The 72,089-nt window shown below is 43.5% G+C and overlaps 1 protein-coding gene and 1 long non-coding RNA gene across 2 annotated transcripts; both read right to left on the bottom strand.

The window, feature by feature from the left end:
• Positions 1 to 21,473: 21,473 nt before the first annotated feature.
• LOC146194944 (uncharacterized) lies at positions 21,474 to 29,593 on the bottom strand. Its single transcript, XR_014705933.1, has 3 exons — positions 29,223 to 29,593; positions 27,228 to 27,377; positions 21,474 to 21,805 (listed from the first exon to the last, which is right to left on the bottom strand). It is a non-coding gene; the product is annotated as an uncharacterized LOC146194944 (long non-coding RNA).
• Positions 29,594 to 39,119: 9,526 nt separating this feature from the next.
• On the bottom strand, positions 39,120 to 47,700 carry LOC146194943 (uncharacterized). The gene is made up of 4 exons (XM_084596678.1): positions 47,621 to 47,700; positions 45,056 to 45,441; positions 43,751 to 43,888; positions 39,120 to 39,774 (listed from the first exon to the last, which is right to left on the bottom strand). The coding sequence occupies exons 1-4, from the start codon at positions 47,673 to 47,675 to the stop codon at positions 39,430 to 39,432; spliced, it is 924 nt and encodes a 307-aa protein (XP_084452804.1). The 5' UTR covers positions 47,676 to 47,700; the 3' UTR covers positions 39,120 to 39,429.
• Positions 47,701 to 72,089: the final 24,389 nt, after the last annotated feature.

Raw genomic sequence — 72,089 nt, 5'->3', positions numbered from 1 at the left:
AGGATTTATAAATAAAAATGAGTATAGCAAGTTGCTAGACATAATGTCTAGCAGCTTACCGGTATCGCTAAAGAGGAAAGTATATAACAGTTGCATCTTACCTGTACTCACCTATGGCGCTGAAACGTGGAGGCTAACCAAGAAAGTTCTACTTAAGCTGAGGACAACCCAGAGGGCTATGGAACGAAAAATGGTAGGGGTAACATTAAAAGATAGGAAGCGTGCAGAGTGGGTCAGAGAAATAACTCAAGTTACCGACATTCTAGTAGAAATTAAGAAGAAGAAATGGACATGGGCAGGACATGTAGTGCGAAGAGAGGATAACCGATGGTCGCTTAGGGTAACAAACTGGATTCCAAGGGAAGGAAAGCGTAGCAGGGGGCGGCAGAAAGTTAGGTGGGCGGATGAGATTAAGAAGTTCGCAGGGTTCAAGTGGATGCAGCTAGCACAGAACCGGGTTAAGTGGAGAAATAAGGGAGAGGCCTTCGCCCTGCAGTGGGTATAGTCAGGCTGATGATGATGATGATGATAGCAAGTTGCCCTATGTAGGAATTCGAAACAGAGCCTCCGTTCTCAGTGCACGCCTCAGCCGCATTGTAAGCGAAGGAACGCTTGTACGCGCGAACTGGAGCCGAAAGGCTTTCTCGCAGAGGCCACCAGGGGAAGCGATGGCGTCACCGCTAGGACATGAAGCGTCGGAACATGAGCTCGCTCTTGAGAGTCGTGTAATGAAAGCGGTTGCGTCTACCAGTACCGGGCGCACTACGATGTCTCTTGTGTGCGCGAACTGAAGCGAAAAGTTTCTACTACTCGCAGAGGCCGCTAAGGGAAGCGATCACGTCACCACTAAGGCATGAAGCGTCGGAACATAGGCTTGCTCTGGAGAAAGGAGTAATGGAACCGGTGCCGTCTACCAGTGCCGGACGCACTACAGTGTCTCGCTCATCAGTGACTTCCTCATCGGTGAGTACTGATGGGCTATCTACGTCAGCTGGTGCTCGACCGCAAGGGAGGCCGCGTAAGACGGAGGCACAGAAGGAGAACGCCAAAGCTCGCCATGCTGAGGCCACGTGGCGAAAACGACGCGAAAATGCTGAACTCGGGGAACAAGAGGTTGTGGCGAAATGACAACGGCGGACCGAGGACCCGAAATTCAGGCCAAGAGAGGCCGAGGAAATGCGGCTTAATCACTTTTCAGGACAAGTAATTACCAAACAGTCATATTTTGGAAAAGTTAACGAGTGTTGTATCATGTGAACTACGTCTCTTTGTCACACAAAAACCCGACAAGCAAATGAGTAGATATTGCGAACAAGGCGCGATAACACTATTGCGTTCCATTCCTAAAGGCGAAGCTTAAGCGTCCTCCAATTTTTTTTAATTGCTGATGGTGTCCTTTAAACATGACACGTTCTCATAACAAGCAAAGACGACAACGAAGGAAGAAGTGCGTCCGTCATGTCTGCGGTAGGGCCCGAGAACGCGTTCCGCGATCCCGAGGAACATCAGCGGAATTCGAGTCAGGGCACCTGCAGCCCTGAGCAGTGGGCTGTCATGCTGGATTTCATGTGCGTCCACACCGGCCTTGGACGAGACACCAACGAGATGCGGCCCGAGACTCGGCAGCGCCTCTGGTCCGAGATGACGAGCCTGCTGAATGCGCTCGGCCCCGACTCGAGGTCCCGAGAGCAATGGCGCCAATACTGGCAGGGCCGAGTTGCCGCCGCAAGGAGCAGGGCCTCCGTTGAGAACAGGTATATTGGGCTTTCCATGGCCTTGGATTTTATATGTTGGCATCACTGCGGAAAAGCCTTTTTCCAAGAAGTACGACTGAATTACTGACAAGTTCATGGTTAATAAATAAACTGGCACTGTCGAAAAATGAATCCGTTTGATTAGCAGCTCAAACTATTTATTGTGGAAGAAGAGCGATATTGTTAAAACCAAGCAAGGCGTAAGTTAGGTATTTTAGGTTAGCTAAGCAAGGTAGACTAAATGCGCTCGGGCTTAACTCCGTCTCCTCAACGGTAGGGTCCCGCAACGTCTTTCTCCTCACTGGTTACATCTCAGGAGATTAAACAGCGATTGTTATCGAGAGGTGTCTCAGAACGCAACCCAAAAGTAACATACACTCACTGAAGGCAGGAAATGATATGGTGAGGGTAATTGAACACTGTTACCGTTGTCATGCCGTCACCTTGTGTGTCTGTTCACGGCTGGTTTTGCAGCTATTAAGAAATAAAAGTCACATAATGCAACCTAAAGGGAAACAGCCCTCAGAAAATTTCTTGGTAGCTTATTTTACCGTTGCGATGTAAAAACAATGCAGGATTCGAATAAATATTGTACTCGCTCAGGACTCAGGCAAGTAGTGTCAATCCATTGCGCCACTGAGCAACGATCACGTCAGGCATTACATGCACTCTTATTCATTTTTACAATATTTCCTCTGTCTGTCACCAGGTGACGCTGCTCAGAGGATAGCTATACCACCCCGTTTCAAAGGGGATGCTCCCATATTCCATCCATTCCATCCATCCATCCATACTACAACGTAAACAGGGAACTCCTGTTAAACATATTAAAAGAAGAAGGTATCGGTTATGAGATAACAGAGTTCCTACAGAAATATACCGCGATAACAAAGTATAAATTACATGGGAAGGGTTAAGAAGTACCGAAGCTGTCAAGGCATGCAAAAAATTAAGACACGGTTGTCCTCTATCACCGCTGTACGCTTATGCTTTATATGATAAATATGGAATGAAGGATACAAGAAATTAACCTAGGTTTTAACCTGTCATACAGATTAGGTGGAGAGGCGGTAGAGCAGCGCCCTCCTGGCTTGATGTATGCAGACGATATTGTGCTGCTATATGAGGGTCAGGAAGAATTGTAAACTCTAGTTGATTAAGTATTGCGGAGACGAGGGGGACGCACTAGGCTTCAGGTTTAGCGCCGGTAAGTCGCGTCTCATGGTTTTCAAAGCGCCAACTGATCAGAGTCTTAAAATACAAGGCCGCGGAATACCCAGAGTAGCAGAATATAAATATCTCAGGGTATGGGTAAACGAAGGACTGGCATACATTGAAAAGCATGAGCAATCACTTAAGGCCAAAGGGCGAAGAAATGCAGTGATAATGAAGCATAGGGCATTGTGGGGATACAAAGGTATGGGTAGGGATACAACATAGAAGGTAAAAATTGGATACATTCGGTGAAAAAAAAAAAACAGTGTGTGGAATTATACCGGAAGTGGAAAAGGCAGACCAGGAAGGAAGCTTTCTTTCATAACTCAAGAGGCAGTGCCCTACTTTTTCAAGCCAGATCAGGGTGCCTTAGGACACGCAGCTACGAAAAGAAATTTAACAATGAAGCTGACGCATGTGCTGTATGTGGTAACTCAAGTGAAACAATTGACCATATTATACTCGAATGTAATGGTATAAATCCGAAAGTTGATGCAGGCGCAGTCGCTGTTCCTGAAGCTTTGGGTTTTAGAGATACCAGTGGCCGGGTGAATAAACCGGCGGTGGAAGCTAGCAAAAAGCCGACTGAAAGATTGGTGGCTTAAAAGCTGAAAAGTGACATAATGTTAGTAATGCAGTAACAAAAATTCAATAAATAGAATGATGGTATAGTTAATCAATCTAAAACAATTATTAATATATAGGGAGAAAAATGAGCATAATCGCAACTGCTACCACCCCTTTTCAAGTGGGATTCTCCTATATTCTATCCACCCATCCGTCCAACCATCCATCCATACGGTTGAGAAAACGGAATCACGCTGCGCTCGGTGGGCCAGCATATGCGCATGACCTTTGCCGTTTAATACGCTTAGTACAAAACAGCTGAGGTGGCAGCCTACCATTCTTTTATGAAAATGACGATTCATTTTTCTGTGTCTGATGCACGAGTACCCTGGCCGTTAGGCTTCTATCGAATGGAACACATTACCATTCGGTAGACTCTCCTTAAGTGACCATTAAGGTCAGCGCTTAGACTCCATTCAGCGGCCTATTATGAGAAAATTATTAGCACTTAAAATAATGTACACGGCGTGCAAAGGGAGTAGAAGCTGTGGCCTTTATATCCCGTGTCACACACACTACCTTCGGCCAAGTAGAAACGCATTTTGTAGAAAGAGGCTTAATATCTATTCAATAAGCCACATTTCATTACCACACAGCGACGCGCATTTTTCCTATCCGTGACTAAAATAACTTCGAGACAGGGAGTTTTAGCACAATAGCAAACCAAAGACGTATTGCGCCTGCTGTTTGTACAAGTACTGGCTTTGAAAAAAGAAACCGAGCAGCCCCTCAGGCTGGCGGGGCAGGCATGGGGCCTAGAGGCGGCGACGTGGTCGCCGTCGGTGACCGCTGGCCCCCATCGGCAAGTGTAAATTTACTGAAGGCTGGTCCCTCGGTATCTTTTCGGGTTGATAAAATGCAACCGGGTAGCATATGCTGTGTTGTTTTCGTTCCTTCGGAGCGCTGGGCTACTGAGAGGGGGCTCTGCGTCCACCAAAACGCGTTCAGAATTTGTTTTTGACTGGTGCTGTGAGTTATGTGGTCTTTGAGAGAACACTTTGGCTGTTGAATATCAGTACGCTGTTCCTCTAGATTAGAGTTGTAAAAACTTGCTGTTTTCTCGTTTTGAACATTATCAAAAAGAAATTGGGTGCGGTTTTTGAAGATTTGATTTAGTTTTTCCCACGCTCCTAGTCTTTGGTGGCGACGCTGCACTTAGCATGAACGGGGAGAAAAACGAGAAACTATTTCCCGCTGTTTCAATTCCGCCTAATGCTACATTGTAATCAGGCGAATTCGTCAATGCCATTAGCTGCCGCTTCCTACCACAATGAAGTGCGTAATGTTCTGGCGACTGTAACGAATAATCGGGTGCGAAAAATGTTAATGAACAGTGTAGCTACCTCAAAATATTTCACGGCATATGCTTCATGGCATATGGCATGGCATATGCGAGGCTAAGTATGCCTCCCTGTTATGAAGTGTGACAATAAATGAAATCATTATTGATTTTGCACGGACTATCACTCTCTTGCCATGCTGCGAGCATGAACTTTACAAGGGTGATAAGCATCAGGCTCGGAAAGCGTTCTTGTGTTGCACTGGAAGATTGCATGCATCGTTTTGAACATCATTCTGCCAGCGGGAACAGCACCATCAATAAGCTGGCTCGGTAATAGTGAGCAACACAGATAAATTTCGCAACCCTAATACTGTAACCCGAGTTTTCCGTTCAGTTCAAGAACACATTGGTGATATGTTCGGAACATGTCTCTGTAAAGTAATGATCACACGTACTGTAAAACGTTAGTGTTGTATGTTATTCCCCATTGTTAAAATGAGTGGCCAATGTAAGAATTACTGCGCGAAATCATTACGCACTTTTGTACGTTACCAATTGTGCGTGAAGTACGGTACGTAGCAAAAGGGCAATCGAAACGTGTTGAGAGAGTGCCTCATTTTTTTCGCTATTACAGCTTAACGAAGCGGCACAGCCGGTCACGGTGAAAATAAAATGCTGGAAACCACAGGAAAAAAGGCATAAAATTTTCAATATCCGTTCCACGCCTTACGTTCCCGATGTGCCAAAAGCGCAACAAAGCATGCATTTCCCAATTAATAGAGTTATATTAGCTGCGTGCTTATATTAAACGCCCAAGTAATCTCAACGAATAGCACAACTTCACAGCGCCAGCCAAAGAGGAGCATTGAGCCAGTTACTCTATACGGAGCGCCTTTCTTCTGATCACAACGTTCCGAAGCCGCCAGCTCAGATGCCGCACACGATTACTCGCTTACGTTTTATCATGTCATGAAGGAAATCCACGGCGGAAGTAAAGTGGTGGCGAAGGACGGCCCAAAAGCACTTTAGCGTTGCTATAGGACAGCCACATGTCTGTGGGCCAAACGCTCAAAAATAGGTACTATAAAACTAAAAATAAAAAACTAACTATCAGCACAAGAATAATTAATTGTTACCTTGTTTTGTGAAAGAGATGGGCCATTTTATTAAAACCCTGTATTTTCTTTCTAATTTTGCAACATTCTTGACGCTTTCCCTTTTGAGATTGCATCAGCATTGGCGAGACTTTGCAGGCCTTGCTGGGTGCTCGCGAAGGAGCAAACGAAGCAGTTTCTTATCACTGTCGTCGCGATGTCTGTGATTGTGCTAATGAAAACGGTACGAAGTTAGCTCGCTCTTCTTGAAATGTTCCGCTTGCTAAGTTTTCGTCTTCCGTGAAAGTTGCTTCTCAGTCATTGCTATTATGTAGGATGCGTCCCAGTTTTGTAGTGCCCTTGTTTTCGTTCTACGTGCGGCCAGAGCTATATTGTTGCACCGTTTCTGCATAATTTTCTCTTATTTAAAAGTACTTGGCGCGTATAAAATTGAGCTAGCTGCACGCAAAATACTGAAGCAACGTGCAACAGCGAGATTTTGCGCAGGGCTTTCACATGTGAGCTTCCGTCTGCAGGTGACACCCGTTTTACGTGTGCAGATTGGTAACTTACATACGTTGGCAAGTGGTGGCTTTGTTGTGCATTTTGCTGGCATGCTTTATCCCTCTATTTGTTTCTTGATGTAATAAAAGACAATTCTCGAGCTACACTTGTTCCACACTTTATTGTGAATTGCTCGATTACGCTAGCCCTTTACGGGTTATAGTGTACAAGTATGCCGAGCCAGACCCTTTGGAAGAGGTACCGGTTTGGTCCTCTCCTGTAGCGTCGTCTAACTGCTGGGTGTAATTCTCAGCTGCAATCAAAACAACAGGATTAGAGCCTAATATAGTAACAAAGAGTGGCGAACGCCGCATGGCGCCCTTCAAAAGGATGTCTTAGCAAATACCGTAGGGTGAAACCATAAAAATAACACTATAATTCGTGCCAAAGGTTATGTAGTACTGATGTCATTAAACGTCACTGACATTAGAAGTGCGCCTGGGCAGCTATGTTTCGAAAATATGGACTTCTATGGAGTCTTGCTACTAGTGTACGTGTACATATATATACCTTGCAAGAGCCAGGGAACTTGCTTTCGTCCGCCGCTTGTTCTGGAGACAAGCGGCCAGTAATCGCATCCGTAGCGCCTGCTTCGCCGGCAGGCGAGGCTTTTCGGTTAAGTTTGCAAAGACAGTACTGTAGCGCTAGCACGTAACGGAAACGTATTCAAATGCATCGCATTTAGAAATTGTGGCTACATTACGATGTCCGCCTGCATCGTTTTTCCGACTTATACTGTAGCAGAATAGGTAAAAAGATTCACAGGACATATACGTCGATAATTAAGGCATTACGCAATATTTCTATTACACTGACAGTCTGTTCCTTCCATATGCGCTCTGTACCAAGTCTGTCCTTATAGTAGCTAGTTGAGCGTTTCACTGTATTTAGCAGAGGGCGATAACGGCCTTCCTTCTCGGTGCCCCTCGCGAGTGCTGTTGAGCGAAACACTGACGAATGCAATATGATTCCCGAAATTAACAAAAGTGGTGCTAAGAAGCTCCTAAAATAGTTGCGCAAAGCTCTAATAGAGGGCGACGTAATAGGAGTCCCGATATAGTATTGCATTTCTTCCCAGGAATAAAATGCCAGTACAAGTATGCTTCCCATAGGCACTAAGGTCTGAACCAAAACCAAAACCATTGTTGTGTTAGGCTCTACTTTAGAAGGCAGAAAGAAATGCAAAAGTACGTCAGCAATGAATTTTCATTTTTGATATAGGCTCAGTGCCAGCGTAATATGTTTGGCTTTCTTGAGAGGATAGGGTTTTTGAGAGAGCTGTTATCTGGAGCGGTTTTTGTATAAACGTGCTCTGCTAAAAGAGTCGTTGTATAAACTCCGTCTAGAATCAATAAGCGAAAGCGTAAAAAAACAGTAAGGTGTGTAGGTTTCTGTAAATATAATGTTTAGCAGCTTATAGGATAACTAATGAAATATATAAGGCCAAAATGAGGGCTGATTTTTGCACCAGAGGTGACAAAATAGCAAACAAATAGTGCTGAACTTGATTCGGTAGTTTTTGCACCATTAGCAATGATCATATTCCACACCGAGTTCATATGGACACAACCACGAAACGGGTGATAACTATGCAGCTCCCCAACCAGCCGTCAAGACGTCCAGCCTTCGGTTCCCTTTGGCCTCTTGGAAGAGGACGCGCGGGTGCTGAGCGTCGTGGGAGACGAGGTGTCGCTCGAAGTGTCTCATGGCCATGTGGTCCAGAAAAGGCGTGAACATGTTCGCTCTGCCTGTAACACACCGCGTCTGTCGCCTGACTCTGCAAGGAATGCTGTAAGACTTGGGCGTCCCTTGAGTTGTTCTGCGGTCCGCATTCATTTCTTATTACTGCCTGCTTTATTCGTTATCGAATTGTCACGCAAAAGCTATTATAAAAAGGGCTTACGATGAACTATCGATAAAAGCATGGAATTAGGGCCCTAAATATGTATTTATACTTCCCTGGGGTTAGCATATCTTGAAGAGCAAACAATGCCTTGAGAAGATAAACTATGTTGCATGCTTTTAGTATCCACCGAACGGCACAAGAAGAACTCAGCAATCTTCCACAAATATGTGGTCTAAAATTTCGTGAGAATAGTTATCTATGCACGCAACTGCATTGTTTTAAAAGAATTTATTCGCACAGTTAACAAACCATGCAAGGGGAAATGCTAGGAACTTTACTTGTGAGTTTAAATCAGTGAGTGTGGTCACTCATCGAATCAATCAGTCGATCCTATCAGACCAGTCAGTCAGTCAATCAATCATTGAAATATTTGGTTAGACGATCCGTCGGTCGGCCGCTTAGTGGATCCAATCAATCGCATTATTTATTGTAAGCTACATACTGTTGCCGATTAAAGAACGAGTTTCGTAATGGAGTTTGTCAACTAGGCTCCACAATCCAAAAACGTTATAGGGTGTACAAATGGCACGCGGTGTTTTGGGCCTCGTAGTAGGTAACAAATGGGACAGTACCGTAATCTAAAAAGGGCATGTCTATTCTGATTTTGTGCTTAATAAAAATATGACAGTGGTAGCGCCTTTGGCTCTTCATCAAACGAACCATAATGGATTCTATAATTAAAGTACAAAATGTGTATATTTATTCCACCGCTTTTTCGCCTGCTGTTATTTGGTCGTGTAATGTAACTATACAAGACGGAACAAAAGCATTTCCGTCCTCTGGTTAGTTTGCGTGAACATATTGAAGCTGCAATGCTTGTGATTTTGCTGATTATTTTAGAAAATACGGTCAGCCCTAGAACAGTGAAACAAACTAAGAGCGGTTGTGAGTCGCCTTTTCTAACCGTCAGTACTTTATTCGATCAGTAAAGTTAAATAATTACTGAGGACTAACTGCCTCTGTTCGTAATTATTGGCTTAAGCAAAAAAGTGTCAATGATCTCGAAAATCAGGTAGCTACGTTGTTTCCATCACGCTACGACTTACGCCGCCCTATTTATAAGCCTTCAAAAATGCTGCCACGTGACCAGCTGTTACTTCAGTTCATTGTCTAAGTGCGTACAACCAGCTTCATCGTAGAGAGCACGGTCGAAAAAACATATTTTGTTATCTCGGGCGCGACTCGAGGCTCTGAAGTGGATGCGTCGTTTTTGGCTGGCAAAAATATTATTTTTCGAAAAAGCTAGTTTGACGGACGCAACGCGGCTACCTGTTCTTCGAGAAGATTTACAACTTTTGCTTTGACACTGTTTCTCTAAAGGTAATAATTACAAAAATTGCTAATTATTTTTCACTATATATTTAACTTCAGGGAACAAAAAAATAGTGGAGGTTTACATAGGCGACTCTGAATTGGTTTCACTCTACTAGGGCTAACTCTGCATTTTTAAATACTGGACCAAGTTAGCTGGAACACCCTCTATTATATATATATATAGAGAGAGAGAGAGAGAAAGAGAGAGGGAGAGAGGCCGCTATTCAATTCTGCGTATGCAATGGGCCCCTAAATCAAATGCTAATTTGAGTGTTTTCCTTATTTGACTTTAAAAGTGAGGCTTTTTTTCGGTAATATGATGGCCACCAAAGTCCACAGCACCACTATGGCAAAAGAAGCATCCTAGCTGTAGTCAACTTGCCAAACTTTTTGTTGTATATATATATATATATATATATATATATATATATATATATATATATATATATATATATATATATATATATATATATATATATGACTGGGTCTTTCAGCAAAAGTGAATTTAAAAGCTTCGCAAGCTGACCAGAGCTAGGATGCTTCTTTTTCCATAGTGGTGCTGTGGACGTTGGTGGCCATGATATTATCGGAAAAAGCCTCACTTTTAAAGTCAAATAAGAAAAACACTGAAAATAAGAGTTTGATTTAGGGGGCCCATTGCATACGCAGAATTGAAGATCGGTCTCTATATATCCTAATGGCATTGTTCAATGCGGCTATAAAATATAACTGAGCCGACAGCATGGAGCTGAATTTCGCATGTCTCCGCACCTCCAAACAGAAACAGCGCTGGCAAAGAGCGTCTGTGACGTTCAAGACTAGACCTGCCGTTCGTTCACGTGGTTGACGTCGGACACGAGCGAGAATTGAGCAGGTATATCGCCACAGGCTGCAGCGCTTTGTTCAGCGCGCATCAAGTGCCAGGCATCAAGTGCCAGGACGCGAGCGGCGTCCATGCCTGATGATAAGCTGGCTCGGCGCCGAAGAACCTAGATTTAAGTGCGCCGTCGTTTGCGCCTGTAGCGTAGCGAATACCTTTTGCTTGATGCGTTTTTGATTGGTATATTAAATTTTCAGCAACACATTGCTCGAGTTTCTTTTGAAAGAGAGGTCGTAGGGTTCGAACAAAATTACCAGGCGAGGCCAAAAGCGGTATTGGGCAGTGCGTTTCAGCCATATTGTTACGGCCGGGCATGAAAGCATACTGACACGTCATATGGCATGCAGATAATCTAACCTGTTTGCGAATTCCTCAATATAATACGATAGCAATAAAACATGACGCCACAATAAAATTACTCAGGTTCTAGTTTACGATACACATATCTACAAATTATGAAGTAAGCAATGATAAAAAAAAATCTGGTTGAAGTGCTGATGTATTGTTGAAAGCAGAAACTTAGATAAACAACATCCTATTTTATTCGCTGTTTCCCAGATATTTTTCTAGTGCTGTTGGAGTAATCGCGTTCAGCATTTAAATGTGCGTTGCGCGTAAATCTTTTGTACATGCCATAGCTTGAACAACATGCTAAACTTGACTTAAAAACATGCACAATTCACCTCTTCCAATTATGTGACTTCTTTCGTAGCTCTTTATGTTGCCCTCTGCCGATGGTATCAGCTTGAAGGTGTGTGCGTGACATGTAAGTACGTATTAAGCGGTATTTCACTGCTCATTTGACGATTTTGGTACCACACCATTGGCGGAAAATACTGGCACAGTATGCGGTTTTAGCTGAGCCTCTTTAAAATTTTGTATAAGGGGATTTAAATGGGTACTACAGGGAACAGAAGTAACTGACCCTTTCTTCTAATTGCGAACTGTGCCGCGCTACGTGCTGTCACCACATGTCGGAGCACTCCTGTTCTTCACACTGGTGCACTGCTGAGTTAGTTTTGTTCTTCATTTTTCCTCCTCAACTTGATTTTCGAGTTTAATTACGTTACAAAATGTTACTGGTTACCAAAGAACGGATAAAGAATGAAATGTAGCAGTGGATCAAAACAAGGAAATAACATTACTACTACATTCCACATGCGGCATTGGGGAGATTGTGCGACTAAATTTTTCTTATGCTTCCAAGAGTCATGCCGTTATGTGCGTCAGAAAGCAAGAAATGTGGCCGCAAGCGCCACATCGAGACTGAGCGCCGTCTGTTGTATTACCTGGAGTGCATGTAGCGTGTTATGCGCCATACCATCACACAAAATAAACAAGCTGAGCATCACAAGTATATTATGAGGTGACTTAACCTTCATTTTGATTTTACTCCGATCAATTCGGATTGGAATGAGTCCTTTCCTATGCGTAAGGTGTTTAAAAAAGGCGCACTAGAACGTTTAATAAAACAGGTATTTTTTTTTAATTAAGACTAAAAAAGAGTACACCACTTTAAATTATGACAAAACAGGCTGTTTACTTTTTCTTGGCCTGAAAAAAGGCATCGACTCGCTTTCACAACAAAAAGGATGTGTACTACATAACTGCTCGAAGTGCTGTCCCTCCGTACCAATGCACAGCATAAGCGGTGCTGCATAGAATCTAGCACCCTGGTTTTCATCTACGTTTGTATTTCAGCCCATACAGCGATGATCTGCTTGAGGTCTTCGGCACTTTCCGGTTCAGTCACGTATATTACTTTCTTCACATAACATCAAAAGAAAAAATCTATGGGGCTAAGATCTGGACACCTTGGCGGCCATAGAACGGGGTCATTCTGTACAATCTCCTGCTGAGAAAACATTTTCATTTAAGTAGTGTGCAGTATGTGACGCTGCATGCACTGGTGCCCCATCATGTTGAAACGAAACTTCTTTTATCACGCTGAGTGGATGGCCAAGAAAAATATCTTTTACTACTCACTTTAAAATTTTGTCTGTGTAAAGTGCATCAGTCCATGGCACTTCAAGAAAGTAGGGTCCCAATATTCGCTGCCAAGGATGCTGCACCACACATTCAGCCAGCGCCTTGATGTTTATGCCGTCGTAGCCAATGAGGGTTGATATCCGACCAGTAGGGCGCATCGTGCACGTTTACAACGGAATTGTGTCAGAACTGTGCCTCGTCTGTCTATATTACTTTCTACAAAAGTCAGAGTCTGTTTCTGTTTTAATTAGCGACAATTGCATAACTCTTTACGTCGCCGAAAGTCTGTGCTGGTTCGCTCCTGATGCAAAATTACATGAAAAGGATGAATGCGATGATTTTTCAAAATCGTTCGAACAGCCGACACCCTTGAGTGCGCGCATTGAGCTATCCGTCTTATGCTCGCCTCCAGCTTCGCTGTTACGAAAACCAATATTTCTATTTCTTTGCCTTTGTCAGCCCGTAGTTGGCACCCCTGTTTTCGCATTACTGATCACGTGGAGAGAACGTTGTGTAAAACAGGCTTGAGGGACGACTCTCCAGTAATACGGCAGCCGGAGTGCTGGACAGCATGAAGCTGAGCAGCTACGCGCCTTTTTCTTCCCGCCCATGTGTAGGTAACTACCATGTCCGTCTTCCTTTGAGTCGTCAGCTTTATTTGACTCGACGATGCCATTTTGAAACGCGCACTGAGTGCTACCATGTCAGGCCGAGACATGCGTGCAACCAATGTAAAGACTGGACAGACGGTGCACCCTCTTAGCTCGACCAGTGTTTCCCACAGACACTTACGCTGGAGGCTTTGTTTTTGTGCTGGCCTGGAACACCCAACTCAGCGCTCATTGAACGAAGCGTGTGCAGCCACTCGCGATCCCGTGGACGACTTACAACGGTCGACTTGCAACTCACCCAAACTGCCAAGTCAAGCTTACTTCATTTTTGGGGACGTCAACCAGTGTTAACTAGTAGCCCGAAGGAAGGTCGGCCTCCCCCACCATACACGCAAAGAATGCCACAAAGCTCCTGCTTTCGTCGTCTGAGGTCATAACTAGTATCGCGCTTCCTTGCCTGTGTGTTCTTTCTTTTATTCTTTCTTTCTTTCCTATCCCCCACCCAACCTGCATCGCATCAGGTTCATATATATATATATATATATATATATATGAAGGAAAGAAGCCAACAGTCGGCGTGGCCAAGGAAAGCGTTGGGGATGGAACTTTTATGTCTTTTTTTTAATGCTTAGATAATCACAGAAATTAGTAATGTAATCTGTTTAGGGGAAAGATAATTAAACACAAAGTAGAAGAAAAAACAATGTGCTGATGGTGGGAACCGAACCCACGACCTCCGAATATCGCGTCCGGTGCTCTTCCAACTGAGCTACATCGGCCGCTGTCCCCCCTGCTACTTGCTTGGGTATTTATGTTGTCTGTATACGAACCTTGGATGGATGGATGGAATATAGGAGCGTCCCCTTTGAAACGGGGTGGTAGCAGTAGCTATCATGCTCATTTTTCTCCCTATATCTTAATTATTGATTTAGAATGATTAACTAAACCACCATTCTATTTATTAAATTTTGTTCCTACATTACTAACATTATGTCACTTCTCTGCTTTTAAGCCACCAATCTTCCAGTCGTTTTTTGCTAGTTTCCACCGCCGGTTTATTCACCCGGCCACTGTTATCTCTAAAGGCCAGAGCTTCAGGAACAGTGATTGCGCCTGCACCAACTTCCGGATAGATACCATTACATTCGAGTATAATATGCTCAATTGTTTCACTGCAGTTTCCACATACAGCACATGCGTCATCTCCATTGTTAAATTTCTTTTTGTAGCTGCGTGTTCTAAGGCACCCTGATCTATCTTCAAAAAGTAGGGCACTGCCTCTTGAGTTATCAAAGAAATCTTCCTTCCTGATCTGCATATACCGAAAATTATACACTTTCGGTATAATTCCACACTCTGTTTCTTTTCCATCGAATTTATTCAATTTTTACCTTCTGTGTTTTTAACCTATTGCTTATTGCTCTTCATTTCTCCGTCCTTGTTACTAGCATACTTACTAGTTAGTTTCCTAGTTCTTTTCCTCTATTGTTCCCTCCATTGTCCAGAGTGTTCACCAGCGCCACCCTCAGCCATAGCAGCGGACGTAGAACGTCCTTTGTTACCGCCAGCGTCACGTAGAACGTGATCAAGAGCGGGGGCGAAAGCTGTGCTAGAACCCTCTTACGCTACCTATGGCTTCAAGACTGCCAGAACCGAGACCCCCGTAAGCTACAAGCAGATCAATTAAGGGGAAATGAGGGTGCTCGTTATAATACATGAAGGAAGAAGCCAACAGTCGGCGAGGCCAAGGAAAGCGTTGGGGATGGTACTTTTATGTCTTTTTTTTTAATGTGAGGGGGGACAGCGGCCGATGTAGCTCAGTTGGAAGAGCACCGGACGCGATATTCGGAGGTCGTGGGTTCGGTTCTAACCATCGGCACGTTGTTTTTTCTTCTACTTTGTGTTTAATTATCTTTCCCCTAAACAGATTACATTACTAATTTCTGTGATTATATAAGCAAACATTAAAAAAAAGACAAAAGTACCATCCCCAACGCTTTCCTTGGCCTCGCCGACTGTTGGCTTCTTTCCTTCATGTATTATAACGAGCACCCTCATTTCCCCTTAATTGATCTGCTTGTAGCTTACGGGGGTCTCGGTTCTGGCAGGCTTGAAGCCATAGGTAGCATAAGAGGGTTCTAGCACAGCTTTCTCCCTCGCTCTTGATCACGTTCTACGTGACGCTGGCGGTAACAAAGGACGTCCCACGTCCGCCGCTATGGCTGAGGGTGGCGCTGGTGAACACTCTCAAGGTTCGTGTACAGACAACATAAATACCCAAGCAAGTAGCAGGGGGGACAGCGGCCGATGTAGCTCAGTTGGAAGAGCACCGGACGCGATATTCGGAGGTCGTGGGTTCGGTTCCTACCATCGGCACGTTGTTTTTTCTTTTACTTTGTGTTTAATTATCGTTCCCCTAAACAGATTACATTACTAATTTCTGTGATTATTTAAGCAAACATTAAAAAGACATAAAAGTACCAACCCCAACGCTTTCCTTGGCCTCGCCGACTGTTGGCTTCTTTCCTTCATGTATTATAACGAGCACCCTCATTTCCCCTATATATATATATTGTGGATTGGTAGTCTGTCGCCTTTTGCCTCAAAATAAAAGGTCTCTGTCACTACCGCACTAAGCATAGGTCCTTAGTAAGCACTTTAGATTAAACTGATTTTTCTCGCGAAAGATGTACGGACATCTACTCATGTAAAATAAAAATTAGGATCTTTTTCCTACGAGATACGACTGTCAAGATTTACGGGCATCTGTTAATGTGAACTAAAAATTGGGATTTTTTTTCTTCGAGGTAAGACTGTAGGTAAAAACTGAGGAAATTAGTTATGCGCAGATTCCGCCTTCTGCGCTTCTTCCTACTTGTTGCTACAAAACAAAAAAGCTAATTATACCAAGTCTAACAGCACTTCTTCAAGTCGTGGCTGTAGATGTTCGACCTCCAGTCAACTTGTATATAAGCGTATAGCAACAATGTTATAATCTAAGTTAACTGACAATTTTAGCAATCTGTGAATGTGGCTCATACGTTTCGCGTTCGGTTTGGAGTCCCGTGAAAAACCTCCGAATGCAAGTTCTAAGGAGAAGCCAAAGGCTTGATACTAACGTCATATATTTAAAATATGTTGTATGAAAGATGACAGCGTACTTGAGTGCAAGTCATGGAAATAAACTCCTAAGGATCTCCGTTCCTATGCAGACTGCTGACAAGCTGCAGCCGCAACATCCAGTTCCGGGTTCGCCTGTCGCGCTGCTTTGCAGCCCTTTGCCTGGACGAGCAGCGGAAGAATCTTCGTCACCGGGTTTGTACGGACCTTACTTTCTCATCAGTTTAGTCATGAAGCGTTCTTGAGGCCTTAGGACCATGTGATCAAGCGAAAGCAGTGCTAACAAGCCAGTTCTTCATCTTTGTGAAATCAGTGCAAGTCATTTCAAACTATTTCAAAACATCAATGAGAGAAATGTTCAGTAGCATTTCAGAAGTACCTGACAAAAGCGCTTTCTGTAAAATTCAGTGACATCCCTAAATGTCTTGCAAGTTGTATCTTAGCGTGGTAGAACCCAAGCCTTTATGTTGCTGATCCACGAAATCGTAGTGTCTCTGTAGAGAATCATGCCTTCTTTGAAGTTATTTTGAATTGCCCATTGGTGATGAAATGAGTAAGAGTGGGATGTAGAGAGGTTTCATAATTAAAATGCAAAAGCGGCAGGATTCTGAGTAGCATACTGAGTCCTTTAAGCACCTTTGGATGTTATAATATTCAAAGGTGTCCAAAATTACCAGATGACCAGACATGGTTCCTGGTACCAAAAACTCACATGATTTGCATGATGATCATTCTTTTCAGTTTACGCTGTCTCTGTTCTGTGGGACGCGAGAAAAGGGGTGTGATTACATAGTTATTGGTCAGGACTGGTCAAATGAATTTACCTGAGTATCCAACATAATTTTTAAATGACAATAAAAACCGCTCACTGAACACAAATTCAGTTACGCAGGGATGCGACAACATTAATGCCTTGTCGTGAACACACATTACGTGTGGTGCTTGTTTACACGCATGAAACACATCACAGCAAGTACGGTCAGAGTGTAGATCGATGCAGCCACAACAGGAAGAAGCTTGAACGGGCTGCTTATGCAACCATAAAAAGGAGAGTGCTACTTCCTTGTAAAAAACTTTAAGGCGCAAACAATTTAAATAAAGACACGGATCATGGCTTAGAAGATCCATCTACCTTAAGACATTGGACGAATGCTAAGTGAAATGGAGATTGGAAAAGGAAAATGCTTCCAGCTTCTCGTATCCTAGGCAATGCATTGCCTCTAGAAGCTTGCGGTTGCCCTCTTTAACCGCCATCGAGTGCGTAGCAGAATGCCATATTTAAGAAACATTGGCACTAAAAAAAAAACAGGAAATATTATAAAGCACCTGATTGAAAAATGTTAGAAGTTTTTGTTAATTTATAGATAACTCGTAAAGAAAGCGTAAGTGTTGCCTATCGACCTATTATTTGCAACAAACCAACCTGCCAAACTTTGCCTTCTCTTAAGTGGGATTTATTTTCCACGGGCCCCCGTTTTGGCCACATTTAAAGTAAAAGAGGCACATTATAGTGACATCAGCCTCGAAGGTGCCACTTGTGTATTATTGTTAAAGAACTGCTCTAGCTACGGCTGCCAGGCGCAAACCGTAGAGGCTCAGAGGCCGGTTTATGCTATCACCTATCCTCTGAGTCAGCGCTGGAAAACTGCATTTGCTAGGCCGGTCTGCCCTTTAAGGTTTCACGTGTTTTGGTGTTTGGTGAACTAGAAGAAAATCGCGGGTGTAGATAATGCATAAAATATTTCTTTAGTAGTAAGGATAACACAAAATAAGAATTAAAAGGAACAAGAGGAAGATACAAATTAAGCATACGGAAGCAGAAAACGCAGCAAGGAGTACAGCACGCTGGCACCTGACCTCAGAGCCAGCGCTGTCAAAATAATTTGTTAGGAGGTCTGCTCGTGTAGATTTCACGTGTGATAGCGCGTTGGTAAGCCAGAGGAAATTCGACTAGTGCGGACAATAAACAAAAATATTGAGTTGCTAGCAGAGACGACACAAGGTAAAAAAAATATAGAACACTAAGATCCAAAGCTTATTCAGAAGCAGAACACGACAAGGCTTGGGAGCACATATCGAAGCAGGTAAACAAATCGAGCAATTTATGGCTGGCAGCAAGATAGAGCAACAATAAGAAACGTCATACAGACAGTGTAATACGGTGACAGACAGTCGTCGACGCGACGCTGGCTCCAAGGCGTCCGAATTAATGCGATGAGGGCTACGCACCCGGTGCCTAATCTTCGCTCCTATGCGCAAAGGCTAACCACGCACCGCTTCTTGTACTGAGTACTTCGAAACTGCTGTCCGTATGACCATTCTCACATTGTGTTAATTCTGCTATGATTTAAATGTTTTGTGTAATCTCCGCACTCGTCTGTTTTCTTCTGGTTCACTAACACACCGACATACGGGAACCCCACAAGGGCAGAATGGCGTAACATACTATGTTGTTTAACGCTTAGAAGTTTGGGGCTAGCGTAAAGCGGCCCCTGTGCCTCCACGGTTTGCGCCTGGCACCAGTTGGCTAGAGCGGTATGTGAATATTATGCTCATAGGTTTTAGTATCCCCTACGGTGAATATCAGGATGAAATAAGGCTTTCAGAAACTGCTATGCTTGCTCCCTTCACAAAATGCTGCGCTATTGTAAAGCCGTTAAGATTGTATTTCTTCTTCCATTGCTTTCCAGAAATAATTGCAAAATACAGTTACGCTTATCTGACATGAAACCCTCATCATACTTAATTCGCTTAATCGGTTGTTTCATTTTAGGCAACTTGTCAGGTTTCAAACAAAAGGAAGTAAGAGTGAAACTAGGGCAAACGCAAACTAAGTATCACCTAAAGAATAAATATATTCTTTCGCAGACCGGAAGGAATACCAGCACTTGTCTATTCCGGGCAGTGCTAATTCTACCTCCGTTGAGCCGCCGTCGGACCAGCACAGTGAGCACCTCGCAAAGAGCCAAAAGCGGCTAGCGGAGCTAAAAGAGCAGGAGGAGGTGCTGGACGCCCAGTTTCGAAACCAGGTGCTTCGCCATTTACAGCAGGTAAGACCTGCGTATAATCTTTCGCAAACTAGACGGGAATTTTCTGCCTGGCCGCGCTTTGAGACAAGAAGGCTGGAAGCGGAGAGCCTGAAATGTAAATACAAGGGGCCCAAAACATGGGCATTTTGCAAATGCGGTTTGAGAAAAGCCGTAATAAAGTAACATTTGTTTGTTTCAAATCACTTATGAATTTCAACGCACCATAAAATGCTATAACGAGTTTTTGAATTTCTTGACCTTGTCGGCCAATTTTGCCTATGGCCACAGTGGTTACAATAGTACACATATAACCTGTGCAACAGATTTCAGTCTATCGAGCTTGGAACCTTGCTGGGTGTACTGCGTGCAGTTATAAACCATGTTTATAAGGTGCACATATACTTTGTTGTGTATATACAGTGGAGGCTGTTTTTTTTTTTCGTATGATACATTGGCACAAAGTGGAAAGATGGCCGTCCTTACCAAGACTGCTTTAAATTCAAGTTCCGCGGTATTTTACAGGTCAACGCCACGGCTGCTCGACTACAGGCTGTGTCCGACCGTCAGGCAGAGGTTCTAAGGGAGCTGTCAGCTACGCTCCAGCGGGTGTTGCGGCTGCTGGCGGAACAGATGCGCCGATCGTGATCGTAATATTTTGGTCAACATCCAAATCTTTAACGTGAGTATAACGCTATCACATATGAAATTGCGTGGTGTGCCAGGCATATGAAAATATTCTCTTTCTTTCGCTTGTAGAAGCCTTATATCTATTTATGGTAAGTGAGAAAAAACATTTCCCTGCATGTATGCTTTTTCGTTCGCTCAGTCCGTCCATAAACACTTGTGGCTTGGAGAATAGGACATTACTGCATTCCTTAAGGTTGCGTACAAGCTGGTTACTGAGGGGGAACATACTTCTACGTGTTACCTTGCGGCGTGCGAAATTGCACCCCACATATATTTTACAATGTTTTAGTCTGTCCAAGTTTGCAGTGTATTGAAAACCTGTTAATTTATATTGCCAGTGCTGATGTAGATTTTCTCTACCCGCCACCATGAACTGCACCGCCGACACACCTGATATCTTTTCGCTGCCGTGGACTGCTTTTCAATTTGATTAGGCCGTTTATTTATAGTAATACTTATTTTGCCAACGCTTCTTTTGTTTTTATCTTTCCGGGTTAAACATGGGTGAGCAGATGAAGGAAAGAACACTTACGGATATTTTCACCTCAGTACTTTAAACCCTGAAGTCCGCAAATTTGTTCCAACTGCCAGTCTGCTCTCTGGTGGCAAGTGTCACGGCCGCTTGATGGAAGCGCACTAGCTTCCATTGAGCGGCCGTGTAAGTGTAATGGGTACAAAACGTCCGGAGGACGTCTCTGGCAGGTGGTCACCAGACTGCACGTACAATTTCGTGCAATACTGGCAACATATTGTTTCGTGGTGACAAGCGAAGAGGACAGCACAACATCCCAAGCAGCACACCAGCATTCGTCCAACAATGGTTCATCACTGGAAAAGAATGGCATCAATATTGGACTGATATTGGCATTTGGGCATTTTACTACATTCTCCATTCTTGGCCCATCTTTCGTTCCAAGATTGGTCCAGTGTTCAACCAAGCTGGAGCCACCAATGTAGGCACAATATTAGACTTTCCATTCATGCACCATGATTCTTGCCAATACTGTCCAGCATTATACCATCATTGTATTACCAATATTTGTTTAATACCAGCTATTCCATTGATGGCCCATTGTCAATGCCAATATCATACCAATGGTTAGCCATTGCAGGTGCACTGGCTGCTCCATTCATGCCACATATTGTCGATACCAATATTAATCGAATGGTTTATGGGTACACCGGTTACTCCATTCATGTACCATTGATGATGTCAAGATTACACATTTTGTGGCACTGCCTGTGCAGGCCATAAAATGCAGCCTTTTTCATTCTAGCCATATTCGTGACAGCACATCGAACTTGCTGGGACAATAATGGCCTTTAGAATAGGAATGGCCATAATAATTCAAATTGTCGCTCAAGAGCAACCAGTAGATATTCACAAAACAAGGGCATGGTTCACAAAGAGATAATATTTATTGCAATTGTTACTATAGACGGCAGTTGTTACTAGCCAGCGCTGAGGGCACACACAGCCGCAGTTAGCAGGGCAGTGGCAGGGTTGGTCAGGGCAGGGCGGGCTCTCGGGAAGTGGAAGGGGCCAGGGAGCTGGAGGGCACACTCATAGGCGTAGTGAGGGGGCTGACCCTGCAATTGCATTCACAGGTGGCATGCCTGGTTCGCCAGGGGAGGTTTCAGCAAAACGCCTTTTTCTTCCACCCCCCCTGTCACAGGAACCAGGCAGCCACCTGCCTCCAAATCGTCCACCCCAACTTTTTCGCAAAAGGCACCTGCACAAAAACAATGAGGAAACAAAATTTACAACACTATTACGAGGCATATAAAATCGCGTGCATTATTTTAGGAAGATGTAGAAAATTCCAGAATTCATGTACCGAAATTCATGGTCAATGAGAAACACTATACTGATGAGTTCCAGATTAGTTTCAGCTGCCTTGGGTTTATTAGGGTGAAAGACGCACATACATTGCATAGCATGTGCCCTGTTGCATTTTGATCGCCTCTACAGCAATACGGCTGAGACAGCCAGTGTTTCATCCCACACTAGGAATTAGTGCTTGATTGTCGGCTGTCTCCGCATATGACTGGCGCGCTATTTTTTTGCCGCTCCTACGCTTTCGGCGATGTGCAAACAGTTTATACTAAATATCGTTACCAAGAGAATGTTCGGCGACCATCTGCATTTTTTTTAAATGGCTAGATATAATATACACAAGCGATCTAAGCCCACGACTGCTGCACTGGCCGCTGGTTAGCTGATATACGCTTTTGACTGGTTTTGTGGGTAGTTCACTTAAACGGGAGCTCACTTAAACGGGTAGCTCACAGGTGCATCATTTTTACACATATACTGCTTGTCCAAGCAAATTTGATCCAAGGGATAAAAAAAAAAAACATTTCGGAGGCAGGCAAAGGAAACCAGATACATATTGCTGGAAGCTACCTTGAGCGCCACAGAAAAGGTTTTGTTTGGAATCCTTAATTGATATTATTTACCTAAATTACTGATTATTGACTTACAAAATAAATGGTGTTGCTACTTTGAAGAGTACCGGCACAAACCACGTTTGATTATTTGCGATAAAGAGCCCTCACGTCTGCATTTTGAACGCCAGATACAGTAGGAAACCACGAAAATACAAAAATCAGATTCCTGGACAATACAATTGAGGACTTGGCTTGGCTCGACAGCCCTGTGTAGCGTTAGACCTAAAAGTTGCCTATGGTTTCTTCGTCCGCGCCAGCACATTCGTCCAGCAAGACTATTTGTATTTTACAGCTAAAAAATACTGTTCCACTCATTTGTATCCTTACCGCTTTGTAGTCATTATCCGCATTGCAAAGTTCGGCGCGCTCATTGTAACTCGAGCCTTCATGTGCGCCAAAGGGTCGACGCGAAGCAACCATCGCCAGCATATCACCCTTACTCATGCATAGGGCTAGCCATCATAGCGGCAGGTTATTTTGTCCGCTCAAAATCATGTTGTGAGCAGCACAATCGAGGTGCGCGAATGGGCTGGTAACGGTATCTACATAACCCGGAATTTATCTGCAGCTGAAAAAAACCGCAAATATTGAAACAGGGGTTTCCGAACGTGCTCACCGACTCTAAGTCCTACTTATTGTCTAAAGTGAATATTTAGTACTTGAAGCGAATAACCTCACTTCGCTACGTACACAATAAAAATTTTCTGCGCTGTCCTAAGCGGCTGCCAGCAATGCGCCACCGGTTTCCATCGTGTTTCTAATGGTTTATTTATAACCCTTGGCTCAAGATATGGGGCGCAGCAGGTGTGATGTAGCTTGAATAAAACCTGCAAGAGATTATATATATGGGTAGATTTGTAAGGTTTACAGATTTCACTTACAAATTCTACGGGAATCGCGTCACTGCGGCCTTTCTTTGACACGTAATAGCGCTATATTCGTGGCTAAAATAAAGTACTCAACGTATTAATTAAGCTTAGCAATTGCAGCTGTAACAGAAAGTGAGGGCCGGCGACAGCTAAGGTGTGCCTAGCTTTCAAATTTTCTTAGATGACACAACCGGTCGAAATATGGAATATTAAAAAAAGCCCTTGATATTGGCTTTCTCACAGCGTATTATGGGTGCCTTAGTTTAGAAACATAATCCAGGTCCCATGGCCATCTTTCGTTTCCAATGAAATTCTTATATGTGGTGGGCTGGCAATGGGATACCAGAAACGTTTTGTCCTTTCCAATTTCCAAGTTGTTACAGTGTTCCTGTAGTCTCTTATTTATACACCGTCCGGTTTGTCCTATATAACTGGCTCCACAAGAGAGTGGAAGCCTATATATAACTGGCTCCACTCTCTTGTGGAGCCAGTTATATAGGACGAACCGGACGGTGTATAAATAAGAGACTACAGGAACACTGTAACAACTTGGAAATTGGAAAGGACAAAACGTTTCTGGTATCCCATTGCCAGTCATGTGAAATAATGAAGAAGGAGAAGAAGAAGTGCACTCCTAAGTTTGACAGTGTTAAGATTTTATATCGCCACAAAGAGAAGATAACGAGAGAGATAGTGGAAGCGTATTTTATTTCAACGGACAATAAGTGTGTCAGCAAGATGTCACTTGCTCTTTCAAGCAAAGAGGTGTCTTTTTTAAGTGATTTTTTAAAGTAATTTTTATGCAGCAGGTGAACCCAGGGGTTTTTTCACGTGACTGTTTCGTTTTCTTCATGTTTGTTTTTCTGGGCCTTGGAGTAAACGGCTTAGGCTTAGTTGTGGGTCAGCGCATGTACTGTGGCTTTCTTGTTTCTTGTCCCTTGTTTTCGTGTTCGCGCTGTTTATATTAATAATGCTTAGGTTTCAAGATACGCGTAGTTCCCTCGAAAAAAGAAATTGTGTGGTATATCTCTAGAGGTAGAAAACGCTGTTTTTTCCATTTCAAAATGTTGCAAGCTTGGATACCATGATTTTGTCATCTACTATATTTTACTCACTAAATATATGCAGGTTTTACATTTACAAACACTATTAGAAACCTGTTTTGTTTTTGCAGTTGAGTTATTAAAAAATCGCAAACTTTGCTTCAGGAGCGTTATGCTGCAAAAATATTATTCATTTTTAACCTTATGTACTGGCATATGATGCATTAGGTTGGTTGCACTAAATATGTTTTCATTTCCTGACGCATGCTCTTAATTCCAGGCAGTATCTGGAGCTCCAGACCACTAGGTGTATTCTCCACAACGGACCAAAATTGCTCAAAATTCGAAAACAGCAGTAAAGGGCAAATTTGCTGCAATTAAAGAAAAGATCATCTTCGATTTTCATTCAAATCCCTCTCAAAAATCTTCAGTACCTCAAAAATATCGCGGACTGAAAAGTGTAGCGTTATACTGTTTAAAAATATAACACTAAATATTAAACCGAGTGCTTGTGCTGATAATGGCCAAATTCAGCCTTCATTCTTGCAAGATCCAATAATATCTTGGCACGGAAACTATTTCTCTACATTATCTAGGTTCCATTCATTATTTATGAAAAAATTTGAAGCTCTAGATTTGTGTGTGTTTCTGCATATTATTTTGTAATTGGACAAAAGTAAGAAAATGTTAAAATAAGGAAAACTGATTAGAATTGAAGAAACGGCCGCAACATCAATTTTTATCAAGATCTGTGGAAACAATGCAAAGGATATTATTAATATGAGTCAGTAAATATATTGAATTCTGCAAAATGTAATATTAGAAATATAAAAATGCCTGTTTTTGTTCTATAGATGTGCTTATATGGCTCCCCCTTATGGAGTAGGCATCAAAACTTCAAGTTAGTATTTGCTGAATTTAGTTACATTTTACCTTAAGTAAAATTTAAAACCTTGTCAGCGCTTATACATCCTTTTTCTGCTTCTGGGCAAATAGCTTAAAATGGTATTGATTCACTATTTCTGTCAATTTCATGGCAGAACGCAAGTGAAGGCTGAACTTTTTCTCTGTCCTGCATTCTTTTTTATTGCTAGGTGCAATAGTATTAAATCTTGTTTATTAATATATTATTCCATTTCTCAGCTTTGACCACCACTAACAATACCATATTTTTGAAGATGATTTTTCAATGTGTAAGTTTTATAATTACAATCATAAGCAAATCGCTTTCCAGCGTAATAATTTTGGTGGCATTACAGAGAACACGCATAGAAGGTTACAGTCTCCAAATTCTGCCTTAAATTAACAATATGACCTGCGTAATAAACACAGAATGTTTTAGTGCAAACGACGTAACGCATCACGTCAGTATGTAAGGTTGAATATTAACATTTTTGTAGCGCGTTGTTCTTGAAGCAAAGTTTGCGATTTTTTACTATATCAACTGCATCAATGAAACACACTTCTAATACTTCTTATACAAGTAAATGTTACGCAAATGCGGTGAGTAAAAAGCAATGAATGACAAAATTTTACGCAACCAGCCGGCCTCCAAACTTGCAACTTTTTGGAACGACAAAAACGGCGTTTTCCAGCTTTAGTGATAGGCGTTTTTTTTTTCGAGAATACTACGCCGCATCTGGCAAACCTAAGGGTCATTCCTTTGTGTCGAGACATTAGCCCACTACATATGAAAATTTAATTTAAAAAAATGGTCATGGCACCACGATTACTGTTCCTGTCCGAAGACATCCATATTTGTTTTCATTTCGTCTCTTCAAACAGGCTGGTTTAGCCAATGCGGTGAATAAAAATATCATCGCATATATTAAAGATTTTCGCGCTATATGTTATAGCTAAAGCTACCTATATTGTCACAACTGTCATACATTATTTGTAGCTGAAACAACATCACAAAAGGGATTCGATTGCAAATTGTTCGCTAGTTAAATAGACGTACGAGATGATACACGTATACTTTGTAGAATAAAATTTAGGAAAGAGCAGATACAAACTACAGGCGAATAATGCTATGATATGGAGCATATGTATTACTCCGATTAACAGTAAAAAAATCAACTTTTAACATATTAATATATTCGACAAACTATTGGATGCTCACATAGGAACACAGTTAATGAGCTCATCCACGCATATAATGTCTATGGGCATTAGATGTGTGGATGACTTCGTTTTATTCCAATTCGTGCGTCACTCAAAATAATTGAGCGAGAAAAAAGTTAATGTCTACACAATTTTCAGTGAGTATACCACAAATTATACTAAGGTGCCTCATATATGTCACATCACCTAGCAAGTGAAATGGGATAACAGAAGTAATCAGACTCTAACCCTGATCAGCATTTCGCTTTTGCGCCATCTTTGTAAGTTTTTAGGCAGGCTTTTCCACTGATTATCCTCTTCTTTATACCCCTGCCACCCACAGGACACAAATCTTCTGGGGGCACCGAACTGTTGGTTTTCGCACCAGTGATACAACTTAATCGATCCATTTATACGTAGAAAACACTCTCGATGCGCACCTAAAAAAAAAAATGAAAGCATGTATGTGTAGGCGAAATCATTCACCGGCGATTTAATAATATGATTTGAACAATAAAATCACACTCGAAGTAACAAAAAAGTAGTGGAGAGATAGGAATTGAAGCAATGAAAGGCGGTTGCCTTCTGCAAAAAGAAAAATAGAAAGAGGTCCACTGTCTATAAGAATAGGCGATAAAAATAAGGCATATTTAAAGGTGCATGCAGCAGTTACAGTGATGCAGTGCTACCTTTTTTTAGGCAGGCTTTTCCGCTGATTTTCTTCTTCTTTATTGCCCTTCCAACCACAGGACACACATCTTCTGGGGGTTGTCGGTTTTCGCACCAGTGATACAACTCAATCGATCCATTTCTACGTAGAAAACGCTCCCGATGCGCATCTAAAAAAATGAAAGCATGTATGTGCAGGCTAAATCATTCACACATGATAAAACAATATGATTTGAACAATGAAATCAAATGATCACACCCAGAGCAACAAGAAAGTGGTGGAGAGACAGAAATTGAAGCAATGAAAGACGGTTGCTTACTGAACAAAGCCTATAGCAAGAGGTCCTGCGTCTATAAGAATAGGCAATAAATTAAGGCACGTTTATAGGTGCATGCAGCAGTTAAAGCGATGCAGTGTTACCTTTCTTTTTCACTGCAGTGATTGGTATAAATATTACAGCAATTGCTAGGCATCTCAGGTAACCCCATTGAAAACTTCATCCAAGATACCGAGGAGCAGTGGCGTGGTATTTGCAGCTGTTAACGGAAAGACAGGCTATCCTATTAGTGCATGCGCATTTCCTCCTTTTTGTACCTTGAATAAAAGCGACTGAACAGTGAGTGTTGCAAGAGGTGCAGCGTCCCTAGGAATGGGGAACAAAATTAAGTTTTAGTAAACAGAGGTACAAAAAGAAGCAAATATGCCTGCAATAATAGCATGATGGCCTACCTTTTGATCAACAGCTGTAAACAACCTGTCACTGCCAGTCGGTTCTTTAGATAGGCTTATCAATGCCAGAGCTTAAACCTAAGAGCAACATGAGTAATATTTATTGCGGTCACGGCCGTAAACAATTCTAGCGCAACACTCCATTACTGTAACTATTCAACAGTCCATTTATACATATCGTTCATTAAAGAACCATGCACATCATATTAAGTTGCTCTTTTCTACTCCCAAATGATTTCCTATAGAATTAGAATACGTGGATCGCTGCTTCGGTTTCAACATTCTTGCACGATGGCTATGGCGTGCACTTCATGCATACGGTACGGTACGTGAGGTACAAAGAGCTGTAATTGCCGAACAGGCGGACCTGACGGCCTGTCCCATTTCGCCTGAAAGTGCGCGCCGTGATCGAGCGCTTCGCGAGCAACATATTTCGGGCGATACGGTTGCCTCATACCGGCCGTCAATGTTTTGTACAATGTGTCCCGCGTGCACGTTGTTTACTTTGCAGTGCCTTTTTGTTTGTATTGTTATTTTCCCCCGCCTTCGAAGCGCGTCTGCGAAATCGCTCTCCTATTGTCGCCGCTTTCTGATAACGCCCTCACCTGAAGGCGCGTGCTCAGAAGGGGGGCGTCGATTAAAAAAATTTTGAAAAGGGGCTCACTTGCGCTGTTCACGGCTTTCAATTCCTCAATATGATATTAACCCTTATAAAAGTGGAGGTTCATTATGACTTGATTATAGCCTAATCATCAAGCGGCATCACGCACACAATGTCCGCCCCACTGTAAAATTCGCTTGCACAGACGGCACGGACGGTTTTCAAAACTTCGTCTGTACATCTGAAAACAAAAAAACTGCCATTAACTCTTCACAAAATCCAAAAACTGTGTGAACATGGCTTCCTGCGCGCATAAGAGAGGCTGTCCAAAATATATGTACAAAGCTGGGCGCATAGTATCTGGTTACTAATTGATTGCGGCGCGCTGCACAGTCAAAAAACTTCGCAAATGGCTGCCTGCAGTGTTCTGTCACGTGTTGGTGGCATACACACCTGTTACGCACGGCTCCTCTATTTTCGGCGCAAATGCTATTCATATCGCAGCCAGCAAATAAGTCCACGCACTTGGTTGCATGTAACCCGGACGAAAATTCGCTTAGTTCTTGAAGTCATGCTTCGCGCAGTTGTTTCGAAAAGAATACGGAAAGAGAACATTTGGGACTGGCGGGAGATTATATAGAACCAATTATGAAGCAATGGCATGCTGCAAAGATATATACTCACGGTCTAAGATGACGGCGTTCACTGAGTCCGATAATGCCGATGGTATTCCGCCATTGCTGTAATCCGTACTCCGGCGACATATCACAGCTCAGCTATTCACTGATATGTAGCAAGCACAAACCGGAGCACATGGACATGTATAGGCGCAAGAGAAAATTATGCACAGCGCAATGAAAAAGAAAATTAATGAGAGAAGAAATTAAAGAAAGGTTTAAGAAGCTGTCACAAGTCTTGTAGCGTCTTCAACAAGCTCTGAAATGAACGCTTCGGGAGGAGGCCGCACAGCAGCGCAGCTGGGGATGCTTTCTGTTGTGTCTTGCACGTAGACGCGTAGGCGAGGGGCAACAGCGAACCGCTCAACCAGTGCGCGATTCCCGCCGCGGTGTTGGGTTCGCATGGGCTGCGCGTGGGAACGAAGGACCAACGACCCTCTCAACATTCCGTTCCTCCCAGCCCTCTTCTGCTTGCACCGGCCAGCCGTGACTTCGGACCGTGCCGATAAGCGGCCGCCAGCGCGCACCGCTCGAGTCGAGTTCTAAAAAATAGTTTTGTTTTGTGTGTTCGCAATCGCATTGTTTCTTCAAGCCAACCACGTACATAACATTTTCTAAAAAAAATAGAAAGCCTCCCCATCTACCATCCACATTCTTGCGTAAATCCATACAGTTGGTGCATCGACAAATGCGCGCGTCATCTTTCCCCTCCCGTTCGCCACCTATGATCGAACAAAAGATAGTCGTTCGACCTTTTATATTTACTTCAAAATATTATATATTGTTGCGTGATGACTGATTAATAATGTCGAAGAGGCGGAGTTCCGAGCTTCTCTTCTATTCTGGCCAACTTTGGTTATAGATTAATCAAATTATGTTCAAGTTATCTAGCTGAAAATTATCTGACTAAATATATAGTTTTTATTTGTATTCAGTTGTTCGCTTTTCAGGTATGAGTAGATGTTTTTATAAAAATTCTCAACATCGGCCCAGGAAATGAAAATTTCCTAATTTGCAGGCCTTTATTTCAGAAAAGGTTCATGGTAGAGCAGCAATAATTCCACAATATGTTCTCAGCATAATTATCCGCAAACAGCTAAAACTCATATTTTTATGACATTTGAATACAAAGATACGATCGCGCTAATTTACAGAAAACAGCGAATATTGAAAGATTTTAGGAAAAAAAAACAGTTTTAAGATTGTTCAAACTTTTTCCACCCATTCTACACTACCTCAGCTTTCAAAACCATTAAAAACACCTTGCATAATTTTGTAGCGCAAGTAATTATGGCCACTTCGATAAAGCCTTTGTCCAATTATAGCGCACCGCGCAGTTCTGAAGATTCTACGGAATTTGTGAATTGTTCAAGGTTTTTAAATTTTGGCATATAATTTTATAACAGGGAGAAATATATTTACAAAAGAGGATTAAATATATATACATTGAGGAACAGCCAAGGAGCCAGGCTACGAGGGCCCCCGTTCGACGCACTTCTTTTTCTTAATCTTCCACAAACGAGCGCGCCACTTCGTCCTCATCATTCTCCAGCTATAACAATATTTCTTCGGTCATGTTTTGTCTCGACTTCGCGAATCGACGATGACAGACACAGCAATGAATGATTCAGAATCAATGTTGTGCGCGTCGAGGTTCTGATGCGCTGTGGCATCAGGCAACACACAGACGTTTTTCGCAATCACCTTCACCTTAACGCGGATTGCACAAAAAGACGATAACGTTCAATGAGCAAGCAACGTATTCCAAATCATTTTAGTAGAATGAAAGAATTGGAAAGGGCGTGGAAAACTGCCTCATTAAAACAATGTTTCTGGGCTGCATTCGTTTTTTCGAATGACTCGACAGCGCACATTATTTTCATTCCTGTACAGTTTTTTTATTCCTTTGCCACCGCCTAGCGCGGCTGGAATGGTCAAACTCAAACTAATAGGCGGAACAAACTATTTTTGTTGTTTATTGTCGATATATATGTTGTGCGCCATATAAATGTACCGGGGCCTTCATGCTCGCAGTCTGCACGAAAAACTGTCATTTTTTTTACCACCGTGTGAATGCCCAAAACTAAAATGGTAACCTCGCGAGTCTTCCGGCTTTTCATTTTCCAGTGATTGCGTCTAGAAAGTACACACATCGTATTCGGTCCTTTCTCCAGGTAAACAGACGATGCTGCGCGTAGTTCCTTATGGATAATACAAAAGCACTAGAACAAAAACATCGCTGAGAAAATGGTCATTTGTTCCTTCAACTTGAGGCAACGTTTTCCTTCTCGGCAATGAAAACGCTACCTTCTAATCACTAATTTAATGTCACATGATCATGCTATGGCGACACGGTTTCGTTTTGTATGCGCGTTCTCACTGACACCTGGATTTGTACTAGAGGTTAAGTAGATGCAGGGATGTAATCGGCGTCCAATACCGGCATATTGGTCGTGAGTGCTAGCCGGCCTGGGGTATACGTATGTGGTCGCACGGTCGTGCTATCATCAGATATAATTGTGCGACAAACGTATGCGCCTGCTACAAAATCTGCATGCATGCATAGCCTAAAACCGTAAACACATTTAGCTGACCCCCAAAAATGCGCCGCATATGAGCGCACCGAACAGACGAATCCAGACAGCTGCAGCGGTACGTGCTTGAATGCGTTATAGTAATTGTCCCGTACGTGGTACTCTGTGAGGTCCGAACGATCGATAGGCTGAAATGTTGTCGGAATTAAATGCCGCGGTTCGGCGTCCAGCGCACGTGTATTCAACCATAAAAATGTAGAATTTGTTTTGATTGAATGGTCAACGAAAAATATTCACTTCGGTAGCCCATTAAAGCTGCGTTTTTAGGATGGCAATGACAATCAGGAGATCAGGGTGCAAAGTGGTCCATCGTGGGCAGTTTTCATACAGGGATAGCTAATATTGGAAAAACACAAGACAAATTGGTCCATTACAGCCAGTTTAAAAAAAAAACGGGACGGTCAACGTCGGAAGAACACAGGACACCTTGTTCCATTGTAGCCAGTTTTAAAAACTGAACGGGCAACGCCGGAAGAACACAGGACAGCATGGTCCATTGTAGCCAGTTTTAAAAAAAGGAATGGCCAACGACGGCGGAATATAGGACAACTTGGTCCATTGTAGCCAGCTTTAAAAAACTGAACATCCAATACTGGAAGAACAGAGGATAACATTGTCCATTGTAGCCATGTTTAAAAACCGGAACCTCCAATGCTGGAACAACACAAGACAACTTGGTCCATTGTAGCCAGTTTTAAAAAACGGAAAACCCAACGACGGAGGAACGCAGGACAACTTGGCCCATTATAGCCAGTTTTAAAACCCGGTGCGACCATATTGGAGAAACAATGGCAATCTAGGTCCAATATAGACATTCTATATGTACGGCAGCGCCAATATCGGGAACTCACTGTACATCTTGGCCCAAGCTAGCCAGTGCTGGCTATTGGCAGTGCCAACACTGGGAGAGCATTGGCTAGCCTGGGCCATTGTTGGACATGGTGTTGACTGGCATGTCCTATGTTGGGAGCATGCTGGTTAGGCTGGCCCACTGTGGGGCCACTGTTTGCCATCGTACTTACAACATTGGCCCAATGCTTTGTGCTGCCTGGGATGGTGATAGGGTGAAGGATGATTTAATGGTTGGCCTAGCGCGAGGGCTCCTCTCGCGTCACTGCCTATCTTCTTCGTAACACTTCCCGGGGCCACCGAGCAATCGTCCCGATCGGTTCGCTCGATGTTGATGGTGACGTGACGGTGAGGATGTTCAAGGAAAGGCAGGAGTGAATGACTTGCTTGCCACCACGATGACAGATGCGTGGGTGATCGCCTCCCCTGGAGCTGTTCAACCATCCGTCACCAGAGTACATGGGTCCGATGGCTCGAGGTCACGTCGGGCGGCTTGAGCGGGGGCTGCGTGTTCGTGTCCATCGGTTCCTTCGGGTCATTCAGGTCTTTCGGGTCCTTCGTATCGGTTCTGGTTGGTCTGTCTGTTCTCCCTGTCTTCAGGTTCGGGCTGGGGGCAGCCCGGTGGTAGTTGGTCGGGTCCGGACTAGAAGGGCTGGGTTGAAGCTGCTCGGCGATGTCCCTGGGCCCTCGGTCGATGGTCCCGGATTACAGATGGCGTCGATGCTCCAAGGCGTGGATGGGGTGGACCTACGCCGCACCTCCAACCAAAATTGTTACGTGGTGACAAGCGAAGAGGACAGCACCACATGACAATAGGGTGAAGGATGATTTAATGGTTGGCCTAGTACGAGGGCTCCTCTCGCGACACTGCCTATCTTCGTTTTTTAACAATAATAAAAAATCTTCTTAATTTATGTTATGCGTGCTCATGCAAATTTTATCCACCCACCGCGCAATAGTGCACCGCCTACAGACCGCATATCTTTTCGGCGCCCAGAACTGCATGTTCAATTCGATTAGGACGTTTAATTACGCTAATACGCTGGTGAGAATTTCCCGCCCACTTCCTTTGATTAAACATTTAGGGGGGGGCACAAAAATGATGAAGCGACGAGGAACAGGAGCAGATATTTTCATCCTAAAGGAACTACGAGATGCCTAAAATAAGGCAACGAAAAGCAGTAAATAGATAGGTACTCCCTCCCTAGTCACTTCATCACAAGAATATTTTAGTTAGCTTTATTATTACCGGAGGTGTCGGCGATTAAACGTGACGCGCCTTCTCTGCCCCCTCAACTCAACACTCCGATCCACAAGAAAAAAAAAAAGGAAAACACTCCGGGCTTCTGTACCTCCCATGATAACGTCATCTGATGACGCTCGGTTAGTAGGCTTGCGGTTGTCGCGCCCATTATCCCAATCGTTAAATTTCTCCTTCCCTTCCCTCGCCCACACAATCATCGGTCTGCCTTTCCTTTATCGTCTGCGCATGCAATGCTTTCAACCTTGTCTCCTGCCTTCCTGCGCCGCCCACGTCTGTAGTTTCTTGGCCTCTCGAAATCGAGTGCGACAGCAGCCCGACCGAACCGGGTCGTTTTTGAGCGGAAGCATGCAGGTGGCCATGCTGCTGTCGAGAGCGGCGACCGTCCAGGAGAAGCACTTCCCCTAAAATCTTCTCCCATTGAGCGCCCATTAACGCGCTCTCCTGGCGAGCGCGGCTTTCCAAAATACCCCTTTCCTCTCTCCCATTTCATGTCATTCTGCCATGTCTGTTGCTTTGGTACCATCTTCTGCAGTTTTACCAACGGCTGCCTGTCTCCTCGCGGAGTTGGCGCAGCCGCTCTGCATGGATACTGGCAAACGAGCTTGCAAGTTGCGCGCGTGCAAACCTGCCGTCGCCCTTTTTAACGAGAACGAACGCTTTATGAATGCTCGGCGAGAGGCATCTTAGTACTGCGTAACAAATGGAATGTGTCCATATTATTGGCGTGAGCATGGATTTATCATTTCAAGAGATCACTGCGAAGCATTTGCATATCAAATTACAGCTGAGCACAAATTACTCATCCGCAAGTTTTCAGCATTGAGATTATGGAAAGAGCCTTTCTTTTTTACTTTATCGCATGCTGAATGCATCGTCTGAGAACGCGTACGTGCATGCGTGTTTTATCTCATGTGTATTCTTTGCCCAAGCCAAAATCAAAGGCGCAGAACATCAGCAAAGCGAACCAGCACATACAGTTCGGCAGTGTAGGGTATCGCCGAGTTTCGCAGCTACATGTAAGAATCGCTGGCAGAAGAGAACGCGTAAGCGCCTACGCTATAAGGTAGTGAAGGAGCTTTGCCGAAATGCTTTTCTGGTGTAGCTAGAAGGCGATCGCCCACATTTTGTGCACAAACGTATTTACAGTACATAGTGCTCGACGAAAAAAAAGTACTTCTAGAGTGTTCATGTCGATGGGGTGTGATATGGTCGCCATACCTATGCAAACACGCAGCTGATGGACAGAGCTGACCAGCTGTTTTCTCAGTGACGCGATCACTGACATATCAATGTCGATACAGTTATCTGCAATACAGTATTTGGAAAAAAAGTATTCCAAAATAAACCCTGATAGGAATTGCTGACTAACCGAGTTGCTAGTAGAAGTGGCAGCTGCGGTACAAACAAGTTTCCACACAGATGCAGTGGCATATATAAGCTTATCGCCAATGTGGGTTGGGCCTCACGGTCAGTTTGTACAATAATCGCACTGCTACGGCGTCACTGAAGTTAATCGTTCCTTTATATTTGAGACATTTCACTGTAACAGCGTGAAAAATACCATGTTTTGCGCGTTTTGTCTTCTTGAAAAGCAAGGAAGCAGATGCATTGTAAAAAAAAGTAGCTGATCTCCTGCAGGTCCAGGCAAGCGTTTAGCATTCTTTGCTGTAGCGGAGACGAACCAATGATCTTGAAATAGTTTCCGCTTGCGATGTCCCTTTTACTACAGGGCCTACTGTGTGTAAACTAATACAAACGTTCAGCTCCGCAGGTTACCGCGCGGGGCAGATAGAGAAATATTAAAAATGTCTAGGAAATCAGCAGCTCGCTTCGGAACCCTTGCATGTATCATGTGCGCCGAGGCTCATTTTGTTTACGTAATGAATGCATCTGATGGCCTCTGTTTACTTCTTTGCTGGAACGCTCCGCAGGGACATGGGTTCATAAGTTATTCTGAAGGTTGAGAAGACTTGCAAAGGATGTCCATTGTTGAACAATGGACATCCTTTGCAAGTCTTCTCAATCTATAGTGACCGGAATGTTAGGGGCTCAAATATTTTTCAAGTAGGCTGTGGCTTTCGACAGATTTCTTTGCCGGCTGTGATCGTCACACTTCGCGAACACTTTGATATCAGGGCTTCTTATTACGTAACTACGTAGACAATAGAGCTCTAAGAGCTGCCTTGCAAATGCATGCTGTACGGAATTCATGTCTAATGTGGCCGCATCTTTTTCCTCGAATATGCAGGGCTATCAATTTTGTCAATGCCTGTGAAGTAGCAACTTGGTCGAACTTACAAAACAGTTCCGGGAATTAACAAGTTCAATTCGCTGTGTTGAGTGAAGTATACAGCGTATGCTCCCAGGGATGTATACACTCATAGGCTATATAAAAGGTGGACCGCAGGGTACAGGATGAGGTGGTAGCTCGATGAAAACCATTGTTGAAATATTCAAATAATGCACAAACCTCCTATACGATAGAAGCTGTTCAGTGGTTGAGTGACCTTTTTAGTAGAACACCCAATCAACAATATTGAATATAATATATGACCAGATATTATGAGTGTAACAGCATGACACCAAAATCATGATGTGTGCGATACCAGCGAGCTGACAAAAACCTCGATACATTTACAACAGTTATTACGTCTAAGAGGCAGTAATGTAGGGCCTGGTTGCAGCTGACATAACGCACATTTTCCTTATTCTGTGTGTCTGTTATGCCCCTTTTTGGCATGAGAGGGCCGAATAAATTTCAAAGGAATGCCTTTCGGTCCCTCAAAAAGTAAACTAAAAACGTTTGAACATATTATGCATGCTTCTTTGCTTTAGCTGTCTACTAATAATGACTATTTGCGCGTTGGAAACACAATGAGCTACACAATTTGTTGGGCTAACTCATAAACCTGTAAAAACGTGCAGACTTGTTACGCTACACTCATCTCCTTGTTCGCTTCACTTCACAGCTGCTGGTTTTCTCCCGAGATGTATTATTCAACTTTCAATTTAAGCTATAGGCGTACAATTACCCTGACTTTATGCGTACAAAGATTTCAAATAATACATACCGCCTTCAGAGCCGGACCACCGGTGGCTTGAAACTTGAAGTGGACAGCCAGTCTTCTATTGCACGTCCATTAAATATACTTAACAATTATCCTTCAGAGCCTAATCACTTGACCACTCTTATTCGGCTTCTTTGCAGGTTCAACCCAGTGGCTCCACCTTAAACGCTGTCAGATCATCGCTATCTCGAGCAACGCCCTTGGTTTGAAAGATTTCCGTCAACTAGTGGCTCAAACCTTCGAAATAAATTGTCAGTTTCATATTGTACACAAATATTTGCGTGTGAAGGAAGCAGAAGTCTGGAGTAGTCTTCGTGAAGCACATGCTGAAGACATGCCGCAGCGTTTTTTTAAGCATCCTTTGTCATCTAAAGCATTTTCCGCCTCTTCTGGACCAAAGGTCGACTTTCTGACGGCCTTCAGACCAATCAGGGCATTTTTGTCTGGCCGCGTGAGCGCATGCAGCTAGCTGACTACGCGCAAGTACTCAAGGGGCAGTGGCGAGGACATCTTTGATGAAGTAGAACAGTGTTATTTCTTGTTAAATTCTACTATCTCTACTACGCCGCGGCTGTTTGCGTCATCGCAGACCTTGCCGTTTCTTTAAGAGCGCTTTTTTGCAAGATCGAATATCGATCCTATCGCCCCTTGGAAGCACAAATGTTGAGAACTTCATCCGGGCGTCACTTACTACGAATTACCAAGTGTTTGGCGTATTTATTATTTTCACACCTTTTGATTTAAAGATAGGATTTGATACCTTTATTTCAACCACTTATTGTTCTTGAGATATACGAGTTCATGGAGTTATAAACATGTGGAGACCGCACGAGCGCGTAGTCGTTCTTATTTTTGCGTCCAAGGTAATGATCGACTGGAGTGCTAGAATAACTGGCCACCCTGTATACGCAGTGCCTGGTGTCATCGACGGTACCGGAACCATGAAAGAATGCAAACATTATCCTTAGTCGTAAGAAAGAGGACGCTGAGGACATTAAAATTAGACCAATCAGCTTACTGTCTGTTACGCATAAGGTAATTAGGAAGGTAATCGCTAATAGAATCAGGATAATCTCAGACTGCAATCAAGCAAAGAATCAAGCAGGTTTTTGGTTTTAGCAAGGAGACACACTCTAACCAGTACTATTCACAGCTTGCTTAGAGGCAGTATTCAGAGACTTGGAATGGGAGCAGTTAGAGATAAGGGTAGATGGAGAATACCTCAGTAATCTGCGATTTGCTGATGACATCGCCTTGCTAAGCAACTCGGGGGATGAACTGCAAATAATGATTGGTGACCTAGACAGGAAAAGGAGAAAGGTAGGCTTGAAAATCAATATGCAGAAGACTCAGGTAATGTTCAACAGCCTCGGGAAGGAACAGCAATTTACATTAGGTAGCGAAAAACTGGAACTAGTAGGCGAATATGTCTACTTAGAACAGGTAGTAACCGCAGATCCGGACGATGTAAAGGAAATAAGAATAGTATTGGGATGGAGCGCATTCGGCAACCACTCGCAGATTATGGCTAGCAGCTTACCGGTATCGCTAAAGAGGAAAGTATATAACAGTTGCATCTTACCTGTACTCACCTAAGGGGCTGAAACGTGGAGGCTAACCAAGGGAGTTCTATTTAAGTTGAGGGCAATCCAGAGGGCTATGGAACGAAAAATGGTAGTAATGTTAAGAGATAGGAAAGCGTGCAGAGTGGGCCAGAGAAATAACTCAAGTTACCGACATTCTAGTGAAAATTAAGAAGAAAAAATGGGCATGGGCAGTACATGTAGTGCGAAGAGAGGATAACCGAGGACTTAGGGTAACAAACCGGATTCCAAGGGAAGGAAAGCGTAGCAGGGGGCTGCAGAAAGTTAGGTGGGCGAATGAGGTTAAGAAGGTCGCAGGTGTCAAGTGGATGCAGCTAGCACAGAGCCGGGTTAATTGAAGAAATATGGGAGAGGCCTTCGCCCTGCAGTGGGTATAGTCAGGCTGCTGCTGCTGATGATGATGACCTTTACCATTTTATTACTCGTGGTCTTGTAAATTTAGCAGCTAAGTATCATCCTCATTCATGTATTTTAATAATTTGAATACTAATGCAGACGTTGTGAAAGACTTAAGTGCAGAAACAACCGCGTTTAATCAGAGCTGGAGAAAATAGGCCACACTGGAACTATGCTTTCCGGGTTTTAACATACGGATTAAGAATGGATTGTGGACAAAACAAGTAAGCATTGAGATTACATATGTTTATGGGATGCATGGCTGCATTGAAGCAATCCGCAGTATGCTCACCTCTATCGCGGATTAAAAATGTACATTATAATAAACAAAAGTCATAAAACCATCATTTCAATTTGGGATGGAGCCCCGTATTGTGAAAAAACACCACCAGCGCTTAACGCACTCGGCCACTAATGCCCACCCGATGTTTCTCGATCCCTAGACATATCGGCACAAGGTGCGACTCTGTCGCTTGGTGTCGTGTCCGCATGGGATGAGGTCTGTGAAGCGTGAGGTCCATCGGAATACGACCATGCAGTCGTCGCCGCGAGGGTAGAGCAGGGCCGAGTCTCCCCTGCGACAGCTGTACGAGCAGTGGAAAAGGAAGAAGAGCACGGCAGGTGGTAGGTCCACGTGCGGTAGGAACTGCTCCTGGTTTCCATGGCCCTGCGCCGGGCTCTCGGCGAACGCCAGGAAGGCGAGGCGCGTAGCCACCAGATGCGCTAGCACGCCGCCTTTGAGGGTGCGCTCCTGGAGTCTTGCTATAGGCAGCTCTGACTCCACCTGCTTACGTTACAAAGGATACGCACAAGGAAAGTGAGCTGCAACAACGGTTTTGTGGCTAAACACCATTCTATCAGAAAAGCAGCACACAAAAAGTCGCAGACAAAGACCTGGTGACAAGGACCGCTACTGAACATACAACAGCTTTTATTTTTGAAAGAATGCACTGTTATATACATTCTGTACAGCCGATGGCTATCATTCACGCATGCGCAAATAGTTTTTGGGAAAGTGTGATAGAGGCTATGATGACAGCCCGCTCACAGACCAAATATCTGTTCAGATTCTTATTTCCCTTGTGATGGGTTCTTTGCTATTTTTAGTTAATGAGGTGTTCTAAAGTGCAGGTGAACAATCTTGACAGGTAAGACAATGCCTTGCGAGGAAACCTTCAAACTGTTTTCCCTCGCGCGCATTTTGGACGTTCCTGGCATGCTCTCGTAACCTCTCGTTCACCATATCCTAGTTTGCCCAACATATGTTTTTGCAGAAGTTAAGGGGATTTGGTATACTACACCTTCTACGCATTCAAGAAAAGGGCGTCTGTGTTTTTTTCTACAGCTACGCTGCTTGGTTACCTCCGGATCAGTTAGTCATCTAGCAAACCTTGGACAGTTTGTGAGGAACAGAGAACACGACTTTCACGTAGTAACCCGGGGCCACCTTTTTCAGATTGTGCGACAGTGTGTGTATGAAGGTATCACTGCTACCTCCTGCCTACGCTGTGCGCGGACCATCACACGTCTCTGCCTTACTGCGCATTTTTTTTTTCAGAAGCATAGAGTTTCTTACTCTTACCTAGAGGGAAAGCTGTGCTGCCGTCTATGGGAGTTTACATGGAGTTTCCAGATGGCCAGTTCAGCCACCATGGGCGCTCAAAGCATCATGGGCCGGAGAGCTACCGAGTGCAGAACTACAACTTTTGTCCAAACCTAATGCAAAAATAAACGTTGTTCTACCGTAAATAATGTCCTAAGATTGAATATTGTGACTATAAATTGCAAAAAGAGAGAGAAACAATGCCAGTGTGAGATTTATCCAATATAAGCGATGGCCCTTTCTCCTATTGGCTTAGTTTTGAGCAGCACAAATACCAATATTTCGCAGTTAATAGGCACACTTTGAAACAAAAAAAAATGTTACGAAAATATTTATCGTTGTGCAATCACTTAAGGAAGTTTTTAGTGGCATTTCGGGAAACAAAAACCATTTATTGGCGACGTCTGCTTTTGCGCCTTCGCTACTATGGCTTTCGCGGTCTATGTACGCACCTTCAGATGATGATGATAACAAAAAAGAAACATTGCAGTAACGCCACTCCACGTACTGGAGAAAAACCGACTGTCCCGCAACAAGTAGCACACCGGCCCATGATTCTTAGCGCGCCCATGGTGGCTGAAGTGCAGCGCCCTCAGTTTTCCCTCTAGTTAGTGTAAGGAACTCTATGTTCAGAAGGCCTTCAGCGACTGAAAGTGACATGGCAATAATAGCTCGTTTAACGAGCTTCTATTGGGCGGAATTGGACGGAAGAAGTGGATAGTTGGTGTGCGGTTCATATCACCAGGAAACACCATCTTTAAAGTGGAACTGTATATCTAGAAACCTAATTTGGCCATTCACTGGGAGTTCGTGTGCGAGGTCGAGAGGGTTTATTACCATTTAAAATGGAGCCAGTACATGACCGCAAGGTTGTCTCACAAGTCGTTGTCCTAGCTGCCAAGATTCTTCACCTGGACTTGAAAAAACCTCGGTAAATAGAGATAGCAAGGAATCCATCACCAGGGAAATCAGAATCTGAACAGATATTTAATCTGGGAGAGGGCCTGTGTCAGCACCACCTCTATCATATATTCCCAAAAAGAGCTGAACTATTTGCGCATGCGTGAATGATAGCCATCGCTTATCAGAATATATATAACAATGTATTGTTTAAAAAATAAAAACTTGTAAATTTAGCGCCCGTCCTTGTCCGCGTCTTTTTTGCGCTGTTTTCTGTGAACTATGTACCAATACGCCCAACTTGCCACATTAAATGACACCATTCCTCTCATTGCTTTCATAGTCACTGTAATGCACAATTACAATTTCAAGATCATGAAATAGAGACTATCTAGGTTTAGCATAGAGATTTGGCAAGCAGATTCTGTTAATTTATTGTGGAACTGCATTATTGCCCAAAGAAGATAACCACCCAGCATGCATTCAATACCAATCTTTTACATGCCCGCTGGGCCAGGTCAGGTATTGCAGTTAGGCACATATTAATGGCTTTAAATTTTCACAACAAAATAGAGTGGTAGATACGTGCAACTTAGGCATTGGAAAGTTGTGACATCCCATAAAATGGTGTTGAAGACGGTTGATTTTGATACGAGCAAGGGGAAATCTGACGCCACATAAATGTCCGTTGGGGATGCCACACGAGCGACAGATGTTCCCGAGCTGACACGGGGAACAGGGCCCTACCACAGGGATATTTATTTTGCGTGCTGTCGTCCCACTCTCTCCATCAGTAGCCAGCGAAACTATAGTACATATTATATGCTACGGTTTGTTATGTTGTGGTGATATCACAAGAGCACATGGGTTTTGCTCTGATTGCTATTCCTGCCATTTGTGAGACAAATAAGGCTTTCGCTTGTAAAATAAAAACTATAGCAGGGAGTGGTAGCTGATCCGAGTGAAATCCAATAGAATGAATCTATTTCTATGCTCCCGCTCTTCAATTATGCGACGCGCAATTTTCCCTTGATGGCTTCCAAAATGTGCGCGCATTCTGTCACCCTTCCCCTTTTTCTGCTGTTGGCGTTCGCATGTCCTGTCGTTCGGTAAGCGCGCCCGTATGTGGCCGTTCTCCCATGTAGCATAAAGCTTCAACTCGATAGTTTGTTAGCGATGTACTTGCCTTAAGAAGGGTAGACCATTACCGATTCACTCTGTATATTGTGTCGATGTTTTGCGTTGATTGGAACAGTGGTGATGCAAAACTACATTTTTATGACGCATAACCTAACCTTTTACTGTTAAAGCATCGGCTGCGTTGCAATTTTTCGCAGCTGCTGAGCAAAACGCACCGGCACCTAATTGCTGATGCGACTTTGTTGTTCTGATGTGAATTAAATATTTGACACTCCTTTTTTAACTCTTCTTGATCAAAATATTTTGAGGACATCATGTCCACGTACGTTTGGATCTTTAAGCTGTTGTGTCTTAAATACATGTCTGCGAGTGGCAAAACAACTTTCTTTGAAACGCTATCCTTGCATTTTAATTTATTTGCCTTCCTACCACCCTTTTAGAAATCAGCATGATCCGTGCTTGATACAGGGCAACCTTTGTCATTTCTCCGCTTATCATTTATTGAGGCATTGATCCGCATGAAAGAGGCTACCAAGATATTTTGAAAATGATTGCTACCGAACCAGGCTAGTGCGTTCATAAAAAATAAATCCTTTTGGCTGCAATAAAATAAGCTATAAATTATGTATAGAGCCCTGTTTTAGTCAACGAGTGCTGAGCTTTACGTTCAATGAGAGATCTCAAAACATCACACTGGGACTAATCTATTATAGATAAGAGGATTTTGCTTGCCCGGTAATGATTAGCTGCATAGGCCTAATAGTATAGGGCGCGCACTTATTGAATCTATTTATTATCAGTGAATATGAGGTATCAATTTATTAAGTTTCAGCTACGCGTATGCGCCATTCCTATTCTGAGGACACACAGCAAGAGAAAGTACATCGTTTCTGGGCAACGTATTACTGCGTGTATAAAGGGCGGAGAATAAGGCAGAAAAATTAAAGATTTTTCGTGACAGACAGGAACAAATTACCAATACTGCTGTAACACAGATTAGGGTGAGTAATTTAGATATATGGTGTTGTGCATGAATCAGGAAACAAAGCAGGTGGCAGGAAATGGCCTGAAACAAAAAGGGCGGGAAAAGCATCCAAAACATACAGCGATAGCTTACGCTGTTATTGGTCGCATGTAGGCAGTACATGTAGTTGATGCTGGTTATATCATTCCTGGTCCAGTAAGCGTCCCATCTGTCTAGGTACCCTTCGGGTAGATCTTCCACCACATGGCGGGCAAGGCCATGAGCGATTATCTGGACGGAATGAAATAAGAAAACCATGAGCAGGAGAGTCGCATGTCTACACGTAAACACCCCAATGTGGCTTTTTGTATGCATCGGTAGGCTGCAGCCGAAAAAAGCGCATGAAATCGACGCCGAGGGTACCGAGCTCAGGGAATGAAATACATGGTCAAAACCAAACTCCGGCGATAGTTTGATGCAACCACTTGAGCATTGTCGCTTAAAGGGACGATAGAAGCTGGAAATAAACAAATAAAAAGAAAAACCGTCATAATAGTTTTCATCCATCCTTACCGCAGAAACGTCTGCGACTGTTATTACCACTCTTACGTGCCTTCCAGCCCGCTAGTGGAGCCACGATCGGATACGTCACTTACGTGAAGTAATGCTTGTGTAGACCGGAGTCATTTTAATCTCATGCAGCTACAACTATTACCGGAAAAAAAAGACGCACAAAGAAAACTGGCAGCTGACTTACGCTTACCAATTTCGTAAATAAAAATCAACACCATCCTGGAAAACAAATCCTGTTTTCCAGCAAAGAACATGACGAGAGCATCTGATGTACTATGCATAAACTAAAATACGAGGTTTTAATATAACCAGACCGTCAAATCATTCTCCTCTTTTGAATGCGGTTTCCTCATTTCAGCCCTACAAACTCAGCGCCTATATTTAGTTAGGTCATTGCCGGTTTAAATGCCTTTTGGAATCTATCAAGACTATCCTGAACACTTTTTTAAAAGCTCTAAATGTAAATAATCAATGTTTGCGTTTTCGCGCTAAGCGCACGAAGATACTCCGATGTAGATTGATCTACCTCAAAAGTTCATGATTTACGCTGTTTCTTTCGGTGCACAATTCGTATGCTATACAGCTCCATTACTGGGAAGATTTTCCAAAGGACTTGTGCGATCACACCAGGGTGATTACCTAAATTTTAAAGGGTTGTTGGGAGGGTGCTAGGGCAGTAATAATACAGCTTGGACAGTGCCTTTTTGTACAGATAAGCACTAAAGAATTTCGCAATCACATTTGTGCTTAGCAATGTGTAACATAGTTAGTTTGTAAAGAGTCCGATTGCAAGCATTAGTATGCGATGAAGACAGACGTGAAAAATATTCCTTCGGGTATCGTCCAAATTATCCGCTTTTAGAGCAATGTGAGGCCCTCACATACCTGTCCAAAAGCAGCGAAATTGTAGACACTGAGGCCTTCCTGGTAGAAGTGTGGCGGCAGAAAGTACTTATAGAAGAAGCCGTCCACGGGAACAACTCCAGCCACGAGCAGAAGATGCGCCTGCACGATGGGTGGCAGCGCGTGCCAGCTACGCAGCGTGCACAACCAGTCTCTCAGGAAGCCGGCGCCCAGTTCCTCTAGCACCCAGAAGGGTGCGAATTGCCCCGATGACCATGCCGACTGCGGGAAGCCCGTGACACGACTCACGGGAAGTCGGCGCAGTGTGCTAGACGCGTTCGGCTGGAGCACCGAGACGGCAGCGTTCTGGATGGAGGCCATCAGGTTTCCTGCCTTCATAATGCCGCCGTAAGAGATGTTGGCCGTACCTGCAACGAATGGAGTTAAGACGCGGGGAAGCTTCGTATCAGTGCTTGATGTCAATAAAAATGAAAGCGGTGAGAATTACGCCTGAATGTGCATACGAAACTGGACACAATATTTTTTAAAGTATTTTTTCTTTTTCATCCTTATTTTGTAACCATTGTAAACATCCCATTCTTAAGAAAGCGTGAACTGTAATGTATCATCAAGATAAATAATGACCCCAAATTAGCATTAAAATTTAACAAACAAAGGTCTCTGCTTCCCAAGTCATGTCTCTCTCTCTCGCATTTCTGTAAAATGAGTTTAATGAAACAGGAAGAGAAGTGCTAAGCAAACAACTTAAGAATTTAGAAATTTTGCGTTCCAAACAGCTACCAACAGCATTGATTGAAGCTACGCAGAGTGCGTTTGATATTTTGTGACAGAGGATGCACATCCAGAAGTATTCATATGACTCAGAAATTGAAAATTCTGGCGTTCAGGTCATTAAACTTGATTTATGAGATGGCCAACTCTTGTGAAAGCTAATATCAAGGCTATTTTGTGCTACTGAAACAATTTTTGGTTTTCTTTGGCATGGTTTTCGAGTTTAAAGCTATAGAATCGATTACAGATAAGAAAGACAAACATCGGCGTATGTATAGATCCTCTCTACGCTGCACTGTTGTTTTTAAGTCGCGAAACAAGATAAGTTAACTTGTCATAACTTCCTTTCTCGCAGTTATAGAAAGAAATTTTGATATGCTTGATCAGGGCGGCCTGAAAATTTATTTCCGCACAACCATCCTAGTCCCTTTTAGGTAATTCTTCGTATGAGCGTTTAAGCGGGTTGAAACATATTCTCTAATATTTGTGCTTGCTACACACAGCTACACACAATACAAGACACAGGTGTCAAGTGATCTGCAATTAAACCGGTGTTGCACCACCTTTCCCCTTCATGCAAACTTCTTGATCTCATCCACACGATCTACCTTTTGGCGTCCTGTTCCTTGCTTTTCTTTGCTCGGAACGTACACTTTTATTGATAAGCAATATCGGCTGCCTTAATGTCACTTTACCCGCTTTGTCTATGGGCTATTTTTGTGTGTTCTGAACTGGATAAACCTAATTGCTGCCTTTTTCAAGTCAGTTTCTAAAACGTTTGTTTACCCGGTAATGTCCCTTCTTCCATTTGACTCCTGGCAAGGCAATATTATTACATTTTTTGTTCTTGATCAGTACAAACGAAGATCTTAAATGTGCCTACTCATACACTTATGAAGCATCTTATACCTTTTTTCTGTGCGGTTCGTCCCACCAGCAGCCTCTCAATGCAGAAAACACAAGCCTTATCTGACCGCTTTATAAGCCTCAATAAATTGTAAACAGCTCGACCTTTTCGAGATCACTCAGCACAAATTAGATTTTCATTCGCTTTAATTTTCACACCCCAAATCATTTTGTTTTTGCTTTTTAGGTGATGAGTCTTACACTGTAGTTGTACTCCGAGTTATAAATCTAGGCAATGTAAATAGCATTCAGCAAATCTTTTATAGTGCTATAAATTAACTTTACGACAGACTTTTCTTAAGCCAATTTACTAGATGGCTGCTCTTAACATGAAGTGAATAATAGGAATTTAGCAGAAATCAACCTAATGACATTTTTCCCCATGCACGCTTTGTCACATTTCCAGACGGCTACGATACTGAGTACTCGCCGCATTGTGCTCATAAGCAATGAGAAGCGTTACCTTAATGTAGTCAGTCTATGCTCAAAAAGGGTGCATTTCCAGGAAACACTGAACACCGACCATATAACGGGACCGTCTTGCGAACGATTTGAACAAGTACACTGTAAACGTATTTCAAAATTGGGCAGATGATTTGTGCTATCTTGCAAAAGGGTCGTTTTCACAAGCTTATTGCTGAATACTATCACATGAGCGTTTTAATTCATTCCGTGAAAAACCGCAGTAGCAGTCAGCTTACAAACAGCCACGCGTCCTCCTTTTGCATTTCCTCCACCTCACCACTTCTACCACTTATGTTTACTTAAATGTCGTCACATGATACATGACAGCGAAAGTATCGATACAGAACTAAGAAGTAAACATATTACACTGAAGCTAATCGGGTACGCGTCCTTTAAAACGAAGTAAGAAAACGCTGAATGCACGACTACAAGATCGTCACTCACCGTCAAACAAGGATAGCAGCACTCCGTGAACTCCTTTAGTGTGAATCAACATCATTTCACACCTTCCTAAGCTGGTTTCCTGTAGGAGATGAAAAGACGCAGTTATCTATGAATGCTACGTGTTGAAATGTGAAAGCGTCCATTTTTTGTGGTAGCAATTTCGCAGCGACAATCCTAAATCAAAAACGGTTTTTCTTATATAGTGTCTAGGGCTTGTTGGGCATGAGACTGGAGATGCTCAAACGTTGTTGCTGAAACGCGACACTTGTGTCCGAGTTTGCACGGCCTGGTAGTCATATACATTCCAGTTACTTTCATGGCTCAGAGTGCCGAGACCTCATCACTCACTGCGCACGAACAACCACCGCACTCCACCGCTGCATTCAACGATTAGTGTTCCTTTACCGTCGGTACACATCGTAAACGTTCGTTACTACAAAGCGTTCACCACGTGTCTCTATAACACGCTTGTACACGCTTGTACCCGGTACCTCCCATCTTTCCTGGCCCTCTGCGTTACGCGTCCGCCTGGCAAACAGAGGACCTTAGTTAGAACTTCAATGCTAGCCAGTCTACTTTATTGAATGACTCCAATTTTCACGCTGTCACACTCACCGACACTTTTATGGGCACCGTTAAGTTTTGACCACGAAAACAACAACATCGAAAACTAAGCCATATGACTTTACGCGTATTCGACATAGCAATTCTTTCGCAATAAAATATCACTTGCGAGAAAAAGCTATCGAAGGCACTGCAGAGTATCCCAAACTCGGAAAACCATTGTGAACGTTTCGTGTCTAAGCGATAGTACAACAGTAAACTTCATGATTTCAGCCAAGAATAGAGTAAAAGGCCCAGGTATTGGCTAAATTTAGTGCATTGTTTCAATCCATCATGCGCGCTTTACTTGCACCGTAATTAAGTGTGCGGTAATATGCAAGGCAAGAAATGCGAAGGCCAGTAAGCATCGTCAGGTGTTGCGCTTATATTTCCTTGAACGCTTCTCGAAGGAATTTTGCAGTGCCATAAGTTGTGCACTACACGAAATATTTCATATTGCGTTTCCTTTTTCACCACGTCCTATGTAGCAGCAGAGGGGTGAGACATATAACATTTGCCAATCCTTCACTTGTTCGCGTGTTTCTGAGAAGCGTCTGACGAGCATTTTCTAGGCTTTTCCAGTACCATAAAAACTATCCTTATAATGTCAGATAATTATTACGGCATATACAAAACATTCTAATTTTGGGCTCTTATTACTAAACTCTTACTAAACCTCAAACTGCTAAACCTTATGTTCGAAAGACATTGGTTACATACGTTTTATCAGGCCGAAAGCAGTTCGTGTATCTGACTGCTTTCTCTGCTGCTACTTCAGGCGTTCCTAAATGCATAGTGCTCAGACCCTTGCTAACCCTCAGTTTAACTTATTTATTTTACCCTCTCAAACATACAGGCGACCACAGTCTAATATATACAGAAGTGGCACCGATGTCTTTCAACAACATCTTCTCCAAAACTAAACTTGACGCAAAAATTGGGTAATGTTGAATGTACTTACAAAACAATATACTCGATTTCTCAATCGTGATGGATCTTTAGAAATTTAGCAGGTCTCCTCAAAAGCGCTGCACTAACCAGAATCCGCATTAAGGTCATCTTGTTGTTGAGCTGCGCACGCATACAGTGCGCAAGTGTGATACGTGGTCGGGCTAATTATTGTAGGACGTTTTGTTTATATATGATTGCACAGGCCGTGCGCCGTCACAGCAATCTTAAAGGAGGAATCGGTCTCGTCTCGAAGGAGGCAGTGCAAAAGCTTAAATCTTTCAAGGCTGCCTTTACCGTCTAACGAATTAGGTGTCAAAAGATGGTCTCCCGTTTCGGGTGAGATGATTTTTCTACAGCTCTCTTTTCTTAGTTGTCCCAAAAATCATACCCTTTGTTTCATTATATAGCTTTCAGATATCTGGAATCAATATGTTTTTTCCACAACGAGCACATATTACAAAGGGCAGTTTAACTTCTCCATAACCTCGCACTATTCCACACATGTGTCATGTTATTTTATACATATGCAATCAAGCAAATGAGACTTCTTAGTGGAGGCATACATGTGTACTATACGATTACTAAGAGCGTTTTGTACATTGTAATCTTCAAGATCCCCTTACAAAAAGACAGGCGCTATCTTACAAGAACAAAGCTCACTGCTGAAAAGGCCTACGTTCGGAGTTGTTTTCTGCTAGCTCTTCTGACATTTTCAATGTTTTGCCGGCTTCCAGAAATGAAAGCACTAATACTGCGCCATCGTACGAAAGGAACAATGGCTCAGGGAATCGTAATGTACGACGCAAGGATATAAAAGGGCTTAGTAATTAATAGTAGCTTCTTTAAAAAATTTCTTATGTTTTATATAGCAGGATAGACAGGCTTACGGATAGCTCTGTTGAAGCATTAATGATGAGACTGTGTGGTGTGGGCTTCCGTTACCCATGCGAACGCTTTTCGCAGAGAGTGCATCTATCCCACCTGGTTCATAAAAACCCGTTATTAATTACATGAACGTGAAGTGAACTACAACTACCACGCACTAAAAGGACCTTTTAACAAATTACTACCTTTTTTGAGCAGTGGAGTAGTAGAGTTTCTTGCTATCATTGGAGTGAGGTGAATAAAAATGACGGAGGCGTGAGAGTAAACACTAAGAGGATGAGGAAGAAGGCTAAATTGAAGAGTGCTCAAAGCATGAAGCATGGGCGTGTTCCCAACAAGAAGAGGATCGCGGGTTGAGCAGATAAAAAAAATGCTCGTGGTGGGGCGCAATATGATTAAACCACTTGGGCCCATGTGTTCCGAATATATATATATATATATATATATATATATATATATATATATATATATATATATATATATATATATATATATATATATATATATACACGAATTACAAAAGCCAACAGTCGGCAAGGCCAAGGAAAAGCATTAGGGATTGTACTTTGTCTTTTTTTTAAAGTTTACTTCGGTAATCACGTAAATTAGTAATGTAATCTGTCTAGGGAAAAGATAAACACATGTAGAAGGAAAAATAACGTGCCGATGGTGGGGGCCGAACCCATGACCTCCGAATATCGCGTCCGGTGCTCTTCCAACTGAGCTACATCGGCCGCTGTCCCACCTGCTACTTTCTTGGGTTATAATGTTGTCTGTATACGAACCTCGAGAGTGTTCACCAGCGCCACCCTCAGCCATAGCGGTGGACGTGGAACGTCCTGTGTTTACCAGCGTCACGTGGAACGTGATCAAGAGCGAGGGCGAAAGCTGCAATGCTAAAACCCTCGTACGCTCTCTGTGGCTTCAAGACTGCCAGACCTGAGACCCCCGCAGGCTACAAGTAGATAAATGAAGGGGAGATTAGGGTTCTCGTTATATTACGAGAAGGAAAAAAGCCAACAGTCGGCGAGGCCAAGGAAAAGCATTGGGGATTCTGCTTTGTCTCTTTTTTTTTAATTTTTACTTCGGTAATCACATAAATTAGTAATGTAATCTGTCTAGGGGAAAAATAAACACAAAGTAGAAGGAAAAACAACGTGCCGATGGTGGGGACCGAACCCACGACTTCCGAATATCGCATCCGGCGCTCTTCAAACTGAGCTACATCGGCCGCGGTCCCATCTGCTACTTTCTTGGGTATTAATGTTGTCTGTATACGAACCTTGATAGTGTTCACCAGTGCCTTATATATATATTAATATATATATATATATATATATATATATATATATATATATATATATATATATATATATATATATATATATATATATTGTGAGCGCAACGCGTGAACTTTCACCTCTTTCATCTGTATAGATCCATCATTATTATCATCATCATCGCTGACTGCTGCTCGGAGCGTCGCGCGCTGTGTGCCAGCTGGTTCTGGAATAGAACAGACGGTTTATGCAAGTGCTGACTCACAAGTGGTGGAGGTGCGGTTCGTATTCCCCACCTCTCGCTTTAGACCCGCCTACCGTCCTCCCTGGAGCTTCGTTCAGGCCTTCGCTTGCGTCCACGGTCCTGTGCTATGGATGAGGGCAACGGTGCTCGCTCACCCCCGGCGTCTCCTCCTCCTACTGCGGCTGCCCCTGCCTGGACTGTCACCAGCCGCCAACGCGATCCCCAGATCTTTGCTGGCCTTCGCGGTGAAGATGTCGACGACTGGCTCGACAACTACAACAGGGTCAGTGCATTGAACCGCTGGGATGACGCTCATAAACTGCTAAACGTCGTCTTCTACTTGGCTGACGTCGCCAAAACCTGGTTCCTCAATCACGAGGATGACATCGCTGACTGGCCTACATTCACGGACCAGCTAAAGAAAATTTTCGGCACTCCGGCTGGTCGCACAGAGCAGGCAAAGAAAAAACTTGAAGCTCGTCTCCAGCAGCCCGGGGAGTCCTATACGTCGTATATCGAGGACGTTCTGGCCCTTTGTCGCCGTGTCGACGCTGCTATGCTTGAATCTGAGCGTGTTCGCCACTTAATTAAGGGCATCAACACTGCTGCTATCAATGCCTTCGTGTTTAAAAACCCGTCGTCCGTATCTGACATCACATCCACATGTCAACGTCTGGACCAGCTATAGTCCTGCCGCCTCGTGCAAGACCCCAGTGATGGTGGCTCCCTCATAGATGGAAAATTTGCGGTCCCTAATCCGCACCATGATCCGGGAGGAGCTCTACGGCCTCACCAACCCCTCTGCAGTATCTCCAACTCTTCCGCCAGCAACGGTGAATTTGCGCAGCATCATGAAAGATGAACTGACGAATTTCAACTGCACTGTGGCACCTGCCCCACCTCCCATTGCCTCCCAACCTCCCTCGCCGCCTCATAACGCCCCCCGACATTCCTTGCCAACCTATGCCGAGATTACTTCACGGCAACCCACTCCGCCTTCCCCGACTTGTTCGGCACCCGTGTGCGGTCACGTCGCTGCCATGGCACCATATCCTACAGTGCATCGTCCTGTGTAGCCTGGCGCCCCTCCCGCCCTTTGTGCTACTATTGTGGGATACGTGGCCACGTTTCCCGTGTCTGTCGCCGCCGCCAACAAGACGAGCAACGGGGTTATGCTCCCTTTGAACGTGCCCGCGTGCGCCAGCCTGATGATTCTGCACTGCCCTACTCAGACTTTTACCGGCGTTCTTCCTCTCCTCCGAATTCCACCAATGTTTCACGGCCCTCGCGTCCTTCCCGACGCCGATCCCCTTCGCCTTTTCGCCGCACGTCACCGCTTCGTCCTGCCTCGCAACCCTTCCAACCTATAACGGAAAACTAACCGAAGCAGTTTTTGGAGGGAAAGCTGCTTTGAGTTCGAAATCTACAATTTCTCCTGGGCGACCGTCGAATATGTTAGTAGTGATTGTTGAAGTATTGTACGTTGAGGCCCTCATCGACACCGGCGCCGCTTATTCCGTCATGCATTTCACTCTGTGTTCTCATCTGCGCAAAGTTATAACGCCATACATCGGTCCGCCACTTCGTGGAGCTAATGGAACTCTTATAAAACCCACCGGCCAATGCACAGCACGTGTCCTCATCGATAACCAGCGGCATCATATCGAATTTATTGTGCTCCCCGCGTGCGTTCATCTCATGATCTTGGGGTGGGATTTCTTATCGTCGGCGTCCGCCCTCATCTCTTGCCGTGAGCGCCTTATTCATCTTGCGGACCCCGATAAATTACCGACTTCTGATTGTTCACTACCACACGTGTTCGCAGCAGTTGATTTCGTTTTGCCCCCAGGACGCGAGCAGCTGATCATCGTGGCATTGGACTACCCTCTCGATGGCGAAGCCTTCGTTATGCCCGCTCCTCGGTGGACCTCCGACGGCCTAGCTCTTGCCTCGTGCCTCACCTCCTTCACCCGCGGTTGCGCGGTCGTTGCGGCCCCTAATACAACTCTCCAGCCGTTCTTACTGCCCATAGGAGCCACAGTTGGGTTTATTTTTGACTGCGATCCCGTTCCCCTCAACACACTTTCCAGCGCACCACCGCCTCCTGCCAAGCCTCAATTTCCGACATCCTCTGCTCTCGCAGCCGCCATCAGCCCTGATCTTACATCCGAGCAATCCACAGCTCTGCTAGACGTCCTCCTGCGGCACCGAGAGTCTTTTGATGTGTGCGCCTCAGCATTGGGGAAGACCTCCGTCACCTCTCATCGCATAGAGACGGACGGCTCTGCTATTGTTCGACGAAGGCCGTATCGCGTTTCAGCAGCAGAACGCAAAATCATTGAGGAGCAAGTTGCTGACATGCTTGCTCGAAATGTCATCCGACCATCCACGAGCTCTTGCTCCTCACCTGGGGTCCTCGTTCGCAAAAAAGGTGGTTCAGTCCGCTTCTGCGTGGATTACCGGGCACTTAACAAGATCACGCGCAAGGATGTTTATCCTTTGCCTCGTATTGATGACGCATTAGACTGTCTCCAAGGCGCTGAGTATTTCTCCAGTCTCGATCTCCGCTCGGGATACTGGCAAATTTCTATGCACGATGCAGACAAGGACAAAACTGCCTTTTCTACCCCCGACGGTCTCTACGAATTTAACGTGATGCCTTTCGGACTGTGCAATGCGCTGGCCACCTTTGAGCGCATGATTGACACTGTGCTTCGCGGCATGAAATGGAAAACATGCCTATGTTATCTCGACGACATCATTGTCTTCTCGTCAAACTTCACTCAGCACTTGCAGCGTCTCACTGATGTCCTCACGTCCCTTGCCCAGGCGGGGCTTCAGCTGAATACCAAGAAGTGCCACTTTGCCAGTAAGACCATCAAAGTACTCGGCCATGTCGTCAGTAAGGCAGGAATCCAGCCTGATCCCGAAAAAATTACGGCTGTCGTTAATTTTCCTCGGCCCCAACGTCAGAAAGATCTTCGCAGCATCCTTGGCTTAGCCTCCTACTTCCGCCGTTTTATTCGGAACTTTGCAACAATTGCTGCCCCACTACACAAGCTCGTGTCTTGCCAAGTGTTTTACACCTGGTCCAATGAATGTGAAGACGCCTTCAAAGCTCTCAAGCAGGCACTCACTTCCACCCCTGTGCTTCGCCATTTTGACGCTGACGCGCCCACCATACTTCACACAGACGCCAGTGGCCACGGTATTGGCGCGGTTTTCTTGCAACGCAACGCAGTGTCTGAAGAGCAAGTCGTCGCATACGCCAGTCATACACTTATTGCAGCTGAGCGTAACTATACTATTACCGAGCAAGAGTGCCTCGCCGTTGTTTGGTCGGTTCAAAAATTTCGACCTTATTTGTATGGCCGCCACTTCACCATTGTCACAGACCATCACGCACTCTGTTGGCTGTCATCGCTGAAGAACTTATCGGGTCGACTGGGTCGCTGGGTACTACGTCTTCAAGAATACACCTTCACCATCACTTATAAATCTGGGCGAAAACACCTCGACGCTGACGCCCTCTCCCGCTGCCCATTGCTACCTACTGACGCGGCCCCACATACGGTCTCCTCTCCCTGCTGCCATCCGAGTCAGCCTTCTGCTGGCCACCTGAATGTTGCACCCATCGCTATAGCTCCACTCGAGAACAATGATGATTTCTCGTCCCTGCAGCTGACTGACCCTTACTGCCGCACAATCATCGCTCGCCTCCGTGGAGAATCAGTTGTCCCAAACAGTCGCTTGCGCCGTCAGCTTCGTCGGTTCCGATTTCACCATGGAACACTTTACCGCGACGTTTATCACCCTATGGGTCAACGCTGGGTACCCGTTGCCCCTCGCTCCCTTCGTTTTAAAATTATGGAGGCTTACCACGACGACCCCACTGCTGGACATTTAGGCCACTTTAAAACTTACGACCGTATCAAGAGCCGCTACTTCTGGCCTGGGCTTTCTGCCAGTGTCGCCAAATACATTTCACCATGACCGTCTTGCCAGCATCGCAAGCGTTCAACATCCCCTCCTGCTGGCCTACTGCAACCTCTACCCTGCCCATCTGTGCCTTTTGACACGATCGCCATTGACTTGTTTGGTCCTCTCCCTTTGACGTCAGACGGCAACCGTTTTGTTGTCACTGCCATCGACCATCTAACGCTGTACGCTGAAACCGCACCTCTTCGCACCGGTGCCGCCTCTGAAGTCGCCGATTTTTTCCTGCGTGCGATAGTTTTGCGTCATGGTGCTCCTCGTGTTCTCATTAGCGACCGTGGAAAGACATTTCTTTCTCAAGTCCTTGAGGAAGTACTGCGCGCAGCCAACACCGTCCATAAGACTTCTTCTAGCTACCACCCTCAGACCAACGGACTCATCGAGCGGTTTCATTGCACTTTGGCCGACATGATATCCATGTATATCGCTCCTGATCACCGGAACTGGGACAGTGTTTTACCTTTCGTCACCTACGCCTACAATTCCGTTGTTCAGCGCACTACTGGTAATAGCCCCTTCTTTTTAGTTTATGGCCGTCAACCATCGACAGTATTCGACACTACTTCTCTGCTCCCTTTACGTCTGAATCTCTGGGCGAAGAGTTTGCCACTCGTATGCCCAGTGTCGCCAACTTGCCCGTTTGAACACTGAAGATGCTCAACAAGAACGCAAAGCCCTGTATGATCAACGCCATCGAACTCCCTCCTTTTACCCCGGTGATGAAATTCTCATGTGGACACCATTCCGCATTCCTGGCCTGTGTGAGAAGTTTCTCCATCGTTACATTGGCCCTTACACAGTACTCCAACAGACGTATCCGGTGAACTATCGCGTTGTTCCCTCGCACACCGTCGCAGATCGACGTCGTCGCTCCGAAGAGATCGTCCACGTCTCGCGCATGAAGCCCTATGCCCGTCGTCCCTCATCCCTGTAATCAGCGACCAGGGTGGCCACTCTTTTGTCAGGGGGATTTGTGTGAGCGCTACGCGTGAACTTTCACCTCTTTCATCTGTATAGATCCATCATCATTATCATCATCATCGCTGACTGCTGCTCGGAGCGTCGCGCGCTGTGTGCCAGCTGGTTCTGGAATAGAACAGACGTTTTGTGCAAGTGCTGTCTCACAATATATATATATATATATATATATATATATATACCGGGTGTCCCAGCTAACTTGAACCAAGGGGTACAAAATAATATATTTGAGGTAGGTCAGTGAAACCAATTGCATTCAACTGCCAGCCTCCTTGCGCACTACAGGTAATTTTTTGTTTTGCAATTACTTAATTAGCTAATTATGTTAATTTATCTAATTTATTAAATATCAACTTTAGACCAAACATGTAAATTGGAAAGTTGTAGAGCACCTTCGGAAACCCCCATTTTATTAATTGCGATAAAGAAAGTCTCACGTGTATCTTTTTTTTTCGGGCTCGGAAGAAAGCCCGCGAAATACAAATAATACCACGTGACTAGGGCATTTGTGCGCCGCGATTGTGGTGCTCTCAGTCGTGGTTTGAGCGAACGAAATCAGCTGCGGCCGTGTCTTCTTGGCCCCGTTAAAGCGGCAGGCCGATATGCCTGCGATGGCTTCTTCGGCCGCGTCAGACAGCCGGCCCACGTGACGGTGCAGTAGCAGCGAGATCGGCGAGCCAACACCACCGACATTCTAACAAGGCCTCCTTCTCTCCCATCAGCGAACGTCACGACAAACGAATGAGATATAAGGTATCAGCCACTGAATCTGCGCATACAGGCTTGGGTAAAGGGGCCAGATGACATCATGTGACTCGACTAAAATTAGCGCTGCACCTTCATTTGCCGTATCTTTATCGCCATCCGCCTGTCGTGATGTAGGCTGCTGCGGCGGTGCGCAGGCCTGGCCAAAATCGCGGTGGCGACGGGCGAGCTCGAGCTCGCTCGAATCATCGCCAACATTTCTGCCTGCCGCTGCAACGGGACCATCCGGGTCACGGCCGCAGCTTATGTCGTTCGCTCAAACCACGACTGAGAGCACCACAATCGCGGCGCACAAATGAGCTAGTCACGTGGTATTATTTGTATTTCGTGGGCTTTCTTCTGAACCCGGAAAAAAAGATACACGTGAGACTTTCTTTATCGCAGTTAATGGAATGGGGGTTTCTGAAGGTGCTCTACAACTTTCCAATTCACATGTTTGGTCTAAAGTCGATATTTAATAAATTAGAGAAATTAACATAATTAGCTAATTAAGTAAATGAAAAACAAAAAATTGCCTGTAGTGCGCAAACAGGCTGGTAGTTGTATGCAATTGGTTTCACTGACCTACCTCAAATATATTATTTTGTAACCCTTGGTTCAAGTTAGCTGGGACACCCGGTATATATATATATATATATATATATATATATTTATATATATATATATATATATATATATATATATATATATAAGCCATGGTTTAGCTGTTACTAATGGGCCAGAGTTAAATTCAAACAGGATGTCACAAAACTGTCCCGATTATCTATTTTATTTAAACAGTTTTGGACGGTCAAGCGTCCTTCTTCCAGGTAGTATTGTACCTTCAAGAAGGACGGTCCACCGTCCGAAACTGTTCGAATAAAATGGGTAATCGGGAAAGTTGTGTGACATCCTGTTTATATTGCCGCGAAACCTTCAAAACTGTATTTGTTGTTTTTCAACAGCCGCCGGCATACAGGCTTATCACTCTGATTCTGGATCGCGTATCAGTTCCGTAATCTTTGTTTGTTAATGCTCGATGTCGCGAGTCTCACCTTTATCAGTTTCGTTGTAGCGCAAGATGCACCGAGATCTATCTCAAAGATTCCGGCCACTCGTGTGTCTTTCCACAATGTTCCAGCCCGTGTTGGTAGCTGTTTGCGACGTTATCAAGATTGTTCTGTGCAGCCTTTAAATTGAGCGTTGACGAGTGTGACGAGCACTCTTTGTCCGACGAGCACGTTTGTTGCTATCACCGCTGCCGAGTTGCTTAGTTCTTTTGCGGGCGCAAGTCAGCCCCAATAAAGAGTTATTTCAGTACCATCACGCCTGTGTCTTTTTTTGGCGTGTACTACCTGACTACTACGTGACTATATATAGTACAACTGGGCAGCGTTTCCTGACGTGCAATGGGCGCCAAAGCGACAAAATGCATCCAATGGCATCACTGGTCCAGTGCTTATTGCAGAAATATAAAAATACAAATATAGCTCTTGCCCTTTCTCTACCGAAAAATGTTTTGATCGTGCGTGTGCAGCCATTACGGTCCGGAAGCGTCCCTCGTTGGAGCATCACTCACATGCTTTTTCTAGAAGCATCTCCAAATTGTGGGTAAAAGCCACATATAGCGTAATGGAAGGCTGTGCAAGGATGAAATGAACCAATACTTTGTCTTATAGATTCCCATCTGTGGTATCATTTGATGACTTCAATATTTTCTGTATTGCGCAGAGACCAAGCTTTACACCTTGTTGGTAAGGCTTTGGCACTTTGTGTGACCTAATAACAACCATTCACGCAAAAGTAAGTCACAACAACATACTATACAAGAATACTGCGTACGATACGGGAAAACTCGAGATACGCAATATCTTTAGAGGTACGGTTCAGAAACTTCACTTAATGTTCGAATTGCTCATGTAGGGGATATCGATATCGGGGATATCGTGTAGGGGTATCTAATCGTTTTCACAGACAAACACAGTAGCAGCAGCTCTAGAGGCAGCGCCGTAATAAATATATTCAAATCGCATTTTCGACTCCCGCTTTCAAGGTGCATATACAGCCCAAAACAAAAAAATCAACCGCATATGACACAAAATTGTACATCAGATTTACAAGATTGATCCTACATTTGATCAAGACATTAAAACATGAAAATCTTCCTCTCTATTTCTTTAATAAATTTGGTTAAGTCTACTTGTTTTGTTAATGCTGCCGATTACAATGCGGCATGTTCATTGTTTTATCTCGTTCCTGTTTCCAACACACGTTTTTCGCTAAACCAATAACATTTTTTAAAGTTTCAGCTCATGGCACTCATTTTGACGACGCCCCCTGTCTACATCATTCCTTAACCAAGAAACGATTTTTGTCGTAAAGAAGGATAGACAATAGAGCACTGATCTAGGATTTGAAAGCGCTGATTCTGTATATGTTAACGAACACCTTGCCCTACTCTGAAACGTCTGCTTGGCCTGGCTAGCAAAAGGAAAAGAAAGTACCAGTGGAAGTCTGTCTGGTCTATCACAGGAAAACTTTTCGCTAAGCAGGCAGACGGCATTGATTCTGTGCAGATAAATAGTGAAAATGACCTTGAAATGATCTGCTAGGCCGCTTTCAGTACAGAGCAGAGATACCGCATCTATCGAAAATTAGCTATTACGAGTTTGCTTTTCCTAATACCATACAGGTTGAGAAACCCACAGAAAACGCTGTTTTGCACATCAACACGCGTTCTGCTTGTGATATGGATGAGTGCATTGCTAGCTTCCTGGATGAGTTCAGTTTAAAGTTTAAATTAATATTGTTTACTTAAACCTGGTATTATGAGCAATATAATATGCTTTCCTTAGATGGGTATAGAAATGTTTTTGTTAATCGGTCTGGTCAACGTGGTGGTGGTATTTCCATTTATGTTGATGCTGCATATAATTATAAAATTGTTCCGGAGTTTTTGAATACTCGTGCTGATTTTGAAATACTTACACTGAAATATAAAAAAGAAGTGCTAAAAGTTTTGTACCGGCCCCCGAATGTCAGTGCATCAAATTGTTTGTCCTTCTTCGACATATTGCTTGACTATGTGCGTGTTAATAATAACAGGCTAGCTTGCGGAGGCGATTTTGATATTAACATTGCCAGACAAAATATTGCTGCAAATTTTATTTTTATTTATACATACTGCAGCCTCGATGAGGCTATGGCAGGAGTGGGCAAACAAAGCAAACTGTACCAAGCAAATACAAACATTATATATATATATAATATATAATATATATATAATATATAATATAATATATAATAATATATAATATATACACACATACACATATACATATATATATATATATATATAAAGGCATTAGGAAGCAATGGCTGTCAAGAATTGTTCAATTGGTAGCGAGCGGACGTGTCCAGGCAGCGAATTCCAGAGTTCAATGGTAAGAGGAAAGAAGCTATGTTTGAATGTCTCAGTGCGGGAAAAGAAAGGGATGAGATTTAGGCTATGGGAACTTCTAGTTATGGAAGGCTTGCTAATGTTCAAATAATTATTTAGTTATGGAAGGCGCTGAGAGTGAACCAGTATGTGCAAAAACTTCAAACATTCTATTTGACGGCGAGATGATATGGCTGTGAGACCTAAATCTGTATTATGGGAAGAAGGGGAAAAATCGCGGCCGTAGTTGTGAAAGATGAAGCGTACTGATTTCTTTTGAACTGATTCTAATTTTTTGATATCGGATTTCTTATAAGGGTTCCATACGATACAGGCATAATCAAGAATGGGGCGGATAAGTGTTTTATATGTGAGCAGATTGGTATCCTTTGGGGCTTTACGCAGTGTACGATGGAGGTATCCGAGACGTTTAAAAGCTTTATTACATATGATGTCAATGTGTTTAGACCATGAGATGTCATGAGAGAAATGAAGGCCGAGGTATTTATACTCGGTGACTCGTTCTAAATCCTGGCCGTGAAAACTGTAGGTGAAATGTGAAGGAGATGGAAATCTAGAAAAGGACATGGAAACAGTTTTAGAGAAATTAATATTCATTTGCCATTCCTTGCACCATTTACAAAAATTAGAAAATGAGTCGTTAAGTATTTCATGGTCAAGTGGTGTATTAATCTCGTGATATAAGACGCAGTCATCAGCGTAAAGACGAATTTTTACAGATACACAACATGGAAGGTCGTTAATAAGAAAAGAATCGGGCCTAAAACGGAACCTTGCGGAACGCCGGATTAAACACTAACAGGAGTGGAAATAGATGAATTAAAGTATACAGACTGCGAACGCTGATTTAAGAAACTGGATATCCAACCAACCAGGGAAGGGGTTTTTAGGACAGAGTTAAGTTTGTGTAGGAGGTTAGGGTGTGGGACAGTGTCGAAAGCTTTAGATAAATCAAATGCTGTCGACCTGTCTACCTAGATCTGATGACTGAGAAATGTCGTGCGCAAATTCAATTAGTTGGGTAGTGGTGCTCAGGCCTTGACGGAAACCACGTTGGTAAATGTTTAGGATGTTGTGGGCTTCAAGAAATTCAATGATATGTTTGAAAATAACATGTTCGAGTAACTTGCATGAATGGGCTGTTTAAGGAGATGGGTCTGTAGTTCTGCAGTAGTTGAGTACTACCGGATTTGAACAATGGAACAATGACCTCATTACGACGCTAATCTGCTCTGGTTTCACTAACATAACTGAAACGCCGACTCACGTCCCGACATCAAGTATGTATACATTTTATTTAGTTACAACCAACGTAGAGACGGTAATTTCCAATGTCGGGACTATCACATCAGATATTAGTGACCACTGTCCGGTCGTTAAGGTCTACAATGCAGAAGAAAATACTAAACCCGATAATTACAAGCTGATTATATTTCAGTATACAACAGACCTGTCCTTAAAGTCATTCAAACATGACGTCGCCATGCGTGATTGGTCTTTTGTTTTTCACATTAAAAACGCAAGTGATGCCTACAGCGTATTTTTCGAAGCTTTCGTAAAGCTGTATATGAAACACTTTTCATTTAATATGAAAGAGCATTAAACAAGTGTAAATGGGGTACAGCTCTATCAATAAGCTCTATCAAAATTTTCTTCGCACGCGCTCGCCTGCCGATCTAGACTGAACGCCGAACTGAGACGGGCCAAGAAATTTTACTACCACGAATTATTCAGTGGTATCATGCGAAAGGACCCAGATACGGCTTGGAAAGTAGTAGATAACGTGTTAGGTCGCGGAAAGAAAGGCACCGAGGCAAACAGGATCACATTTAACAACTCCGAGTTGACTGGAAAGGCACTCGCGGAACATTTTAATGAACATTTTGTTCAATACATACCGAGGAACAATTATCCAGTAAGCTTAGACGTAACTATGCATACTGTTCCCCAAAGTCAGTTTTTGCAGCCAACCAGTGAATCAGAAATCTACACATTTATTTAATTGAAAAATAGTACTTCACCAGAAGTGAATAATGTACAAATAAAACCTGTTAAAGACGTCTTGGAGCTTATTCTTTCTGATTTAACTCATATCTATAACTTGATACTCGAGACGGGTGTATTTCCAGATGCCATGACCAAAGCTATGTTAAATGCGGTGTATAAATGTGGTGTAATTTCTTCTCAAATTACAGACCAATAACTGTTCACCCTGGATTTTCTAAGGAGCCACAAAACTAATTTGTATTCGAATAATGCCTTTCTTAGATAAGCATAGAATGCTAACCGATGCCCAACTTGGATTACGGAAAACAGATAAACAGAGACAGGCTTATTGACTCCTAATAAAATATATTGCAAAATATAGACAATAATAATTATAATTTAGGTTAATTCATTGACTTCACGAAGGCGTTTGATTGTCTTAATCACAAGATACTACTGCACAAACTTTCACTTTATGAAATTTGCGACACTAAATTGGAACTGTTTCGTTCGTATATGTGTGGTAGAGTTTAGAGCGTGTGCATCAACAGAAAAGAGTGAGATTTTTTTACAGTTACACATGATGTACTGCAACGGAGTATTTTGGGGCCTTTATTATTTAATTTATACATAAATTATATTGTAACACTCGATAAAACAGCGAAGGTTTTAACTTATGCAGACGAAAGCACTGTATAATTTTCCGGTCCAAATGCATCCGAATAAGTTATAAAATGTAATGGCATGCTTGAAAGGCTCGTGCTCTGGTCACAACGCAACGAGATAAATATTAACGCAGCAAAAACAAAATCAATTTTGTTCCGAGCAAGAAATAAGTGATTTAAAAAGCAAGGCGCTATTAGGTACGCTGATAGTGAAATTGCAGTTGTGCATGAGGGAAAAATTTCTGGGAATTGTTTTCTCGGCTGATCTGAACTGGGATGCGCAAGTAAATAACATCAGTAAAAAGCTCGCTTCGACAAGGAGAGCATCGTCACGATGACGAACACTATTACTCGCAGAGAATAAGCGTTAAGTTTATGTGCAATATTTAATTCACATTATTGTTGTAACTTAACTTAGACAACCACTACAAAAACAAATATCGCCTCGCGAAGAAGGCCCTACGCCACTTTGCAAATGTACATTACTTATCCCCAAACAAAGATTTTGTTTCAAATGTACCAACTTATCAGAATTAACCGCATGTATGATTTGGGCATGCTATGTTTGTTTTCTTTCTCTAACTGCTCTAACAAGGCTTTTATTAGGGAAACGGCTTCGTTAATAAGCAAACATACTTTTGCTAATACTCTCAGCGCTGATACTTGTTAGAAGTAATTATAAACTCCAAGCACAACCTTCCTGACATATTCAACAAATATAAAAACACTGAAAAATTTAAATTCAAAGAATTGCGGAAGTATTTTGTTGAACTGGGAGACATTTGTATTTTTGTTGCTTCTGATCTTAAAGATGCACACTGATGTACAGAGCAGATTTTATGCATTTCTCGTTCTGATTGTGTCGTACTAGCTGATGTGTCCATTGTGCTTGTTTTGAATGCACATCTGTTTAAACTGTACACGAGTGAACAGTCAGCATTTCTGAGTGAATTTTCTACATATCCTTACGCATATTTCTAATTTGTGTAGTAGGTGACCCTTACGCCGGCATCGTCTGGATCAAATAATTTCATTCATCGAGTGTATTGATTTTATGTATCCTGTAGTGTGTATTTTCCTCACTTTTCTACATGCATCATTCTCCTATAGTAATTCTCTTACATGTCGATGCCACAGCTTTGTGTGATACTCTGTAGACTTCTCCGGATCTGTCAAGCTGCAAAAGTTGCTTTTTGCCATGAGATCCCTCCAGGTTTACTGGTGAAATAAATAAATAAACAAACATTGCACTGCAGCCCCAAGGAAAGTGCAAAAGAGCATGTTCTATAGACCCGATAAAGTAATGCACAAGTGCGTATAGGCATAACAATAGAAGCCGACGTGCCTAATATATATTCTATGTTGCTTCTACAAGGAGCAGGTCGAGAAAGAAAGGGCAGACCTCATGTACTAGAAGCATTCGAAGAGCCGTCGCAACTTATGCATTTGGTCAAGGAATGATGGTCATACTGTTGTCATGTACGCCGTATCGAGGTAATCCTACCTCGGCTCAACAAGGAAAATAAACATCTCGCATTTCGCCGGTGGGCGCACGCCACCACGAGGAACGTGGTAGGATAGTCGTCATTACCATTTAAAGTAGCCCTGCTGTGACTTTAGTTGCATTCTAAAGCGACTCCCGTGATTACGACCACTTTCTGCATTAGCCTCAAGTGCCAGTACAGCCGCTGCCTTCACCCAACGAAAACGAAGCTATTCATAAGTTGGGGCGAGTAAGCGTTCTTAAAGCTTGGCTACACGCGATACAAATACAATACAATACAAATACAAATACAATATACGGCGGTCTACCGGCATTCCTATCCGGAACAAGCTCGGTCAGGCAACGTGTACTACCTCCAACGCGGGAGAATCTAGTCATGATTATTTCAAACGCCACCCTTCTGCAGGCAGTTGGGACGCCCCACCCGCAAAGAACATGGCCAGACACCGTCAATAGTATTCCAGGTTGTCCAAATGAGAAACGCCACTTTTGCACTAACAAGCAATCCATTTTTGCTTGCTGCACCTTGCCCCATAGGGGGAACAACCATCGCAGCATGGCGCTGCGGGCACCAGCGAACAGCGACATCTTGGAGCCGCTCCGCGTAGCCTAATGGGTAAGGCGACTTGCTCTGCTGCTGAATTTCGTGCGTGTGCTCTCCTTCAAGCGAAACTTGCTCCGCATGCGGGCATGCGCTTTCTTGCTTGCACTGCGTGGCCATTTTGAAATATTTACCTTTTGCGTGCTGCCACAGTTTAGAGAACAGGTATTTTTGCGCTTATGTCGTCAGCCAAGTTTTTTTTAGGGAATAGTTGCATAATGTATTATGTAAAAAATTAAAAGGCTACCTTAAACAAATCTACGGCACGAATGCGTTTCGCTCCTTATTCTGTTCATACCGTACTTAATCGGCTCGCTGGGCTTGCTTAAGCCATGTTCATGTCCTGGTTACCTTCGTCTGCTTTTTTTTTTTGCTTTTTTGTTTCCACGGTGCTTTATTCGCTTCGACTACAGGCAGCTGACCCGAGCGTACCTGATGGATTGTTGGCACTTTTCGTTGTGAACTAAGTACGAAAATGCAATTTGTGATGTCGCTGCCCGTGAATGAACAAGTGGCTGAAATAGTATGCCGGCATTCCGATCATTTGTACACATTGAGATTGCTATCCTGAGTTGGTGAGTTCGAAGTCCGGTGGCCTGAGAAAACTCGAGACGACCGTCTGAGTTCGCGCTCTATGAATAACTCAGGACGTGGCAATGCAATTTGTTGGAATCAGGGAAAAAATTCCCAAATGTACTCGTTAGAAGGCTTGCCCTAAACTGACCGAAGACATCAACCGCTTGTGAGTTCGCGCCGCATCAACCACCCAGGATTCGGCTGCATGGTGCCTCGTGCCGATGAGTGTCCGTAACAGTGTCTCCATTTCTGTTTTTGTGGTATTGGCTGAGATAGCTATCTCACCAACGGCTGCGCGCAGCTATATCTCAAGCCACATGCAACGGCTCCACCGTGTTCGCGACTATAAAGGGACACCTCGTCTCCTCCTCGGCATTCCTATTCAACGATTACATCGCGTTGGAGATGCAAGAATCTGCAACTTTGTAAAGCATGTGGCGCAAGTATGGCCTCACCGGAAGGTGTCCCGGAAGCTTGACAGCGTCATAAGTAGCGTCCTGGTAGGCCTGCAAGACGGCCCTCTTGGGGCCGAGCATGAAAAGGAGCAGATGCCAGGACACTAGTCTACGCATGGAGAGACGTCTCCGGGGATGCGACAGCAGGTCAGCGAGCTTCAGAGCTCGCGGGTACGCGAGCACGCTCTCGTGCAGCACAAACTCCGCCCGAGCATGCTCGGTTAGCAGTTGCCTCCAGCGATCTTGGATTCCAAAAGTGGTGATGTTAGAAAAAAGAGAGTTAGTGCCACACGACACCAAATGAAGCAAGCAATCAATTGCTGTAGAAAACAAAGGCATATAGGAAGTCTTATTATTCATATTGGGCTGTTGCAATAGGTGGAAATTAGATGCGTAATTATTTCTTGTATATCGAACATATAATGCGAAACTATAGGAAAAGATCAGTACAAATTGCAATCATATCCATGCACAAAGCCTCTGCAACTAAAGAAAGCCACTTAATCTTCATATATGGCGACAGGGTTCTATTTGTTGTGCATATTCGAATGTCAGCATCGCGTCAAGCGTCTTTTTTTAAGTGTTCTCGAACTGGACCAATTGTAACCACGGCCGTAGTGTCTTGTAAATTTTTTTAAGTACTGTACGTTGCTGTCTGTGCTATTCATAAGTTGGGGCGAGTAAGCGTTCTTAAAGCTTGGCTACAGGTGATATACAATAGAAGTTAAAATGAACACAGTGCCCCATGTCCGATGTGTTAGAGTCGAATTTCCAAAAATTCACAGGTCACGCATTCGAATACCATTGCTGGCATGTGGTTGCACGCCTTCTGCTATGGATTAAATTTTTTTTGATGGGATAAGTTAGCGCGCTGCTAATACATATATCGGTTGAGAAAAGGTGCGAGTAGATCGGCAAAAATTCTTCCGTAGCCACATCCGAAATTTACCCCAGCTGATTTGAACCGAAATCAGTGTACAGGCTATTTCATTATGATCAGCAAGAGAGTGAAATCCAAATTTATTGTCCGCCAACCCCAATATAACCCGGAAAATTTGGATTAAAGTTGTGTTGCATCGCGTTTGAAAATCCTAATTTATAAACACCTTACGCCGCCATTCACACATGCTTCCCCTCATTTATTAAAAATCGAGTGTCAATAACCCTTGCTTTTGGCTAGTTGGTTTTGGTTCACATAAGTAAATAATATGTATATTAATAAACGTTATATGAATTTGGCGCGTCCTCTCGTTGCCTCCTTATGTATGCTCTGTTTTTTGAACCATTGAAGTTATTTAATTATGATCAGATCTAATACTCAATACTCTGGTTCGGCTGCGTCGAACCACTATTGAGTGTGTCTTATATTATCGCTTGGCCGGGGTATATAATTTGGTTTACAAGGAGCAAGTTGCCAGTTTTAGTGTGCCTTACGCGTTTTATGTCCAGCTTTCGTACCTGTCTGTATGCCGGCTGCATTCACTGAATATTGAAGCCATAACAGAAAACACAAAAAATCGGCTCTCAAGTTCTCATCAAACGCCACGGAACTTCACCACGTGATTCGCGGTAAGTGATGTTGTATGCGCATTTGTTGAGAAAAATTGTACCCGTCCTCAGATTTCTAACATCCAGTAATTCGAATCATAGGATTAACACAAGTCTAGCGACCACCGCGTGGTTCGGTACACATATCTTACAGAGACAAATTATAATGTTAGTAATAATTAGAGATTTAAACTTTAGTAGCACGTGTGACAATCGACTGCTGACTGCGCGGAGGGAAGTTCCCGATTATCAAGAAATACATGCTGCAATGACCTATTACCTGAAAGCTGCATAAACGAAATATAACCCTTGCTTTTAAGTTGTGGATTAAGTCCAACTACACTGGCGCATTGCGTGGAAAACGTTGGTCATTACAGGCACGGCCGCTCAATGGAGGCGCACTTGCGCGCCTCCATTGAGCGGCCGTGTTACAGGTAATAGTCGATCACGTTCAGGTTTCTTCTTAAGAGCTCTATAACAGTATTTTCGGGCCGATGGTTCTGTATCTTAATAATAATCCACGCCTTATTATGCTAGCTTACAACCGGCTATGTTCACAAACCCCCTTTTCAAGTAAAATTCGAACAAAGTAAATATATCCGGATATTTCCTTCCGTATACGAAAGCAACGCTTTATGTGCGGCCAAATTTTGCACCTTTTATATACAACGAAATCCAAGCGAACTGCGATTTGTAATGAGCATGGCCTGAATTCGCCTTCGTTTGAAGTTACCAATTTATTTTTTTATTTTTGTGCGCTGCGTTCACTAATATTCATTGATAGGACAAGATAAAAAATCAAGACATTCGAACAAGGAACACCACTTCGCATGCAGTGAAAGACATTGGGAACGCAAGGCAGGCAGATGCCAGCTAGAATTCGCAAAACTAGGAGCTATATCGAAAGCTGGTGACGAGTAGAGCTCCAATCAGGAAATCGCTTATTTCGATGAAACAGCACTTTCTTTTATTAAATAAATGCAATTATTTCAAGTGCATTTGTTTTAGGTCTTGACAGCTCCCTAATTATGCTCGAGCATGATGCTTTTAGTAACGTTAAGGTGGCACCAACTGTGCATATCCTAATAAACTAAATCGACATGATTTCTAGACACAGGGTTATATATTGGGATCCAAGCAGAAATACTCCACATTATTGTATTTTCAAAATCAAACTTCGCAAAATATATAGTGTGCCTTTACATGTCCTTCCAAGCTTACATTCGTGGTGTAGGCGAGACAACGTCCAGTTTGGCCTATCATGCCACACTGTGTACAGAGATATAGGAACTGTTGTTATATGCTGTGACATTCGCCACAAATTTTCTCGTCTTTTCTTTATTTTACTTGTATTGCTCTATCAATCAGTTCATTGATTGAGGAGTTTACTACTCCTAAGAATACGGCCTATCTTCAATAAATAGGCAGCAATGCTATATTACTACTGATAACTGGAATCGCTCCCAGACGCATTGTCAGCCTCGGCTAATGAACTCGGTGTATTTTTTGAACCATACTATTTAGGGGGTGCGTCATTGCAGGTAATACACAATGAGGCCTCGACTCTGAGCGAGAGTTCGATCTTAATGATTCAAATATACGTAATGATCTTGCAATGACTTGGCCTTGGCTTTGTAGTTACTTTAGGATCTCGAGTAATGACTCACCAGTGGAGATCGTGTTCTCAGTGTACGCGGCCATTTCTTCAATGGTGTAGACAGATGGAGAGTCCAGGTAGGTCTCCTTTGTGACAGGATCCGTGCGAGCAGCCATTATCTCTGCAACTGTGAAAAAATCAAAAGTAATGTACGGCACAAGCTACGCTTCCCACTGGCTAGAGTTAATTTGGAACTCGCTGATTTGAAAAACTTGGTACGGCATTGCGAGTAATATTGCCAAACCTCAAAGTGCTGTCGAACTGAGAACGTACTAAGCATTTCTGTTGCCCTCGCTACATGCTCAATATCTGCTACAAAGCACAGAGAAAAATACACTTCATTTAGTCGTGCCTATATTTACACGACTAGTTTTCAATCACGACATCATAACTCGAGGGTCGACAGTTAAGCGAAAAAGCACTTTGATCAAACGGAAGCCCGCCTGAAATTCAAAGGCAGCGATACCCGCTGCAACTTGCTGCACAGCACAATACATTTCAGCGGCCTTTTTTCGGCATTCGTGAACTAAAGTCGTCAGTATCGTGTACAACAACTAGACGGCAAAGCAATCACGAATAATTTCGGTTTCATCTGTCAGAGTCGGACATAAATTTCTTCTGCATTCATTGAATTCTGACTGAATCCATTCCTGATATAGAGTTCAGAACAAAGCCGCACAGCGCTGTCAATGCATCCACCTCGACTGTGTTGCAAAAATTTTGACGAGCGCACAAAACTGGTTGTGGGATGTAAGGCGAAAGAATGCCCTGTCGTCAATTTGGTTGTTGTCGCGTTTTCTTCGTTCCTTACATCAATGCTTTTTGTATTATTTTTATTCCGTACCATATTGCGAGGTTCTGTTGCGAAGTTCAATACACCCGTGCAATCCAGAAGGTCAAGAAGTGGATTAAAATTACATGCCTTTATTTTGTTTGTTCCAAGCGATGCCATTGTGAGATTTTCTTTTTACCTCATGTTGGCAATAAGCCCGCCGTCGCCTTGCGGGTTTAGCGATTGATCCCCGTGTAAGACTTTAGCCACGAGGCGAAGCTTCTGCTAGTCCCTCAGCAACAAGACAATTTGTGCGTTGGAATAACCAGTGACAGGTCTCGGAAGTTCTCAGTCCAATTCCGCAATAGCCGCAATGCTTCGACCTATTGTGGGGTTGCGTGCGAATACCAAGGCTCCGAAAAAAAGGCTCGCAATGGAGAAAACAACAGGAATTTTCTCCGCCTCTGGGTGCCGTCGCAGGCTACTGCCCTCAGTGTTCCACAGCAGTTGGCGGTGAACTTTAACAAGCCTCGGCCAAGATTTATTGAAATGCCGTTTTAGGATTTAAGGGCGGTGGCTTTTTTCCGCCAATAAAATAATTCCAGTGAGACATAACTGCCGCCGCGGCATCTTTGGTGAGCTGTACGCTGCAGAAATCTCCTTAGTAAGCTCGGATTGATTGTCGGGTTAAGTCTACAGCCTTTCTTTTTTTGTGTGTGTGTGTGCTCAGTATAGCCCAAGAAAACGTACTCTTGAGCTGATGACGTGTTAGGGCTGTTCGAAGAATTATGTAAACACCAGAGCAGCTCACAAACCGTGTAGAGCCTGTGGTATCGGTTTACAGCGTGGGGCTAACTCCATGGGAGAGTTGTCAACACCCTTCATAAAGCAGGTTTTTTTAAAATTAGGAATATTTATAAATGCAACCGGGTTAAGTGGAGACCGGGGTAAGTGGAGAAATATGGGAGAGGCCTTCGCCCTGCAGTGGGTATAATCGGGCTGATGATGATGATGATAAATGCAACTCAGGAGATAAATCCCAAAGAATGATTAATGACTAGAAACAAAGGAAAGGTAAACCTATAATTAATATGCAGAAGTCTAAGGTAATGGTAAAAAGCATCGAAAATGAGAAGTTTAATTTTGATAGGGTTCTGCTTCAACTGAGGGTAACACAGTTAGCTATGGAGCGGAAAATAGTAGGTGTAACGTTAGGAGATAGGAAGTGTGCAGATTGGGTCACAGAAATAACTCATTTTAATCGCATTCTAGTCGAAATCAAGACAATATCTGCATGGGCAGGACATGTAGCGCTGAGAGGATAACCGATGGTCGCTAAGGGTAACAAACTGTATATCAAGCGAAGGAACGTGTCGCAGGTTGAGGCAGAAACTTCGGTAGGAGGAAGAGGTAAGTAAACTTGCAAGAGCCATTTGGATGCAGGTACTACAGGACCGGGTTCATTGGAGGAATATTGGACAGCTTTTCGCTCAGCACTGGGTATAGACTGGCGTACGATGTTGGTGATGATCATGGTGATGAAAGGTTGATGCGTTATTTGTAT

Source organism: Amblyomma maculatum, chromosome 3, assembly GCF_055883805.1.
Source record: "Amblyomma maculatum isolate TAMU_Amacu chromosome 3, ASM5588380v1, whole genome shotgun sequence".
Taxonomy (NCBI): Eukaryota; Metazoa; Arthropoda; class Arachnida; order Ixodida; family Ixodidae; genus Amblyomma; species Amblyomma maculatum.
Note: the sequence above shows the minus strand (reverse complement) of the source record. Positions and strands in the feature narration are given on the sequence as shown.

Excerpts from the sequence above, each read along its gene's own strand:
- LOC146194943 (XM_084596678.1), bottom strand. The coding sequence starts at position 47,675 with ATGATGTTGATTCACACTAAAGGAGTTCACGGAGTGCTGCTATCCTTG. Across the intron at positions 45,442-47,620 it reads GCTGCTATCCTTGTTTGACG|GTACGGCCAACATCTCTTAC; the intron begins GTGAGTGACGAT and ends CATTCGTTGCAG. Across the intron at positions 39,775-43,750 it reads TACATGCGACCAATAACAGC|GTGGAGTCAGAGCTGCCTAT; the intron begins GTAAGCTATCGC and ends TAACGTAAGCAG.